The sequence below is a fragment of the Fundulus heteroclitus genome, chromosome 16, assembly GCF_011125445.2.
Source record: "Fundulus heteroclitus isolate FHET01 chromosome 16, MU-UCD_Fhet_4.1, whole genome shotgun sequence".
Taxonomy (NCBI): Eukaryota; Metazoa; Chordata; class Actinopteri; order Cyprinodontiformes; family Fundulidae; genus Fundulus; species Fundulus heteroclitus.
This window is the reverse complement of record NC_046376.1, coordinates 25,580,930-25,653,018: the sequence shown is the minus strand read 5'-3', so window position 1 is coordinate 25,653,018 and position 72,089 is coordinate 25,580,930. Positions and strand designations below refer to the sequence as shown.

The following is a 72,089-nucleotide window of genomic DNA, read 5'->3' as shown; positions in this document are numbered from 1 at the left end:
CTGTTTTAGGTCAATTAGAATTAACAAAATTATTTCTATCAAGAAGAGGACTGCTGACCTCCACTGGTCTGGTTCCTCCTTGGGTTCAGTTTTCTTAGAATGTCACCTTCATCATGACCTTTATTTTTTAAAAAGTTATTTCTTGTGATCTGATGAAACTTAATTTTAAATATTTATGGCTATATGGACCTCTATTGTGTTTGGAGAATAAAATGGGGAAACATGCAAAGGTGAGAACATCATCCCAATTATGAAGTATGGTGAAAATGTGTTTTCAAGATGGACAATGGCACTAGGTACACCGCCTATATAGTTGCAAAGAGGCATAAGGACAGAAAGGCCACAGTTTTGTAGAGCCCATTTCACTGACCTCAGTCCCACAGAAAATTTGTGGGCAGAGCTGAAATGATCTGTCAGGAAGAATGGGTCAAAATTCTTGCAAACTATTGTTAGAATCTCGTTAGCTGTGCCCCAAACAATTAACCCAAGTAGTTCAGTTAAATAGGCAATTCTACCAAGAGCAATACATTTTTTTTATAAATGTATGAATTGTATGAATCAAGAAAGTTTCTTCTAGAATTTAGTAAATATAAATAATTTTTGTAACCTTGACCCGCCTAAATTAGGGAACATTGTGTGAAATTATGTCAGATTAGCTGTTTGTAAACATCTACTTTCTTCTGTATATCTTATGTTTGTTCTCGAGAATGCATGTACACCTAATGGTTAATGATTACTATCTGGGTCTAACATAATCACTTTTAGCTGACTCTCTGCTCCACTGTAAACTTTTTTATACTTTGCCCACCATCTCATCAAGCCAGCAGGTTATCCAGTCCGATTAATTGGGCCATCTCGGTGTGCTGGTCGTGTTGAAATCTACCATAGTGGATGGCAAACTGTATGTGATGATGGCTGGGACTTGAATGATGCTCAGGTGGTCTGCAGACAGATGGGCTGTGGTACAGCACTGGCTGCCACTCATTCAGCCTACTTTGGAAAAGGGACAGATAACATCTTCCTTGATGATGTGGCCTGTACGGGGAGTGAAACACATCTGACTGATTGTTCGCACAGAGGAATTTGGGTACAAAACTGCACCCATGATCAGGATGCTGGTGTGATCTGTTCAGGTAAAAAAATGGTTATTGCTGTTTTGTAGTTTTAATTCAAAATTAATATATAACTATATATACATATGTATGTATATATATATGTGTGTGTGCATAGCCCTCACAAGCCCTTCCTTCTATCCTCCCCCCCCCCCCCCAAAAAAAGTTCCTATTCTGGCATCTCGAGAGAAGGGCAAAAGTGACCCAGACAATGATCAAAACAAAGGACTATTTTGAAAACGCTAAAATAGACTAGATTTTTTGAGTCATTTCACAATGTAGTGTTTGATGCATAATTCTATACACTTTGAGTCATAATTTTGATGTCATCACTATACATCTGCAATATATATATATATATATATATATATATATATATATATATATATATATATATATATATATATATATATATATATATACAGATTTTGTAGATGCAATGTCCGGTAGAAGCTTGTATCCAGTCATTACTCAACCAATCAATGGCACTAGTGCAATTTTAATTGATATTTTTGCTAATGAAACTGGAAAGGCTGTCTACAGTGAATTCCTAATAAGTGAATTATTTATTATTTACCTATATTCAAAGTACATCACAGTAAAATTAGGCAGGAAGTAAAGCATTTTAGAATCAGATCAGAAGAAACAATGAAATTCTGTAATGATCTGTTAAAGGAAAACTGGAGTGAAGTTATATGTGAAGGATATGAATGTGGCTAATGAAACACTTTTCTAACTATATAAAATGTTCTAGGATAAAAACTGCCCGATATTAAAGTGTCGCAATAATAAAAATGCCACTGTAAAACCCTGGATGACCAAGGGACTGTTAAAATCTTGTAAGAAAAAAAAAAGTTATAGAGAGATTTCCAACTAAATCTATAGAAATTAAATACAAGATATTACAAAACAAATTAACAACGTTAATATGACAAGCTAACAAAGATTACTACAATTTAAAGTTAAGAGAGAATAGTTGTGATATGAAAAAAAAGGAGGATTTGATATCATGCAAATATGTGGGCTTGCACATTGAAGTGGGAGTTTTCCCACAAACACAGAGGCCTTCCTCCAATGCTAACGTTTTACTGTGACAAGTACACTTTGCTAATGTGCCAGAACAAGAGACTTTGAAAACAAACAGAAGAAATAAAAAGAGATGTTACATAACAGACATTAGTTTTGCCTGTAAAAGTGACCAAGGAGATGTGAACAGATAAACAAACTTTTTTTAAACATCATGATAAACATTTTCTAGTAAACATCCGTTGCATTCAGAAAGAGTTCAGTTACTTCACATTTTGGAAGGGTTATGACAAAAAGCAACCAAAAAAGCCAACTAAACAAAACAAATGTTTTAATCATAACCGGATTAAAGCAGTTTTTAATTGCATTTTCAGTCTTTTTGAATTACTTTGAGTAGGATTTCCCTAAGGTTGGTTCTTTTAATAATGCCTTGTACTGTTCATAGCTGGCCTGATCCGATTAGTTGGACCAAGTAGATGTTCTGGACGAGTTGAAATCTACAACAATGGATCTTGGGGAACTATCTGCAATAACAGCTGGAACATAAACGAGGCTAGAGTGGTCTGTAGACAGCTGGGATGCGGCACATCACGGAGTATCCATCACTTTGGAGAGGGATTTGGACAAATCAATGAAGTGACCTGCACAGGGAGCGAAAGGCATCTGTCTGAGTGTTCGCACAGTGGATTTGGAGCTCAGCACTGTAATCATAGTCAGGATGCTGGTGTCATCTGTTCTGGTAAGAACCCATTTTTAGTAAAAACATTTATGTTTCCTAATAGCTAAACAAATATTAAATCTCCCAATAGGAACTGGAAACAGCTTTAGAGGCTTAAAGGCCAGAAGTACATAGTTCCTGTCTGTGACATTCACAATAATTTAAGAATTCAAATGTTGTTTTGCAACAGAAAAACCTGTCGCCTATTTGATTGTACTGCTCCATGATTCTTGGAATGATTTGTAAACACATACACCGTATATTAAAGAATTTGAAAAAGATTTAAAGTAACGTTATTTGGTCTGTCACATCCAAAAGCAATTGTGTAATAAAGCGATCATTGAACCCTAACACCAATATGTAGACTTTTTGCTGAAAAGAGAGTCTAACAGTTGTAATAAATGCAGTACAACATTTTTTCTAATTGTACAGAACTGATGGCAAATCGGAAGTTAGACACTCTGTCATGATATTAATTTACCATGCCAAGGTGACACTGTGTGACCGCCTCAAATAAATACTGTTTGTGTCATTTTTCAGTGAACTACCCAAAGCCCAACATCACCATTGAGCCCACGGGTGTGGTTATGTGGGGTGAGGATGTCAACATTACTTGTTGGTTCAGTGTGGACATAGGAGGAGGATCATTCATCTTCACAAAGTCATCAGGTCCTTTCAGCCAAACTGTGCACTCAAGCAGTAGCTCAGCTACTTTACATATTCAACGAGTCAGCTTTGAGGATGAGGGAGTGTACCAGTGCAAATTTCAAAGTACAATTTCTGGCACCGACTTTAGCGATCAAGCCCATCTGAATCTGACTGGTAATTATTCTTCATTTAGCTTGAACAGTTAATTCAAAGTGTCTTTATAAATAACATTTCACATTGTTTTTCAGTGATCCTTCCAAAGCCAAGCATCATCATGGATCCTGCAGGTGCAGTTGGCTTTGGCCAGCTTGTCGCTATCACTTGTTCTATCTCGACTCAATATTTAGGCGGATCATTCACCATGGAGAAGACCTCGGCATCATTCTATAAGACCCAACTATCAAGTACCAACTCCTCTACTTTCAGATTTCTTGAAGCCAATTCTAGTCATGTGGGAGATTACAGGTGTTATTATAATAAAACTCTGGATCATCAAACCTTTATTTCCCCTCTAAGTGACACTGTCACAATTTCTGTTACTGGTGGCTAAAGTGCATGTTGGATTAGCAATCCACCTGACCCTTCCTCAATCTAATTACATTTGCTGTTTACTCTGGTTGTTTCTATTTCATCGATAGCTATCCTATTCTATTCTAATCTAATCAATTTAGTATGTGACTGATGCATACATTGTCACTCTATGTAATCAAATAACTGTTTGTGCTGCTGCAAATTAAGAGCAGACATGGCGGATGCTAAATAAATCCTGCAAGTAAATGAAAATGTAATAGCTGTGTTTTGCAAAATTGACGAGATGTAAAAAATCATAAAATGGCCCCTGCTTGACCTTCTATAAAAGGTTTAGGTAACCATTCTGTTAGATGGATGAAACCTGGTCTTCCATTGTCTCTACACTGAACAAGCTGTTGGAGTTACTTACAGATTCTCCAAACGGAGACCAGGAAGTATGCTGACACTGCATAGGTTCTCCACTCAACCCAAAAACACCACCCAACACAAAGATGAACTATCCCTTTAACTGCTACACGTGGGTTGGGGTTGAATTTCAAGCTGCAGAACAGCACTACTGGAGGTCTGTGGAGACTACTACTCCAAATTATTAATCTTTAAGCTATTTTTCGTTATTGTACAAAATAATCCCTAAACCCATTATTTTTTTTTGCAACTATGGTAGATAACAGTTGCAAACAAATAAATAAATAATAGAATGAGTTCCAAAAGTCTCCAGAGTAAATTTCACATGGGTTTCTCATGACTTTGTCCAAGCAATTCTGAAGTCTTTATGTATTATTATATTGTATTTTATCAGATCTTCTATTGGATGAAAGGTGATTGTTTCCTTTATTAGATTTTGAGCATGTGTTTATTTCTGCCTTTATACTGCCATTGTTCCCCATAAGTATATATTTAATTTTGTTATTGCATGGTTGTGAATTTTAATAAACAATGTAGCCTGGTTTCTTAAAATGTTGTAGACTTTGATACTGATTCTTAACAAGTTTGAAGTGGCAACGTTATATAACCTTCCTTTCATTATCAACTCGTCAATAACCAGGAACAGTTTGCAGAAATGGATGAGCATAAATGTACAGTGCACTGCAAAAACAAGTATACTTGACTTAATGGCATGGCCCAACACAATGTAGTTCATAACACAAACAATACTTTGTAGAATCATCTGCTCCTGTGATTAAGGATTATAATTAGATTTATATTACGCAAGACCTTTGGGTTATGTCTCTTCATCAGCTTTGCACACATAGAGACTGAAATCTATGTCCATTCTGATTTACAAAACGGATCAAGCTCTGTCCGATTGGACAGAGAGCACCTGGAAACATTTATTTTCAATTCTTAGCACATAGTTTCAATGGAACTTAGACTTTGACTGGAACATTCTAAGCCACGAGTATGAATTGATGAAAACCTTTCCACTGTAGATGTGACTGGGTGTTTGGGGTTATTGTACTGCTGCATGGTGATGTGATGATCCTGGCACTGGGGTTGGTTTGTTCTTCACTCAGTACACCTATCTCGGCTCCACCCCAACTGCAATCAACCTTCACCGTTTTCACCTGGTTCCACCTCCTTATAAACCACTGCCAAACAAACCACCAGCGCCAGATCGTCTCAAGCTAACTCTCGAGTACTTTCAAGCCCTTTTGATTCTGCATGCCTGTTCTGTTTCCCGACCCTGATCTGTCTTTGGAACCCTGGATTTGTCTGACCTTGGAAAGCCTACCTGTGAGCCTGAACCCCATTCTGTCTGAGTTACCGAGCCTGCCTTCTCCCTTTGTACCTCTGAGCCCGCAAGATATCGAACCTTGGATTGGACCTGGACCTGCCTTTGGATTTCCCCTTTTTTTGAAACATTGTGTGCACCCGGTGAACAAGTGATTATTCCTGGACCGTCTCTGGATCACACCAGGAGAGTTCCAGAAGACCATCAGCCCGGCTGCCGCCCCCACGGCTTACGCCCCGCAGACACAGCCTGCAGCCGGACTTACAGCTCTCAGCAGGTTAGTGATTCAGCTTCACTCCCTCCCGACCATTTCCCTTCCTATCCTGATCACTAACCCGCTGTCTCTACCGCAGGAAGTTATCGGCTTGTGAGCTACGCGTCACCGCAGCACACTCAGCTCCTGAATAAAGAGCCTATTAATTGTTACAGACTAACCTGTTCTGAGTCGATAATTGGATCCGTTTTTCCCCGCACGTTACTGAAACGATCTGGCCACTTAGACATGGATCCATCCTCAGATGATCAGTGGCGGTCCGGTGTTGAGAGTGAGAGGTCCATTTCTCAGCTGGAGGAAGGCGTAGCGGAGATATTAGCCCACCTACGCAGCCCGGCTTCTCCGAACCCGCCACTTCCGCAAACTTCCGCCTCCGTCACCGGGCCACGCCCAGAGACGTCACTTCCCGAGCCGCGTCTCGCCCCGCCCGAGTTTTTAGAGGCGATCCTGAACATTGCAGGGCTTTTCTCACTCAGTGTGAGATTTTGTTTGAATTACAGCCATCAAGTTTTCCCACAGATCGCTCAAGGGTTGCCTATGTAATCTCCCTGTTGGCTGGAAAGGCAAGATTGTGGGGAGCGTCTAAGTGGCAGAACGACTCTCCCCGATGTCATTCTTATTATGCCTTCTCCCAGGAACTCATCAGGGTTTTCAGCCCACTATTGCCCAGTCGGGAATCCTCAACGGGGCTTTTGGCTCTCCGGCAAGGGGAGAGGTCAGTCTCTGATTATATAATCGAGTTTCATCTTCTTTCTGCTGAAAGTCCTTGGAACGAACCAGCTCTGATGGACGTTTTCTTCGAGGGATTGAGTGAGAGGGTTAAGGATGAACTTGCTATCCGGGATTATCCTAATACCCTTCAGCAACTGGAGGACCTGGCAACTCGAATCAACCTCCGTCTTGTGGAACGGCGAAGGGATCGCCGCTTTGCGCCCCCTCATCGTTCATGGTCGTTCTCACTTGGTCCAGCAGCCCCATCACATCCTCAGGGGTCAACGGAACCCGAACCCATGCAGCTGGGGAGGGCTAAATTGTCCTCAGAGGAGCGTGACCGCAGGTACAGATGCAATCTCTGCTTATATTGCGGGGGAGAGGGACACCGAGTCTGTGACTGCCCAATTAAAGGGGCAGGCTCACCTAGAAGAGGAGGTTCTCTACTGAGCTGTACTAAGTTTCTCGTCTCCCCTGATCTCCGTTTACCCGCTACCATCAACGTCGCTGCTAAGTCTTATAACCTGTCTGTTTTTGTTGATTCGGGGGCAGATACCGAGTTCATGGACGAGGGGCTGGCCAGGAAGTTAAACATCAGGCTCGTTCCGGGCCCGTTCCCCCGCAGCATCCTGGTGCTGGACGGCCAAAAACTTAACCATTCCCACCTCATCACTGAACCGGTTAAGCTGCTGATTGGAGGTAACCACAGGGAGAGCCTCACTTTTATGATTATTGATTCCCCCCCAGGTACCAGTGGTCCTTGGTGCTACTTGGCTTAAGAAGCATAATCCTCTCATTGACTGGCGCAGGGTAGAGGTTACCGGGTGGGCTCCTACCTGTTCGGCCTCCTGTCTTCACTCGGCTCAACCTCTCCCACTACCAGAAGAGAGCGCGGAGGACGTCTATCCTGACCTGACTAAGGTTCCCTCCGAATACCATGACCTGAGAGAGGTCTTCAATAAAGCAAAGGCCACAAGCCTACCTTCTCACCGTCCTTTTGACTGTTGTATTGATTTGTTACCCGGTACCACCCCCCCCAGGGGCCGCCTTTACTCCCTGTCCACCCCTGAGTCTGAAGCCATGCAGCGTTACATTGATGACGCCCTCAGGGCGGGCATTATCCGTCCCTCCTCCTCCCCTGCAGGCGCAGGGTTTTTCTTTGTTGGGAAGAAGGATGGTTCACTCCGTCCCTGTATTGACTACCGGGGACTCAACGACATCTCAGTCAAGAACCGATATCCTATCCCTCTTATGAACATAACTTTTGATCAGATCAGTGGGGCTAAGATTTTCACTAAATTGGACTTAAGAAACGCGTACCATCTGGTTTGCATCAGAGAGGGGGATGAGTGGAAAACAGCATTTAACACGCCCACAGGTCATTATGAATATTTAGTTATGCCTTTTGGTCTTACTAATGCCCCGGCGGTGTTTCAGAACCTTGTGAACGAGGTCCTCAGGGATATGATTGGCAGGTTCGTTTTTGTTTACTTGGACGACATTCTTATTTATTCTAAAGATCCCAAAACCCACAAGCAACATGTCCGTTCAGTCCTGCTCCGTCTGCTACAGAACCAGTTGTATGTGAAGGCCGAGAAGTGTGAATTCCACGTGACCACCACCTCTTTTCTGGGTTTCATCTTGTCACTGGGTCAACTGTCCATGGACCCAGCCAAGATCCGGTCAGTCACGGAGTGGCCCACACCTTCCGACCGTAAGCAGCTCCAGAGATTCCTGGGGTTTGCAAATTTCTATCGGCGTTTCATACGAAACTTTAGCCAAGTCGCCTCTCCGCTCCACGCCCTAACCTCAGTTAAGATGAGATTTGCCTGGAATGAGCAGGCAGACCAGGCTTTCCAGCGGTTAAAGCGTCTATTCACCTCTGCTCCGGTTTTGGTCTCTCCCAACCCGGAGAGACAGTTTATTGTGGAGGTCGATGCCTCTAGTTCCGGCGTTGGTGCAATCCTCAGTCAGAGGACCGAGGAGGGTCGAGTACATCCCTGTGCTTTCTTTTCTAGAAAGTTGTCCCCAGCATAGCAAAATTACCATGTTGGCGACCGGGAACTCCTGGCAGTGAAACTGGCTCTGGAGGAGTGGAGGCATTGGCTGGAGGGTTCTAAAGATCCTTTCCTTGTATGGACTGATCACAGAAATCTGGAGTATCTCAAGACGGCCAAGAGACTCAACCCCCGACAGGCTAGGTGGGCTCTCTTTTTCAGTCGCTTCACTTTTTCCCTCTCCTATAGACCGGGTTCAAAGAACACTAAACCCGATGCCCTCTCCCGGATGTTCGAGGATGAGAGGGAGGGTCCTGATCAGGAGCAGGGTCACATCCTTCCAGAATCAGTCAGATTGGGGGTTACTCGGCTCGGCCTCGAGCGTGAGGTCAGGAGTTCTCATGCTGGAGTGCTTGTTCCTGAGGCTTGTCCCAAGGATAGACTTTTTGTTCCAGAACCACTAAGGGGCAAGGTACTCGATTTCTGCCACTGTTCTCGTATTTTTTGTCACCCCGGCATCACCAGATCAATACGCATCGTTCGCTCCCAGTTTTGGTGGCCCACACTGTCTAAGGATGTTAAAGACTTCGTCTCCGCCTGTGCCCAATGTTGTCAGGCAAAGGTCTCCCGGCGACCACCATCTGGTCTCCTGCGGTCCCTACCTGTACCTTCCCGACCTTGGTCCAATATATCAATGGACTTTATCACGGGCCTGCCTGTTTCTCAGGGCAATTCAGTCATCCTGACCATAGTGGACCGCTTCTCAAAAATGGTTCACTTGGTTCCATTACCAAAACTCCCCTCAGCAAAAGAGATGGGGATCATTTTGGCGAGGGAGGTATTCCGACTGCATGGCCTACCTTCTGACATTGTTTCTGACAGGGGTCCTCAGTTTGTGGCCCGTTACTGGAAGGAATTCTGCGCCCTGTTGGGAATCTCTGTCAGCCTTTCTTCTGGTTTCCACCCCCAAACCGACGGCCAGACAGAGAGGCTCAACCAAGAGGTGGAGGCTAAGCTTCGCCTCCTCTGTAAGTCTGACCCCACGAAGTGGGCACTTAATCTGCCCTGGGCAGAGCACGCCATAAATTCCTCGCCCTCCAGCTCCACTGGACTCTCTCCTTTTTTCAACGTCTATGGGTTCCAGCCGCCGGTGTTCTCTGTCGAGCAGAGGGAGTCTAGAGTTCCGTCCGCACATCTTTCCGCGCTGAGGAGCCAGCGCGCCTGGAGGAGGGCTAAGAGGGCCATTCTTACCGCGTGCCAGAATCAGGCCCGGGCGGCCAATCGCCGGCGGGTTCCAGCCCCGCAATATCTCCCAGGGGATAAAGTTTGGCTCTCCACCAAGGACCTCCCTCTGAAGGTAGAGTGTAAGAAGCTGGCACCCCGTTTCATTGGGCCTTTTTCCGTCTCTAAGGTGGTGAACCCGGTGGCAGTCCGTCTTCGCCTGCCACCATCCATGAAGATCCACCCTACCTTCCATGTATCTCTGGTCAAACCCGTCAAATCTTCCAACCTGTTACCCAACCCCCAAACCCCACCTCCCACTCGTATCGTTGACGGCTCCCCGGTTTATACCGTGAGGCGTATTCTCAAGTCCAGGAGATGGGGCAGGGGTGTTCAGTACCTCATCGACTGGGAGGGTTATGGCCCGGAGGAACGCCAGTGGGTTCCCTCCCGCTTCGTCCTGGACAAGTCCCTCATTCGGGAGTTTCACAAGGCCCGTCCTGACCAGCCAAGGGCGTCTGGAATCCGCCCTTAAGGGGGGGGGGGGCTCTGTGATGATCCTGGCACTGGGGTTGGTTTGTTCTTCACTCAGTACACCTATCTCGGCTCCACCCCAACTGCAATCAACCTTCACCGTTTTCACCTGGTTCCACCTCCTTATAAACCACCGCCAAACAAACCACCAGCGCCAGATCGTCTCAAGCTAACTCTCGAGTACTTTCAAGCCCTTTTGATTCTGCATGCCTGTTCTGTTTCCCGACCCTGATCTGTCTTTGGAACCCTGGATTTGTCTGACCTTGGAAAGCCTACCTGTGAGCCTGAACCCCATTCTGTCTGAGTTACCGAGCCTGCCTTCTCCCTTTGTACCTCTGAGCCCGCAAGATATCGAACCTTGGATTGGACCTGGACCTGCCTTTGGATTTCCCATTTTTTGAAACATTGTGTGCACCCGGTGAACAAGTGATTATTCCTGGACCGTCTCTGGATCACACCAGGAGAGTTCCAGAAGACCATCAGCCCGGCTGCCGCCCCCACGGCTTACGCCCCGCAGACACAGCCTGCAGCCGGACTTACAGCTCTCAGCAGGTTAGTGATTCAGCTTCACTCCCTCCCGACCATTTCCCTTCCTATCCTGATCACTAACCTGCTGTCTCTAACGCAGGAAGTTATCGGCTTGTGAGCTACGCATCACCGCAGCACACTCAGCTCCTGAATAAAGAGCCTATTAATTGTTACAGACTAACCTGTTCTGAGTCGATAATTGGATCCGTTTTTCCCCCCACGTTACAGGTGAACCTAACAGTGGCATCTCTGGCATGTTAAGTTCAGTGGGGCACATAAACTCAACACCTATTAGCAGCAACACATTTTTCTGTGATGCATACAAACTGACTTTGATCAATTCTAAATGAAATTGATAAATTAGCATAAACCAACACACTAGAAAATCAATTATATGTAAGCTAAATGTAATTTCATTTATACATAAAATTACAAATAAAGGCTCACTATTAATGTATATTTATTGAACAGAAAAGATTTTCATCGATCCTTCAATGAGCTAGCAAGGACAACCATCTCTAGATTGTTGCACACTTTCTGGCAGAACGTAAACGTAACGTGTGCAATTCCAGTATTTTGAATAGACGATCCGAGTTCGGTGCCCAGATTATTTGTGCCCCTCAGCTGTCTACTGAGAACGTGTTGGGCATGCGCACTGCAATTTCAGATGTTCATTATTTAAACAAACGTTGGTGGGCCGGCCCCAGTATTAAGGCACCCCAAGAAGATTTAGCCTACTGAGCTTGTCAGTTTTCTGGCAGACTTAGATATATAGACACAGATATTTATAACAGAATTTTATTGGTAAGGGAACCACTGATTATTGCAAACATGGAACTCCACAGCGATATCTAGTGGGCCCCACTGGCACCAAGTGCAGAGCCGCCCGCTGTCTCAAGTCTTTCACAACCTCCCAATAGATGCCATTGCTCTCCATCTATCTTACCATCCTGCTGCCACCCTATTTCACTGTGGCTATTGTTTGTGCAGAGTGATTTGTGGTATCACATTTCTGCCACTTCCGCTTTTTGCATGGAGGTTGAAAAGTTCAGTTTTGGTCTCATCAGACCAGAGCACCTTCTTCCACATGTTTGCTGTGTCCTGTAAATGGTTTGTGACAACTTTTTAATGGGGTGTCCTATGGCTTTTTTTAAACAAAGGCTTTCTCCTACCTGCTCGGCTGTGAGGGCAAAACTTGGCCTTTTAACAAATTCTCCCACACAAGCTGTGGATCTTTTCCGTTCTTCCAGAGGTAGCATAGAGAACCAGACTGCTTCGAAGGTGAAGGCAGCATTGGAATTTTTTAGTTGGGTAACATTAAAGGGGGCTGAATACACATGCACGCCACAATTTTTAGATTTTTATTTGAGAAAAAGCGCTTGATGTGAAAAAAAAAAACATACACTTTATTCTTTAACTGGGTAACAGTCCCTAGATGCTGTAAACACAGCAGTGTTGGGTAAAAACACTTCTAACTCTTAATTCTTTTGACCTGACATTAGTTTGATTGATAAAATCATTAATCATTATTTGTGGGATGTCTGGGACCTGTTGCCACAATGACCTGAGCTGAGATAAGTGGAAGACAATGCTTAAATTCATCATTTAACACAACTTGTTCCTTTTTTTAGGTTTTTTTTCCAGTAAGCATTTTAACTTATTAAGGAAACTAATCGTAGTCACAAAAGAAAAGAAAAATTTATCATAATTATGAGATCTCTTCTCATAATTATGAGAAAAGGTGTCATAATTACGAGATCAGGATCTCATATGAGAAAAGAACAGTCATTGCTGACCTACACTACATGAAACGTGAACAATGAGTGTGCTATCAGATTTAATATGTTTTTCTTTTCTTTTAGGTATGCAACACTGGGAAATATTGAGTTTCCTCAATGTGGATGGAATTAATATTAGTTTATCAACATTGTGCAGGTCCCTTAGGATTGTTAAGTCGAAAAGCCCACTCTGACTTGCAGGAAGTCGTGCCGTTCCTGCAGGAGGAATTAAACTAGCATGGGATGACTCGTGGTTATAAATTAATGCATCTGAAATGCATCCAAGCTTATGGAAGTGTATTGCATTCACCAAAGAAAAACAATTAGAGGAGATCATGATCTGCTAACTATGAGATCTCTTCTCTCGGATCTCATAATAGGTGTCTATTTTTTTCTTAGGTGAATGCAACGCACTTCTGTACCTTATGAATCTCATAGACAATTATTAGAGCAGAAATTACACATTTTTCAGTCTTAATATGCATTAATACATACTTGGGAAATAATCAATATATACTTAATTAATGAAAATGTGTATATGGAAATATATTCCAGAGAAAACCTTTTCCCATGTTTGTTTGCTCATAGTTTTATCTGACTCCATCAACTGTCGCACAACCAATAGTTGTCCCTGGATGCTGGCTCTAAAAATATTATTAGATCATTCAAATGACATGAAAACTTCTATTCATTCAAAGCCCAGTACATATTTACATGATCACATGCTCATTTGATATTTTTGCATTTGTGAACAAAGACCATCTGTTACGTACATGGTTCTGTGCAGCAGAGGTGTGTTGTTATTCTCACCTTCTTCCTGCAAAGTGTGACTGGTGGACACCAGCCCTGGGTTTTTTCCATCTAAACCAATTAGGAGGAACACTAATTGCTAGAGACAAACAGAATATGTCAGAGCATTAGCTCACCTGGGCTTTATTTAGGTTCCTGACCAGACCCTTGGTCCAAGTAGGTTCCTTGTTCCAAGAGTTTCCCTGACTAATTCCTGCTTTCTCTCTTCATACGATCAAACCTTGTTCAAGTCCTATCAAGTTTTTCTTCAGTCATTATCACCCAGACGCTGGAAGTTCAGAACCCCTTGAGCATTCCTGGTTCTCCAGTCAGCCGTTACTTCCCCTGGCTTCCTCAAGACACCATCTGGCCTGTACACCCTCGACCATGGAACATCCATCAGCTCTAGAACCGCACCTCTACTCGCCATCATTAACTGCAGCCAGACTCTACCTCTGGTCCATCATTATTCTCCTAAGTCACCCTCTGCCACACCATCTGACCAACGTGTCGGTTGGTGCTCATCTCTTCTCTCTCTCACTTCTACAGGCCATGACCAGCGCCTTCCCAGGATGGATGTGGAGCCAGCCAGATCCATCTCCACTACCCTCTCTTTCCCTTCTACTAATAAACTTTTGAAACCATATACTGTCTGTGTTTATTGCTCCTGGGCCATCATGGACGGTAAGAATGTAACAGCATCACAAAGGGCAACAAGAACACCAAGAGTTAGGGGATAAAGTTGTGGAAAAGCTTAAAGCAGGGTTGGATTATAAAATAATAGCCTTAACCTTCAACTGATCCAGCAATCATCTGACAATGGAAAAAGTATGGCAAAAAATCTAAGATATGGGCGTACACTTAAAATAAAGGGGAAAGTAAGAGCCATAGTAACTCTGGAGGAGCTGTAGCGGTCTAAAGCTCCTAATCTTTTATTGTATATAGCGCCAATTAACAACACATGCCCTTCTCAAGGCATTTTACAATGTTAAATTTAATCAAATCATACAGATTGGTCAAAAAGCTTCCCATCTAAGGAAACCGAGTAAGTTGCATCAAGTTGACAAGCAGCATTCAGTCCTCCTGAAAGAGCGTAGAGCCACAGTCGACAGTCGTCTGCATTGCCGATGGCTTTGCAGCAATCCCTCATACTACGCATGCATGAAGCCACAGTGGAGAGGAAAACTCCCCTTTAACGGGAAGGAAAACCTCCAGCAGAACCAGGCTCAGTATGAACGGTCATCTGCCTCGACCCACTGGGGGTTACAGAAGACAGAGCAGAGACACAGAAGCACACATTGATCCAGGAATCATTTCTGTGTTATATGGTTATGGCAGATGATGTGTCCCCCCAGGATGATGTCACAGCTAACAGAACGCCAGACCACGTGTACGTACTATGAATAAAAAAATGACAGAGAGCAAAAAGTTAAAAGCTGAAATAACAACAAACAATGCAAATTGGAGAACAGTAGAACTCAGCAGAGTGAGAAAAACAGGCCCTGATGTCCTCCAGCAGCCTAAGCCTGTAGCATCACAACTATAGAGATAGCTCAGAATAACCCAAGCCACTCTAACTATAAGCTTTGTCAAAAAGGAAAGTTTTAAGCCTAGTCTTAGAAAAAACCTTTAGCAACTAAGGAAGAAATACAATAATAATTGCTTAGTAGAATGAGAACATTCTTTTACATGTGGAGACTAATCTCTATTAAATGGAAAACACAAATATTTGGTTATATTTACTTGTTTATACATCTGTTTATAAGCTATTTAAAACCTTGTTTACTTCATTAACAACCACTGTCAGACTCACTGATGTTGGACCATAGATATTATGGAAAATCGCTGCTCAGTTTTGCTAAATTGGGAACAGGTAAATTATATATTCAAAACACTAAATATGTGTACTCCCTTGTTGCATGTGTATAAAATCTTCAGCGAGTTAACAGTCTTCACAGTTAACCAAAATGTTGGATCATCTACTTATACTGGTTACAGGTGAGAGAAACTTAGCAATGGTTATTACGTACATAGTTCACATTAATTCGTAGTTTATATAGCCCAGAATGCTTACTTATAATTACATGGCAACATTTTACTCCACAAATTAATGCTAACATTTTTTGATAGCTTTGGACTTTTTCTTTACTATGATAGAAATGCATGAATCAACTCCGGAGTGGGAAAAAAATGGAGAAGATATGTTTAACAAAATAGATTCTATTGTAGTTAATGGCAAGTTCATCAAGGGAACTTTTATTTAAAATGTAACAACTTTCATAGTTGGGGTGGGGGTTTAATGAAGAGGTATTCAAGGATTATGGGAAGGCAGGTCTAAAAACAGGAACACTTATTAGTTTAAATGTATTCTAATGGCAGGAAACAGCATGCGAGCAAAACATATTTTTTTTGTTAAAGAGAGTAAGTCTGTCTGAAAGATGAAGCTCAAGGTTCAGTGACTTTTCAGGTATGCTAGTGCAGGATAAATGTTTGTGATGTGAAATGTACCTGGTTTATGCAGTTGAACAGCTGTTAATGAAAAAGTCTTGGCTTCATTAGCATTCAGGCCCATAAGCTATACAGTACATTACTGTAATAGAAATACTGACATACAAGTTTGTCATGGAGTATATGTGGCCACATACTGATGCATGTGTCTTTCATCTACCTTTAGGGTTAGGTCAGGTGAGTCTTCTTTTCAATCAATCACAGCTATTTTTTGGTATTTAAAGCAGCTAGTTGCACTTTAAATGTGTGTACGTGCCAGTCAGGTCCTGCTGCAAAATGAAATCAGAATCTCCATGCTCTAAAATTTGCTGGTAGACAGTTGCACACTTTTTCTACTTTCCATTGATAAATAAGACCCTTTACATCAATATTATTTTTGCCATAATTTTCTCTGGCTTGCTCTCCTTATGAAAAACATCAATGGCTGTCTTCTTACAAACTGGCAGGTCAACAGATGTGTAAACTATTGTGTGGTCATGATTTAACACTATTGTACAATCAAATTAGATATTTTGTTCTTATGTAAATATTCCAGTTGTCTGAGAAACTGGATTTTAGGTTTACAATATATGTAAGTAATAAGCATCAATACACTGGAAATTCTCTGCTCTCCGTGTAATGAATGAGTTTCACTTTTTGAGTTTAATCACTGAAACAAATGAAGGATTCAGTGAGATCTTAAACTTTTTTAAATCCTCCATTTACTTATTTATTGCACTCCAATTACAAATCTGTAAAGTTCAAAGAAAAAAGTCCAACAAATACTATTGGTTACAAGAGTTTAACATTTTGGATAGTTTAAGATACACCGAAAGGTCATCAGGTGCTCTAACAACACCCACAAACATAATTTTCAAGCTTTTGTTTGTGACACAGTGGCTTATTTTTCAAATGATCTAAAACTATTCTATAACAAATGTTAATGCTTTATAGCTGTTTACTCAATAATGCCAATATTATTTCCTCTCCTACAGTCATTCTCTTATGCTTAACTTCAACTGTTGCAGGTCAGTCTCCCTTCCTTTGTGTAATGCATATAATGTCTTTGTTTTGTGCTTTTGTTTTATGTTTACTATATCTGTTTTAAACAAGTGTTTTTGTGTGTCTGCTGTTGTTTAGATAGCTTGGTCAGATTGGCTGGTTCAGATGGATACTGTTCTGGAAGAGTTGAAATATACCACAATGGTGTCTGGGGAACAGTCTGTGATGATGGTTGGAGCTACCAAGATTCTAGTGTGGTCTGCAGAGAGGTAGGCTGTGGTCCACCAACAATAACAGCCGCCTTCTTTGGTGAAGGTACTGGACCAATCTGGCTCGATAATGTGGGCTGTTCAGGAAGTGAAGCTTCCCTTTCTGAGTGTTCACACAATGGATTTGGATCACACGACTGTGAACACGTTGAGGATGTTGGCGTCACTTGTAGATGTGAGTGTGTACAGTATGAGCTTTTCTTATATTTCAATAGTGTATTAGGCTGGTTTCACTGAGTCATTACACCATATGCTTCTTTGTAATGCTAGAACTGATATGAACAGAAGCAAAGGAGCACATATGCTCTTTTCTCAAAAGTTAGTTATATTCCATTTCATTGCTCTTTCGCTCAGTAAACTGTACAGCTCAAAGAATGGGGATTATGTTCTGAAACTACAAAGAAGTATTTTGCCAATTGGTTGAGTGAGCACATGTTTTGCAAGTTTTTTTCCTTGTTTTGTCTGAAATACTTTTTTCACTATTGAAGATGAAAAGATGCTCGGATATACTTGTGGTGGATATATTCAGATATTCTTCAATGGTGTCTGGAGACATATCAGTAATACTGGATTTGATTCTAATGCTGCAAATGTGGCCTGCAAAATGAAGGGATGTGGTCCAGTATCTTCAACTCCCAGTACCTATGGTAGCAACAGCTATACTAGCGTCATTGTTCCAGATGGAAGCTGTTTAGGAGGTGAATCATCCTTTGAAGAATGTCACAACTATGAATCTTGGGCAACCCAAGATGGATATGTTGTTTCTGTTTCTTGTTCAGGTAGGATTATGTTCAGAATTTGTATTGGTTTGATTTACATAACATATGTTAATATTTATTTAAAATTATCTTTGTCATTTGTGTTTTCTCATCTGTTTGTTACAATGACTATATGAGTTTTGTAAAGTCAAACATTCATAACATCCTCATTTAAAGGGCAGCATTTAACATTGTCCATGAGCTGTGGGATTTGTTTAAATTGTGGGAATGATCTTATCTACCTAACAGGTTATCCAGTCCGATTAATTGGGCCATCTCGGTGTGCTGGGAGAGTCGAAGTCTACTATAGTAATGGATGGCAAACTGTATGTGATGACGGCTGGGACTTGAATGATGCTCAGGTGGTCTGCAGACAGCTGGGCTGTGGTACAGCACTGATTGCCACTCATTCAGCCTACTTTGGAAAAGGGACAGATAAAATCGTGTTTGATGATGTGGCCTGTATGGGGAGTGAAACACATCTGATTCAGTGTTCAAAAAGGGGATATTTGAGTCATGACTGCACTCATAATCAAGATGCTGGTGTTATCTGTTCAGGTGAGAAAATGTTTATCACTGTTCAGTTCAGTTTCAGTGCAAAATCAACAATGTGTGTTTTCTGTCAGAGATAAGCTGCTCAAAGATGAATGATGTGATGCAGGTATACTTTACATTTAGTGTAATGTATAAGTAACACATCCATCCATCTGTTCGTCCATCAGCCTACAGATCCACAGTGATTTAATGAATATCATTATTTTGTAAGAGTGTGGTTCAAGGTTTATTTGGCTTAACATTTATAGGTAGGATGCCTCTCTGAGCATCTGTAATGTTTTGCATTAATACCAAAATGGCACACCATATCCAAAACATGTCATCTGAATATTTGTGAAAACAAAACAATGTGTAATTTTTGGTTTCTTTATCTTAACAATGACCATGCAGATGTATTATCAAGATATTATTTGTAACAAAAGCATCATCTGCAGGACAGACCTTTTTTTAAAGGGGCCATGACAACAAATAATATTTTTTCTGAGGATTTGGGGGTATAATACGATCTGTTGTGCACTGATGAGGCCATGTGAACTTAAAAAGTGAGTACCAAAAGACGAGCTCTGGGTGGTCAGCTTTCTCTTTGGTCAAAAAACAGATCACAAAACAGTTTAATTTTCTACGTAATTCATATTCTCCAGTAAGAGCACACCATCAAGCAAGCACGGCCTTCTTCCCAGTGGCAGCTCCAGAGATATTTTTCTGCAGGTGCTAAGGGGGGTCTAAGCATTTTACTGAGGGTGTTATGAAGGATCATTTGTTCCTACATTTCTCAACACACAGATGCAAGCACAAGTGCAACCAGAACTCTGACATCTGCATCAGTCACCGATTAAGTGGATAATGAATATGTGGTAATCTGCTATTCATTTAAGGCATATACAAACTTGACATGTGACTGAATAGTGTAGTATGCAAACTGTTACAATGGATTCACTGTATTCTGTTTCCCCAGATGTATCTGTATATGTGGAAATCATTGATCCAGTCAGCCTTTGTTAAAACCACGCTGTTTGTCAAAACAGGCCCGATGATACTTTTGCAGAAGTGGTCCTCTAGGTCCATCTTGACTTTCGCTAAGATCCACTAGCCATCCACTTCTAATAAAGTTAGCATCTGGGTGTCTGCCTTGGCGCTCTGGGGGTTGGGTCTTTGGGTCCTCAGAACAACAATTTAGTATTTTTCTTATGGATAAACCTTACATACACAAGTGCACTCTCACAAACAGCCACAGGTGCTTGGATCCAGGAACTTACAGATTCACTTCTATACAGAAAACCCCTATTATTATCTTTAGTTTTCATTTTATACATTTCATATCAAATCATACTGTATATTCTTCAGTGATGGTATCAAGGCATTGGTTGTACCTGTAATTCTTTATTGGTTGGTTTCGCTGTTATTTTTCTATCTCCCCTTGCAGGTGTAGAAGCAGACCCAGAGGATGTTGTATTGCTCTCTCCCTTTCCTCTCCTCTTTCTCTTTCAAATGTCCTCCCTTTTAGCATTTGTCCTCATCTGTCTCTCTTCTTTTTCCCTCTCTTTTACCAGTTTCAGTGTCCAGTGAAAATTAAACAGTGCCAGCATAAAACCAAATTAAGCTTCTTGCATGTATAGATCAACCGGAAAGTTTTTCCTTCTTCAAAGGGGGTTGCAACAAAAAACATTTGAGAAGCACTTGCATTGAGTTAAAAAAAACCACAGAAGGCTTAAAAAAAATTGTGATGGCCTCTTATAAAAGACAGTGAGAGGCTAAGCCTGGAAGAAAACAGTTTATATAGCTCAGGTTATAAACAAAATACCTCATTCTCATGTTTATTCCATCTAGTGTCTTGTGCATTAAGACCTATTAACATGCAATCTTCCGTCTTTTCTCATACAGTGCTCCAGTGGAGATAGTGGTCCAACCTGGTGTAACAGGATTCAGACAATTTGTTGAGGTTTTGAGGAGTTTCCAGATAACAAGGTCACAAAAAGCTGCAATGGCATAATCAGTAATATAATGGCCAGATTACTGTTACATAAAAACAAACAGAAGAATAATAAATTAGTAAAGGGTCTTAAGAACATTTTACTGAAAAGTATTTTAAATTGAACGGTAAAATGCCCATATTATAAAATCAAGGTGCATTTTAGCCATCTCTCACTACAAATCAACACACAGTAGTAACACTTAGCTCTCCACAGAAGACCGTGTTAATAGCTGTACTGCTTTCATCTTACCTTATTTGGTCTTGTTATGATATGGTTTCAATATTATCAGCTCCCATTGCACCACAGCTTTCTTATAATAACAAGGAGAGACGCCGGTATTCCTGATTCTTTCTTTTCAATTTTTTTAAACAAAACTTTATTAAACACTCATAGAAACAATTACATTCTGTTAAGAATCTCCTTCTGTTATCTGCGCATGCGGGTCACTTTGCTGTCTTGAACCGTTCAGACAGACATGTGATGCCGGTCACATTATGAACGACCACCTAAAAAAAAAAAATCTGATTTCTGTAATATTCCGGTTTTAGTTCTGGTTTATGTTATTATTTTTAGTTTTCCTCCTCTCTCCTGTTTTGATTGTCTGGTTGTTTTGAGTTCTGTCTTGTTTGGGTCCTCGTTTTGTTGGTGTCTATTTGGTCTTATTTTCTACCGTAGGGTTTTGTCCATCAGTCAGTGTGCTCTTTTTATCACTTCCACCTGTTTTTGTTAATTAGTCCCGCCCTGCTCCCCTGTTCCGTCACCTATTTAAGCCCACCTTAGTTATTTGTCTGTTGCCAGAATGTCTTGTGTAGTTCCCTCCCGTCTGCTTGCGGTAAGCACATCCTAACCTCTGTTATTTTACCTGTCCGTCTGCTAATCCGTGTCTGACCTGTTTTTTGCCCTCCTGTTTTTTGAGTCAGTTTAGCTTATGTCTGGTCCTGTTTGATTCCCGTATGTTTCCCTTTTTGCCTCCTGGGTCTTGTTATTAAACCCCTTTTTCAACACTCAGCTCCGTGTCTGGCTCACATTTGGGTTCAATCTCCTCGATTCATTACATTACATTCTGGCCAAACCATGAACCCAGAGCCGACACGTTTTCTCCGCTCCGGAGCTGCTGTGCTGCACGAGCCTGGTAAATCTTCCAGCACGCCGGCTCTCCCGGTTAACTCACCTCAAGCCTCCAGACTGTCCACCTCGGAGCGTGTCTGTCCAGACACGGACTTTTTTCTTGAGGTTCATGCGGACGTGGTGCGGGACCTCCGCCCGGACCTTTTCCCGGAACCGGCTCGGCGTCCCTCTCCTAATGTGGTGCCGCAAGGACCGCCATCGGCTTCAGCGGTCGCGCCCCGCCCGGAGTTTTCAGCCTTCCAGCAAGGTCCGCCACCTCGCTGCCGAAGGAAAAGGCGCTCGCCTGCCGAACATTCGTCCATTATAGGCGGGGAATCGCCCAACGAGCCAGCTCGGTCTCACCCGACGGCCGAGTCCCAGCCTCAACCCACTTCCGGTTCTGCAGACAGGAGCCCCTCGCTTCCTAGAGCCGAGATGCCCACAGCTCCCCCTGCTGGCGTTCCTGACTCGGAATATTTGACCCTGGAGAACAAAATCAGAACTTTTGCCCCGATAATCAAGAGTCTCAGGCAGGCTCTTTTTCTCCAGTATTCAGAGGAGCTGGAGAGGAAATTAAAAGAGTTGGAGGGCCACTATAAAGACGCTCTCAGGGCTTTCTATAACCGCCCTGATCCTGCCGTCAAGACTCTGGCTGACGCCTCGGCTCCTGAGTCTCTCCCCGAGGATCTGGCTGACGCCTCGGCTCCTGAGTCTGTCCTCGAGGGTCTGGCCGACGTCTCGGCTCCTGTCAAGTCACCAGAGCGGGTCCAGGAGGATCTGCCTCTGCCCAAGTCCTGTGAGAGGGGTCAGGAGGACCTGCCCCCGCGAACCTGCGACGTGGGAACCCAGAGGGGTCCGTCGCAGACCTGCGACGTGGGAGCCCAGAGGGGTCCGTCGCAGACCTGCGACGTGGGAGCCCAGAGGGGTCCGTCGCAGACCTGCGACGTGGGAACCCAGAGGGGTCTGGCGCAGACCTGCGACGTGGGAACCCAGAGGGATCCTTCGCTCTTCGGGCACTCGGGACCTCTGCAGGGGATTCAACGACCGGGGCCCCCTGGAGACTTTGAGCCTTTCAGAGTTGTGTTTAAGCCCAGACCCCTTATAGCCCTTATGGACAGTCAACTCTGGGAGAGACTGTATTGGATGTCCCTTTCTGAGACCCTCCAAAAGCTGATCCTGAGGCTTCTGGTCGCTAAGGGTCTGACTTTGACACCTGAAGCCTGTAGCCCGGGGCCTCCTGAAGCCTGTAGCCCGGGGCCTCCTGAAGCCTGTAGCCCTGTGGCCTCTGTAGCCTGTAGCCCTGTGGCCTCTGTAGCCTGTAGCCCTGTGGCCTCTGTAGCCTGTAGCCCTGTGGCCTCTGTAGCCTGTAGCCCTGTGGCCTCTGTAGCCTGTAGCCCTTTGGCCCCTGTAGCCTGTAGCCCTGTGGCCTCTGTAGCCTGTAGTCCTATAGCCTGTAGTCCTGTGGTCTCTGTAGCCTGTAGCCCTGTGGTCTCTGTAGTCTGTAGGTCCGTGGCCTCTGTAGTCTGTAGTTCCGTGGCCTCTGTAGTCTGTAGTCCTGTGCCCTCTTTAGCAGCCTGTAGCCAGGCTCCCACCTTAGCAGCCTGTAGCCAGGCTCCCGCCTTAGCAGCCTGTAGCCAGGCTCCCACCTTAGCGGCCTGAAGCCAGGCTCCCAACTTAGCAGCCTGTAGCCAGGCTCCCAACTTAGCAGCCTGTAGCCAGGCTCCCACCTTAGCCGCCTGTAGCCAGGCTTCTCCTTCAGTCGCCTGTAGCCAGGCTCCCCCTTCAGTCGCCTGTAGTCAGGCTCCCCTTTCAGTCGCCTGTAGCCAGGCTTCCCCTTCAGTCGCCTGTAGCCAGGCTTCCCCTTCAGTCGCCTGTAGTCAGGTTCCTTCCCCAGTCGCCTGTAGTCAGGCTCCTTCCCCAGTCGCCTGTAGTCAGGCTCCTTCTTCAGTCGCCTGTAACCAGGCTCCTTCGTTAATCGCCTGTAGCCAGGCTCCTTCGTTAGTCGCCTGTAGCCAGGCTCCTTCGTTAGTCGCCTGTAGCCAGGCTCCTTCGTTAGTCGCTTGTAGCCAGGCTCCTTCGTCAGTCGCCCGTAGCCAGGCTCCATTTTCAGTCGCCTGTAGCCAGGCTCCTTCTTTAGTTGCCGGTAACCAGGCTCCCTCTTCTGTAGCCAGTGTCCAGGCGCCGCCGTCTGTAGCCAGTGTCCAGGCGCCGCCGTCTGTAGCCAGTGTCCAGGCGCCGCCGCCTGTAGCCGTTAACCAGGCGCCGCCGCCTGTAGCCGTTAACCAGGTGCCGCCACCTGTGGCCACTAACCAGGCGCCGCCGCCTGTAGCCACTAACCAGGCGCCTTCTCCCGTAGTCTGTAGTCCGGCGCCCTCCTTAGCCTGTAGTCCGGCGTCTTCCGTATCCCGTAGTCTGGCGCCTTCCGTATCCTGTAGTCTGGCGCCTTCCGTATCCTGTAGTCTGGCGTCTTCCGTATCCTGTAGTCTGGCGCCTTCCGTATCCTGTACGGTCTGGAATCCGCCCTTGAGGGGGGGGCTCTGTAATATTCCATTTTTAGTTCGGGTTTATGTTATTATTTTTAGTTTTCCTCCTCTCTCCTGTTTTGATTGTCTGGTTGTTTTGAGTTCTGTCTTGTTTGGGTCCTCGTTTTGTTGGTGTCTATTTGGTCTTATTTTCTACCGTAGGGTTTTGTCCATCAGTCAGTGTGCTCTTTTTATCACTTCCACCTGTTTTTGTTAATTAGTCCCGCCCTGCTCCCCTGTTCCGTCACCTATTTAAGCCCACCTTAGTTATTTGTCTGTTGCCAGAATGTCTTGTGTAGTTCCCTCCCGTCTGCTTGCGGTAAGCACATCCTAACCTCTGTTATTTTACCTGTCCGTCTGCTAATCCGTGTCTGACCTGTTTTTTGCCCTCCTGTTTTTTGAGTCAGTTTAGCTTATGTCTGGTCCTGTTTGATTCCCGTATGTTTCCCTTTTTGCCTCCTGGGTCTTGTTATTAAACCCCCTTTTCAACACTCAGCTCCGTGTCTGGCTCACATTTGGGTTCAATCTCCTCGATTCATTACAATTTCAGCAAAACATTGGAATTGAGCATCAAGACACTGCGTGAACGTGTTAGTTTAAGTGTGTTTCAGCTATTTAATATTAACTTCCTAATAGATGTTTTTCAACTGAACTGTACAGGATACAGGTCACATTAATTGTTCCCTTTTAATATCCACATAGATACATTTCAGGATGGTACATTCATTATTACAGTCTTATATCCTACAGGAATTAACATGCACACATATTTAGGTTGTTTTTTGTGTCTTGTTTTAACTTGTTTAAGTATTGCATACCAATTATGTCTTATGCTGTCCATAGCTGGCCTAATCAGATTAAAGGGGCCAACTCAATGTTCTGGACGAGTTGAAATCTACAACAATAGATCCTGGGGAACTGTCTGCAATAACAGCTGGGACATAAATGACGCCAGAGTGGTCTGTAGACAGCTGGACTGTGGTACAGCACTGAGCGTGCTTCAATTTGGAGAGGGAGCAGGAGAAATTAATGAGGCGAACTGCGCAGGTAGCGAAAGATATCTGTCTGAATGTGGTATTCGAGCTCAGACCTGCAACCATAGTCAGGATGCTGGTGTCATCTGTTCAGGTAAGAAGCTTTTTGGACTGTAAAAATTTCATTAACTCAGTATAATGGATGTATTGAGTTTTAAATCTATATGTTAATACACCAAAAGGAAAACTTTAACTATTGTGCATTCATTTAGTAAATTCAGTCAAATTTAGCACCCCTGAAATCATTGTCAGTAAATTACTTGTTTCATACATAATCTTTTAAGCAGTAAGTAAAGTTCTTCAGAAAGCAATGGTTATGGTTCTAACTGGAAGTGGGGCTCACATGAAATTCTGGCTAGAGTAACAGGCAAACTTGGGTAATGTCTTTTTTGGTAATGAAACAGTCATTTACCCAACAAACACCAAACTAGACCTCATGAACAAAGAGCAAGAGTGGGGCAATATCTGAGAGAACTGAACTATACAACGCTATGTAACTTCATTTACTATGTTGAGTTGAAACTTTATGGATGTGATATTGTTTCCTATTTTGTTTTTGACAGGCCTGACAAAACCCCACATCAGTATAAATCCTCCAGGAAACATTACCTTCGGTCAGAATGTCACTGTTTCGTGTTCAATCCCTGATGGACAAGTAGGAGGGACATTTGTTTTCAAGAACACACCAGGCACATTAAATCTGACTGTAAACTCAGTCAGCAGCTCTGCTACTTTCTATATCCCACAAGTCAAGTTTGAGGATGAGGGATCATACCAGTGCCAGTTCAAAATACAGGTTCAAAATGAAGACTTTAGTACACAGTTTAGTGATCCTGTTCAGCTGAATCTGACAGGTATTTTAATGTTATAATCAATTTTACAGTTTAACTGAAAAGACACTAAGGTTGATTAAACATGAAAAAAACTTATGTTTTATTTTCTTAGTGATTCTTCCAAAACCAATCATCACCATAGATCCTGCAGGTGGGGTTACTTGGGGTCAACTTGTTGCCATCACTTGTTCCATCTCAACTAAAATTTTAGGTGGATCATTCACTCTGCAGAAGATCTCAGATTCATTCAATCGGACCCATCCATCAAGTACCAACTCCACCACATTCAGATTTCTTGAAGTCAGCGAAAAACATGTGGGAGATTACCATTGTTATTATCAGAAAACAGTAACAAATCGAAATGTTATCTCCTCCATAAGTGACATCATCAATATATCTATAAAAAGTGATTGAAGTATATATGAGAGTATGAGAATATATGAAATATGTTATCTAAAGCCATATTTAGATGATCAGCTTTGAGGAAAGCTGATAGTTGCAATAGTCAACTGGGGGAAGAAAAAGATTTTCTGTTATTTATCTTACAGACATGTTTTTGTTGCCAAATTTGAGAATTGTCCAAATTGAAATCATCACCGTTTTAGCCATTAGAGCAAACTCTGTTATAAATATTCTTCCATCTTATCACTTCTGTACGGGAGCCATTGAATACTTGGCAAAAAAAACAAAAAAAAAATAAAAATAAAAACTTATGTTGCTACAAGTGACAACAGGATGGAATCTAAACATCATATCCTACAGGCGAAAAAGATGCACAACAATTGATTCTTCCAAAAGTGATAAAATGTATGAAAACTTAAACTAAATTTTACTTTTTTGAGATGGAGTTTTGCATGGAATACTGTTTTCTGTTATTCACACAGAGAGTTACAGCTTTACTCCCCAACATTTCCAACTGATTATCTAAACTTAGATGAACAAATCACAGGATAAAATACTGACTATAAATAAGTTCTCCACACAACTTCACACAAAATTGTTATCTCAAAATCTGAGGCTCTAAAGATTTTTGAAATTGGTCATGGCTACTTTGCAAGTTAATCCTCAGCAGTAGTAGAAGAGTGTAGAAAGTAACTTGAACATGTATTGACATCACCCACTTATTGTGCTTTTTGGATAAAAAGATAAAACCCCTGGTTTGAGCAAACTGAACTGCAGCATTTACTGTGCTACAACAGAGAGAGAGAGGGATTCGTAATCATACTGTGTCTCCAAGGTCTAAAAAGTGAATGTGACAAATACTGCAAAACAAATCTGCTTTTGGATCCTTCTTGGGAGTCTGTTCAAGCTTTTCAGACATTAATACTCAGTTATTTTCTGGCTTCTATCTGTTTAATTTTACTTGTGACCTGCTATAGTTAAAATATCCAGGACGAGCTGTAAGATGGTGGAGGGTGGTTATTTGATTGGTGTAAATGCAAAAGTAAGATATTAACACATAGCTTATTTTTTAATATCTTATTTGAAATCTTAAGTGGGATGATAGGGGATTTTTATAAATTTTAGACTAGGAGCATGTTTATATTTTTTGCTTTTATATTGTTATTATGATTGTTCAATGTGAACGTAGTGTGTTTATTGTTTTCTTGCCTTGTTGGGATTTTCAATAAAACTATCCTTACAAGAAAAATTGTTGTTAGACTTTGCTTTATATAAAAAAGTCACAACGAGCAGAAATCTTTTTGCTACATTTCATTGTTAGACCATGTCTGTATAGTTGAAAAATAAATCACAAAAATTAACAAGGGAATATTTAACTGTAATTCAGAGACGCATGAATCTTTCTCATGAGTTGATTAAGAAAGAAAAATAAATCTTAAATGACTATAATAATAATAATAATAATAATAATACATTTTATTTAAAAGGCGCCTTTCTGGACACTCAAGGTCACCGTACAGAAGGGTAAAAAACAGAATGTCAGAAACAAAAATCAAAACAAAAAACATTTAAAAAATACAGAGGCTGGGACAGGGAAATTGATAATTATAGAATAGGCAGTCTTAAACAGATGAGTTTTGAGTTGTGATTTAAAATGGAGAAGTGAGTCCGTGTTTCTAAGTAGGGGTGGTAGAGAGTTCCAGAGGCGGGGGGCAGAGCGGCTGAATGCTCTGCTCTCCATGGTGTTGAGACAGGCGGAAGGGACAGACAGGTGTAAAGCAGATGAGGATCTAAGAGCATGGGAGGGGGTGGGCAAGGCAAGGCAAGGCAAATTTATTTATATAGCACAATTCAGTACAGAGACAATGCAAAGTGCTTTACATGATTAAAATATAGGAAAATAAAACAGAATAAAAGCAAGTAGGGATAGTATAGAAACAAAAAAGAACATTTGAAAACAGTAAAACATTTTAACTTGAACATTCAAAGGCAATTCTAAACAAATGTGTTTTTAATCTCGATTTAAAGGAACTCAGGCTTTCTGCACTTTTACAGTTTTCTGGAAGTTTGTTCCAGATAAGTGGAGCATAGGAACTGAATGCTGCTTCTCCTTGTTTAGTTCTGGTTCTAGGTATGCAGAGAAGGCTGGAGCCAGAAGATCTGAGTGGTCTGGAGGGTTTATACGCTGATAACAAGTCTGTGATGTATTTAGGTGCTAAGCCATTTAGAGATTTATAGACTAACAGAAGTATTTTAAAGTCTATTCTCTGAGATATAGGGAGCCAGTGTAAGGACTTTAGAACTGGGGTTATGTGCTCTACTTTCTTAGTCTTAGTGAGAACGCGGGCAGCAGCGTTCTGGATCAGCTGCAGCTGTCTGATCCACTTTTTAGGCAGACCTGTGAAAACACCGTTGCAGTAATCAATTCTACTAAAAATAAACGCATGGATTAGTTTTTCCAGATCCTGCTGAGACATCAGTCCTTTAATCCTGGAAATGTTCCTCAGGTGATAAAAAGCCGACCTTGTAACTGTCTTTAGATGCTTTTGAAGGTTCAGGTCTGAGTCCATCACTACACCCAGGTTTCGGGCCTGATTCGTGGTTTTTAGTTGAAGTGACTGAAGCTGTGTTCTAACTTTTGATCTCTCCTCTATTGGTCCAAAAATTATTACTTCTGTTTTGTTTTTGTTCAACTGAAGAAAATTTTGACACATCCATGCATTGATTTCTTCTAGGCATTTACTCAGTGCTTGAACTGGTTTATAGTCACCTGGTGACATGGTGATGTAAAGCTGTGTGTCGTCTGCATAGTTATGGTAGCTGATGTTGTTATTTTTTATTATCTGGGCTAGAGGGAGCATGTACATATTGAAGAGGAGGGGACCCAGGATGGACCCTTGGGGAACCCCACATGTGATTTTTGTCGTCTGGGATGTAAAGTTACCTACTGATACAAAAAAGTCCCTGTCCTTTAAGTAGGATTTAAACCAGTGGAGAGCTGTAGCAGAGAGGCCGACCCAGTCCTCCAGGCGCTCTAACAGAATGGAGTGATCGACAGTATCAAATGCTGCACTAAGGTTCAATAGTACCAGCACGGTGGTTCTTCCACAGTCTGTATTTATATGGATGTCATTAAACACCTTGATAAGGGCGGTCTCTGTACTGTGGTGAGCACGGAAACCTGACTGGAATACGTCAAAGCGGCTGGTCGTTGTTAAGAAGGTGTTTAATTGTTGAAATACAGCTTTTTCAATAATCTTACTGATAAAGGAGAGGTTTGAGATGGGCCTGTAGTTCTGGAGTAGAAGTTTGTCTAAATTGTTCTTTTTCAGCAGTGGTTTGATAATTGCTGTTTTTAGGGACTGGGGGAAAACACCTGACTGAAGGGACGTGTTTATTATCTTGGTCAAAACAGACCATATGCCAGGTAAAACTTTTTTAAAGAAAGCTGTGGGTAGAACATCAAGGCAGCTGGAGGAGGAACTTAACTGCTGAATGATCTGCTCTAAGCTTTTGTGGTTTATTTCGCTGAAATGGGACATTTTGTCAGAAATAGTTCCAGCTGAATAAAGCATTGGTTCTGGTGTTGATATGGTAGTACAAAGTGATCCTCTAATTTTTAGGATTTTTTCAGTAAAGAAGTTAGCAAATTCATTGCAGGCCCTGGTGGAGTGGAGTTCGGAAGTCACGGACACAGGAGGATTTGTTAGCCTGTCAACTGTGGAAAATAAGACACAAGCATTAATAATGTTTTTCTTGATGATCTCAGAGAAGAAAGATTCTCTTGCATTTTTCAGTTGTAAGTTATATCTGTAAAGTCTCTCTTTATAGATGTCGTAGTGAACCTGGAGTCTGTTCTTTCTCCACCTGCGTTTTCGACACTCCCTTTTTTCACCTCTAACTGCTGGAGCATTTCTCCAAGGAGATTTGTTCTTCCCGGAAAAAAATTTCACTTTGACTGGAGCAATGCAGTTAATGATGTCTGAGACTTTAGACTGAAAGTTATCTACTAGCTCATCTACTGAGTTGCAGCCCAAGGTTGAAGTATCAGAGTAAGCTTGAATAAAAGTTTCCGTGGCATTGTCCTTAAAGGTGCGTTTTCTTACGATGTCCCTTTGGCTAAATGAGTCACTGGAAATGATGCTTTCAAAGGTAACAGAAAAGTGATCAGATAGGGCAACATCAGTTACATTGACCTGTGAAATCTTTAGACCTTTAGTGATGATCAAGTCTAAAATATGTCCCTGTTTGTGTGTTGGCTGTTTAACTTGTTGACTTAAACCAAAGTTTCTAAGTGTGTCACACAGTTCTTTTGCACTTCTGTCTTCAGGGTTTTCAACGTGAAAGTTGAAGTCTCCCACAATAATTAAACAGTCATAATCAACACATATCACAGACAGGAGGTCACTAAAATCATTAAAAAAGTTTGATGTGGACTTAGGAGGCCTGTACACATTCAGAAACATAGTTCGTATCGGGCCCTTTACCTGGAGAGCCAAATGTTCAAAAGAGTCAAATTTTCCTAAAAACACCTTTTTACACTTTAGTGAATCATTAAACAATGTTGCTACTCCTCCACCTTTCCTTTGCTGTCTGCTCTCACAAAGAAAATTGTAGTTTGGAGGTGTTGACTCCATCAGTATAGCTGCTTCACTAAATTCATGCAGCCATGTTTCTGTTAAAAACATTACATCAAGATTATTGTCAATAATGAAGTCATTAATTAAAAGGGATTTTCCTGACAGAGATCTAATATTTAATAAACCCAGTTTATATGACTTAGTGGTTGATGATGTCTCTGTGACAGGTTGCATCTGACAGTTTATGATTTTTAAGTATTTGTTCCTGTTTATCCTTTTGTTTTTCTTAATTCTGCCACGTATTATCACAGATATTCCATAATCTCCGGCGAAAGGCCCCGGCTGATGCTGGGAACTCTCATGTCTGATAAACGTGTGGCCAGGGCCCAATCTGTATCACAGCGAAGTAATTTGGAGTTCCTCAGTACCAGAGTGTTCTGTGATACGTGGAGGAGGAGGATCTGAGGCTCTGAGGCCTTTGGAGAATCCTAGTTTATTCACAGCAGAATGGCTATGTGGAGAGGATGTCATCTGTAGGCCAATCTTAAATACTTTGTTCATGTTATGAGAAAATTCCAGAAAAGGAACTTCTGGGCTTTGTGGAGAAGAAGGGGAGGTGGGTCCAGTCTGGACCGGTGTTTGTGAAGATGGAGGTTCTTGGTCCTCTCTTTGTCCTGCTGAGATCTGGGATGAATCGTCCTGTAGCTCTGACAACGCCTCATTCTGTATCATCTTTCTGGCCATCTTTATCTTGGCCAGAAAGATGTGGGAACATGCAGGAGGCCTGACAGATATGGGGGGGGGGGGGGGGGGGGGGGGGTGGGGGGGGGGGGGGGGGCTAGGTAGTGAAGGGCCTTGTATGTCACCATGAGAATTTGTATTGAATGCGGAACTGCACGGGGAGCCAGTGGAGCTGTTGGAGGACCGGAGTGATGTGGTGGATAGAGGGAGTTCTTGTTATGATGCGAGCAGCTGAGTTCTGGACCAGTTGTAGTTTATGGAGTGATTTCTGAGGAAGGCCAAAGAGGAGAGAGTTGCAGTAATCCAGTCGGGAGGTGACAATGCTGTACACAAGTATGGCAGCAGTGTGTGGGGTAAGGGAGGGACGGAGGCGGTTGATGTTTCTTAAGTGAAAGTAGGCAGACCGGGTAATGTTATTGATATGGGATTGAAAAGATAGGGTGCTATTGAGGATGACACCCAGACTCTTAACCTGGGGGGAGATGGAGGAACTGTCAATAATAAGTGGGAAACTGTCGGTTTTGGAAAGAGTTGATTTGGTGCCGATGAGGAGAACCTCAGTTTTACTACTGTTTAATTGAAGGAAGTTGTTAGTGAACCAGGCTTTTATTTCACAGATGCAATCTGTGAGGGAGGTGGGGGGGAAGAGAGAATGATGGTTGCGTGGAGAGGTAGAGCTGGGTGTCATCGGCATAGCAATGGAAGTGGATGTTAAATTTGCGGAAGATATTGCCAAGGGGAAAGAGGTAGATGATGAAGAGGAGGGCCTGAGTACAGAACCCTGGGGCACGCCTGAGGTGACGGGGGAGGGGGTGGATTTGAGGGTCTTCAGTTGAATGAACTGAGTGCGGTCAGAGAAGTAGGAAATAAACCAGTCCAACGGAGTGTTAGTGATGCCAATGGAAGAAAGCCTACTGAGGTGAGTGGTGTGACAGATGGTGTCAAAGGCTACACTCAGGTAGAGGAGGATGAGGATGGTGAGTAGTCCAGAATCAGAGGCCATGAGGAGGTCATTGGTGATTTTGATGAGTGCTGTTTCAGTGCTATGGAGTGGCCGAAAACCAGACTTAAATTCTTTGTACAGGTTGTTGGCAGATAGGTTAGTATGGAGCTGGGAGGCAACTGTTTATTCAAGAATTTTGGAAATGAAGGGTAAATTGCAGATAGGACGAAGGTTGTTGAAGTTGATCGGGTCGGCACCAGGTTTTTTTTTTTACAATCGGGGTGATGGCAGCAGTTTTGAGAGGTGTAGGGACAGTTCCAGTGGTGAGGGAGGTGCGGATGATAGCGGAGATGAGGGGAACCAGAGAGGGGAGGCAGGTTTTGACAAGTTGTGTTGGGAAGGGGTCCAGTTGACAGGTGGATGGTTTGGATTTCCGGATGAGCTCTGTGATTTCCGAGACAGTGGGAGGATGGAAAGAGGAGAGTGACTGTGTAGGCGAGGGAAGATCTGCTGAGGTGCTGAGATGAGCCGTTGATCCAAGGTTCTGGTGAATGTTCTTGATTTTTCCTGTGAAGTATGACATGATGTCATTGCAGAAAGAGGTTGTGTAAAAGTGTGGGGGGAAAGAGTCCTGGGGTTTGATAGTATTGTTGAGTATAGAGAAAAGTGACTTAGAGCTATGTTGATTGGCAGTGATTAAGCTGAATCACTGCCAATCAATACCATTGAACTGGTATTGATAAAATTAGTTGTGATGATATTAGCTATAAATTAGGAGTTATGTCAAAACGAATGTCGAGGTGGCCATAGGAAGATCAAGATTCAAGAAGATTCCCAAATGGCAAGTGTTGCAGGCTGGACTGGTGTCATAATGCTTTTTTTCCTACCCAATAAAATGCAACCGCAATCCCAGAGTTGGTATAATATTATGTTTGTGTTTTTGGATTTGTTTAGGGCACACTTTAAAGGTTACACCATATGTGTATAAATAAATAACCTGCTTTATCAATTCAAACTAATATCAATCCATACTGGCTGACCAGAAAAAGGAAGACATATCAGGAGAAAGTGTTCAAAATATCATATTTTAATAAATATGAGACCCTCCCTGGGCTGCCACCTTACTGTGGTGGAGGGGTTTGAGTGTCCCAATGACCCTAGGAGCTATGCTGTCAGGGGCTTCATGCCCCTAGTAGGGTCACCCAGGACAGACAGGACCTAGGTGAGGGACCAGACAAAGAGCAGCCCAAAAGCCCCTTATAATGAATTCTGTAAATGGACGTTGTGTTCCCTCTCCCGGACGCAGCTCACCAGGGCCCCACTCTCAAGCCAGGTCTGGAGGTGGGGCACGTTGGCGAGCGCCTGGTGGCCGAGCTTTTGCCCATGGAGCCCAGCTGGGCTCAGCCCAAAGAGGAAACATGGGTCCACCTTCCAATGGGCTCACCACCTATAGGAGGGGCCAAAGGGGTTGGGTGTGCTGCGAAATGGGTGGCAGTCGAGGGCGGGGACCTTGGCGCTCCGATCCTTGGCTGCAGAAGCTGGCTCTTGGGACGTGGAATGTCACCTCTCTGGTGGGGAAGGAGCTTGAGATAGTGCACGAGGTTGAAAGGTTCCGACTAGAGATAGTCGGACTCACCTCGACGCATGGCTCTGGAACCAGTCTCCTTGAGAGGGGTTGGACATTCTTCCACTCTGGAGTTGCCCCTGGTGAGAGGCGCTGAGCTGGAGTGGGCATACTTGTTGCCCCTCATCTCTGTGCCTGTACGTTGGTGTTCACCCCGGTGCACGAGAGGGTGGCCTCCCTCCGCATACGTGTGGGGGGACGGGTTCTGACTGTTGTTTGTGCTTATGCGCCAAGCAGCAGCTCGGATTACCCACCCTTTTTAAAGTCCTTGGAGGGAGTACTGGAGTCCTTCGTTCTTCTGGGGGACTTCAACGCTCACGTGGGCAATGACAGTGAGACCTTGAGGGGCGTGGTTGGGAGGAATGGCCCACCTGATCTGAACTTGAGTGGTGTTCTGTTGTTGGACTTCTGTGCTCGTCATGGATTGTCAATCACAAACACCATGTTCAAGCATAAGGGTGTCCATATTTGCTCTCGGCATCAGGACACCCTAGGCCGTAGTACAATGATCGACTTTGTTGCTGTTTCATCTGACCTGTGGCCGTATGTCTTGGACACTCAGGTGAAGAGAGGGGAGGAGCTCTCCACCGACCACTACCTGGTGGTGAGCTGGCTCCAATGGTGGGGGAGGAAGCTGGTCAGACTTGGCAGGCCCAAATGTATTGTGAGGGTTTTCTGGGAAGATCTGGCAAAGTACCCCTTGAGACAGACCTTTAACTCCCACCTCCGGGAGAGTTTTGAACACGTGCCGAGGGAGGCGGGGGACATTGAGTCTGAATGGACCATGTTCCACGCCTCTGTTGTTGAGGCGGCTAGTCGGAGCTGTGGCTGCAAGGTTGTCGGTGCATGTCACGGCGGCAACCCTCGAACATGCTGGTGGACACCAGCAGTGAGGGAAGTCGTCAAGCTGAAGAAGGAGTCCTATCGGGCTTTATTGGCCTGTGGGACTCCGGAAGCAGCTGATATGCTCCGGCAGTCAAAGCGGCAGGCGGCTCGGCTGGTCACCGAGGCAAAAACTTGGGCGTGGGAAGAGTTCGGAGAGGCCATGGAGAAAGACTTCCGTACAGCTTTGAAGCGATTCTGGTCCACTATCCGGCGTCTCAGGAGGGGGAAGCAGTGCAGTACCAACACTGATTATTGTGGGGGTGGGGTGCTGCTGACCTGGACTCGGGACGTCGTGCGTCAGTGGGCGGAATACTTCGAAGACCTCCTTAATCCCACCGACACATCTTCCATTGCAGAAGCAGAGCCTGCGGGCTCTGGGTCGGGGTTTCCCATCTCTGGTGCTGAAGTTGCCGAGGTTGTTAAAAAGCTCCTCAGTGGCAAGGCCCCAGGGTGGATGAGATTTGCCCTGAGTACCTTAATGGGCCTTTCAGACAGGCTGCGACGACCGCACTGCTGCGCTGTGAAACCCATTCTTTTCAATGGCTTGCACCGCGCCAGGGCGGTTTATCGCTGCGTCGAGCAAAGTGCAAGCACAGCGCACCGCTTCGCGAGCTCGCGCGCAGGCCAGGTCAAAGTTCAACATGCTGGTTCAACCAGCTTCTGGAAGTTCAACATAGTTGAACTTTGACCGCGGCGCACCGTGACGAATGCACGCGTGGCCAATAGAAACCGGGCCATCGGCTGGAAAGACCAGGAAGCAAAATGGAGGAAAAGCTTATACTGTGTGTGTCCAATAAAGCCAATTTGAAATACAGTGTTATGCCAGAAGCTGGTTGAATATGCTTATTATTATTATTAATTATAATTTGGTATTATAATTTAAATAATAAATCATTCAACTCAAAATTCCGCTATAACACAATATAGTTCAAATGGTGGTGATGTTAGCTATAAGCTTGTAAGAATTTATACCACTAGTGCATTAGTTAATTTGCTGTAATGAACTAATTTATGCTGGAATAAATGATCTGGTCGGACTTTTAACCGACAAGGTTTATCCGGCAGCTGTGAGAACCCCAATGTAACTGCAATTAGAGTTTAAATCCTTATTCCTTATCACCATCCAATGATATGTCTCTGTATTAATATCAGATGTTAACTCCAAAGGAGGTTAGCTCTGAATTCTAATTAGCCACGCAACTGTGAATTAGATTGAACACAAAACAATGTCTATTCCGCAGTCGTTGGTTTTATTGAACCAAAAGCAATTCCCTGTTACAGTAATTCTCTGATTCAACAACCTTGGAATTCTTACTCACTACTAAAACTAAACATGCAAAATATACATGTGGAAATAAAAGAACATAACAAAAATAAACAATGGATTAAAATGAGCAGTTAGCAGATCTTAACTTAACTCAGTTGTTTAACACCGCCCTCAAAACACCGGCATTTGACGTATCAGCATTGACAGACAGAACAGCTTTGGGAATCTCACTGGACGCTTTGATGTCTTACCAAAAGCTAGTTCAGCTAAGCTCCCTACAGTTCAGATACACGTCACCCTCCCAAGATGGCTGCTATGATGACGTATGAGGGGAGGTCCTAATGACGTAACCACGCTTACGCTGATGGGATAATGCCTCGCTTCGAGAGGGCGCGGCTAACTGGGAGTTTAAGCAAAGCCCGCGAATTGAGCTCGGACAAAGAGATTAAACTGATAAGAAGAAGCGAAAAGACAGAGGGGGGAAAGCAGGGAAGAAGATGGAAAAGAACTGAAACAGTGACCCACGGCGGGGTTATTGATGAATCACAAATCAACACAGCAAAATCAATTGTAAAATGCATGCACATACAAAGAAAACATTCAGCAAAATAATTCCCACTTTGTCGTGGAATAAAAGCATTAACCTACACCTACAAAGTTCTAACGTCTGCCCAGGCACTTCTAAACATCCTATGGATGAAAAAGAAATAAAAAGGGAGAACCCCGTTACTTTGAGGTGGTTCCGAATGAAAGTCCCGGCTTCGGGTTCGTGAGCGCTCGGAATAACGCAGCGTCCTAAATGCACCAGAGCGGGCAGCAGCAGGAACAGGCAAGAAGGCTCTTTCGTCTCTTCCTCCGGGCTCACGACCGCTTGGCTCGGCCCAGCACAAGCGTAGTCCTCTTTCGATCACTGGGAGATAAGGCGGCTTCCAGTATTTGATCAGAGGGAATTAAAAGTACCTTTTTGAGTCAACCTCCTGTTAAGCAAACAGGGAATAACGTTGCTCCGAGAAATCTCGGTCCAGCGAGAAACTCGAGCATGTGGCGTGGGATTGCCCCAACGGAGTGAAACAGCTGTGTGTCTTCTCGGGTTGGCAGGGCGCCAGGGAAGAAGAAAGATTGTCCAGCGTGGCCGAGTTTTATCAACTTTTGCCTAGCAACGTTATCTCTCCGCTCCGTTGTTAGGGCGGCAGCCATTTTGGGCTGCGTTGCATGATGGGAGTTGGTGGCCATTTTGACCACATTGCATCATGGGTAATGCGGTCCGTTACGTCCCGAATTAATGCCGTTTTTGTCACGTCATGTAATGGCATAACAACAGTTTCCATGTAGCCTAATCAGTCGAAGGATATTTTATAAACAGCCTATAAAGAAATCAATGAGCTAATAGTAATTAATACAAGTTAAATTCCATTTACAGAGTGCAGGCTGAAAAAAACCCTGATGTGTGGGCGGGAGAAAGACATGACTAGCGGGACTCCAGCAAAACAGGCTATAAAATGAAAAGTAGCCTAGATTTATTTTATTACATATTATTTTAATGAAAATCACCTACCTCAGACAAATTGCCAGACGCTCCCTAGAAGAAATTGGCTCCCGGTAATTTGTATGGATCCTTGAGATCCTTGGTCCGACTCTCCCCAGCAAACTCTCAAACTGCTCCATACTGAGCCGAAAGTAGACCTGGAACCGGTCGCTGTGAAAACGGAGCTCTTTCACAAGCCGGAACTCCCCAAGCTGCTCTATGGACCTGAGGGTTTCGTGCACCCACAGCCTCTTCTTCCTTGCTGCTCTTTTTCTTCGAACTAGCAGGGCTAGTGCTAGCGCTTGCTTCTTAGCACGGGTCAGATACATATTTGCTGCTGACCAAAAGCTGGAACAACAAACAAATGACTAGACCCGGCAACCCAGCCGGCGCAGCGCAAATACGCTGTACCCCGCGGCCAGCGCAGCGCAAATCGCTTCCTATCTGAAAGGCCCATAAGGCTCTGGATGTTGTGGGGCTATGTTGGTTAATGCGGCTCTGCAGCATTGCGTGGACATCGGGGGCAGTTCCCTTGGATTGGCAGACTGGGGTGGTGGTCCCCCTATGTAAAAAGGGGGACTGGAGGGTGTGTTCCAACTATAGAGGAATCACACTCTTAAGCTTCCCTGGTAAGGTCTATTGCGGGGTTCTGGAAAGGAGGGTCCGTCAGATAGTCAAATCTCAGATTCAGGAAGAGCAGTGTGGTTTTTGTCCTAGCTGTGGAACACTGGATCAGCTTTACACCCTCAGCAGGATCCTGGAGGTCATGTGAGGGGTACTCCGGGAGTATGGAGTACCGGGCCCTTTATTAAGGGCTGTTAGGTCTCTGTATGACTGGTGTCAGAGTCTGGTCCACATTGCCAGCAGTAAGTCAGACTCGTTTCTGGTGAGAGTTGGACTCCGCCAAGGTTGCCCTTTGTCACCGATTCTGTTCATAACTTTTATGGACAGAATTTCTAGGCACAGCCAAGGTGTTGAGGGGATCTGTTTTGGTGGCCTTAGGATTGCGTCTCTGCTATTGACATGGTCCTATTGGCTTCATCAGGGCGTGATCTACAGCTCTCACTAGAGCGGTTCACAGCCGAGTGCGAAGCGGCCGGGATTAGGATCAGTACCTCCAAATCTGAGACTATGGTCTTGAGCCAGAAAAGGATAGAGTGCCTTCTCCGGGCTGGGGAGGATGTGCTACCCCTAGTGGAGTGGTAGCACACCCCAAGTATTATGGGGTCTTGTTCACGAGTGAGGGGAAGATGAATGAGATCGACAGGTGGATTGGTGCGGCGTCTGCTGTGAAGCGGGCACTGTACCAGTCCGTTGTGGTGAAGAGAGAGCTGAGCCAAAAGGCGAAGCTCTCGATTTACCGGTCGATCTACGTTCCTACCCTCATCTATGGTCATGAGCTTTGGGTCGTGACCGAAAGAACGAGATCCCAGATACAAGCGGCCAAAATTAGTTTTCTCCGTAGTGTGTCTGGGCTCTCCCTTAGAGATAGGGTGAGGAGCTCCGTCATCCGGGGAGGACTCAGAGTAGAGCCGCTGCTCCTCCACACCGAGAGCTGCCAGTTGAGGTGGCTTGGGCATCTGGTTAGGATGCTTCCTGGACGCCTCCCTGGTGAGGTGTTCCAAGCACGTCCCACCAGGAGGAGATATAGGGGGAGAACCTGGACACGCTGGAGGGACTATGTTTCTCGGCTGGCCTAGCAATGCCTTGGTATTCACCCAGAGGAGCTGGACCAAGTGGCTGGGGAAAGGGACATCTGGGCCTCCCTACTGAAGCTGCTACCCCTGCGACCCGACCCCGGATAAGCGGAAGACAATGGATGGATGGATATTGTAATAAATGTAAGTCCTGTTTTCCTGTTTCTACATTAATATAAAACAATTTTTGGTGTGCTCTACACCACTGCATCCAACACTTTGCATTGCACTTGGTGATGTATGGCTTGGATGCAGCTGCTTCACCATGGAAACCCATTACATGAAGCTCTCTGTGCTGTTCTTGAGCTAATCTGAAGGCCACATGAAGTTTGGAGGTGTGTAGGGATTGACTCTGCAGAAGGTTGGCAAACTCTTCGAGGAGCAGTTGGCCTACTACTTTGTGACTGAGTTGCATTCACTCCCAAACTCTTCCATTTTTTAAGATACAGCTGAAAGTTGACTGTGGACTATTTAGGAGTGAGGAAATTTCATGACTTTCATGATTTGTTGCACAGGTGGCATCCTATCACAGCTCTATGCTGGAATTCACTGATCTCCTGAGAGCGACCTATTCTTTCACAAATGTTTGTAAAAACAGTCTGCCTGCCTTGGTGCTAGATTTATACACCTGTGGCCATGGAAGTGATTGGAACACCTGATTCCAATAATTTGGATGGATGAGCAAATACTTTTGGCCATATAGTGCATGTTGACATCAGAAAATGCTCAATAACAAATTCCTGAGACTGAGAAATAGAAATTTCCTGAAAGTCTAATCAATTCCGACTAGAGCAACTGATTGCTGGAAACAGCTTTGTTTTCGTTTATATTTCAAACAACTTGACACATCAGAAACATAGCCAAAGCAGTAGTCCTTGTTTATCAATAGAATAACTAATGGGTATGAAAAGTATAAATGGATTATTTGAATAAAATGAAGACACACATTCATTCAAAGGCAGACTCAAATTTGCACAGCTATATGCCTAGTAATTTTTTGTTTATAAGCAAATCTGTTGGTCTGTGCTAAATAGAAACCCCTGCAAGAATACCCAGAGGCTGGGTCCAGAAATTTTATTACACCATATTTGCTTGTACATTACTCTCATTACATCTATATAAATATGCATCAGTGCTTTGGAAGTTGTTGATATGAGAGACTTGACCAAAAGCTGAGACTAAACCAATTTCAGCAAGCTAGTCAATCTGCTATAGATCTGCACAGTCAACATGATGGAGAACAATCTGCTGCTTTCAGGTGAGTAAAATGGGTCACTTAGGTATAATTTAAAGGGACTGCCTTTTTTATTTGCAATGTATTCTTATATACATGTGTCAAAATGTTACACCACAAATGACATTGCTGCTGTATTTTTACACAGTTGCAGTTATAACATAACTGCAACTGTACCTAATTGGATTTAATCCAATTAGGGACAGGACAAATCATGTTCTGAATAGCTAAATAAAGAAAGAAGGCTTTATGTTTATGTTTAAGTTAGGTGACGGTATATTATAAATTTCAACTCATTCTTTTTTTACAGAATTTCCTCTTGTCCACCAGCCACGATGAATCATTGTGTAGTTTAATTGATAATAATCAAAATCCAGTGTTTCTTACTCCTACAGATGAGAACAAGATTCTGGAAACCATAATGAAATGCAACAATGAAGCATCACAGGATATACATTAAATGGATATGAGAACAACTAGGAATGTTGCTGAATCAATAGTGAAAACATTTGCACATATTTGGAACTTGTCATTTCAGCCTGGCAATTTCCATCCTTACATTATTCAGTGTGAGACTATACAAATGTATTAACAAAAATAACTTGCTTTCCAACAGTCAATATGGTTTTAGACAAAACCGATCTAAATCTCAAGCACTAACTGAATTTATGAAAGAGATTACCAATTGTATAAGGACAAAATTGAAATCAATGTCAGCTGGTAAAAGGAGTTATGTTATGGGACAGCCTTGCAGAAGAGATAAAAGCTTCTAAAACTTTGCTCAATTTAAACTAAATTTTAAAAGATGTGCAATGAATAAGTACTTGGAGGAAAGTGGCTGATTTTACATTGAATTAATATATAATGTACTAACAATGTATTTTAAGTTAATATTGGAATTGCTAATGTCTGATATGAACTTTTTTCGGGTCTTTGTTTGTGTTAGTGTTGATTGTCAGTGTGAATACTTGTAGTGTTGTATTGTGTTTTGCCTAGGTGCTGAGTAGTGTGGAGTTGGGGTTGGAACCTTATAATCTTCTTTTCCATCCCTTTTTCAAATCATGTAAATGTATCTTTTTTTCTTTGGATTATAAATGTAAATACCCACTCCTAATGTATTATTGTGTTTTTGTTTCTTCTAATGCAGTCACCATTTTACTGTCTTTATCGTGTGGAACAGGTTAGTTCATCTGTTGTGTATTGCATAATTTCTGTGGCAGTTTGTGTTTAATCAGGGTTTGAATTCTTCATTCTTAGATCATCAGATCAGATTAGCTGGATCAAATGAGTCATGTTCTGGAAGAATTGAATTATTCCATTATGGTGTCTGGGGAACAGTCTGTGATGATGGTTGGGACCTAAACGATGCTGAGGTGGCCTGCAGAGAGCTAGGCTGTGGTCCTGCTTTGGGTGCTTCTATGTCTGCCTCCTTTGGTCAAGGGACTGGGCAAATCTGGCTTGATGATCTGGCCTGCTCAGGAAGTGAAACTTCTCTCGGCGTGTGTGGGCACAGTGGATTTGGGACTCACAATTGTGGACACCATCAAGATGCTGGTGTCATATGTTCAAGTAAGACTATGTTGTTTATTTCTATCAATTACTGATTATTCATATTTCATGCTGTTATTAAAGACATTGATATTGTAAACAACAAACAAACAATAATGACGTTGGATAGTTAAGAATTGAGGATATTTGACACAATTAATTAAGAAACAGTTATCTTAACCAGGGATCATTTATAAAGCATGCGCACACATATTAATTCATACATTTTGACATCATATGAGCTAATCACAGATTGCTGTAAACATTTAAATACCATGGCCAGACTCGCGCATAATGCTGCACAGTGGATGCATTGGCACTGCTTGATGACCTTGCAAAGAAGAATTAGGAGGGAGCACGTTTTAGGGATCACCAACATTTCCTTGCTTATGATGGGGCTTGTAACTTTGTGCTTTGAGACATTTGTTTCAGTGCAGTTCTGCGCAAAACACAGAGACATGGCACTGCTGTGCATGGTAAGCCTTCTTCATCTTCCTAGTTTGTTTTTGATTATTGTGTTTATCCTAGTAGAGATTACACAATATGTCTGACACTGTTACAAATATGTGACAGTATAAGATTCCTGCCTGGTTGTGCTAAAGATGGACATTCAAAACCAGCACCACGTTTCCTTGCTTCAGTACTGGCTTTTCTCAGCCGTTCTGTCTATATGCTGCCACGCAATAAGAAACACAGGAGACAAAGAAAAAGAGGAGGAGTGCAACTCACAATCAGGGCATATCTGGACTCCCTTATCAGTGATCCTGGTCTCTCTCAGGAAGTAACCACAGGATGTGGAGAGTTTCACCTGTGTTGGCCCCTGGAGTATAGCTATCGATGGCTTTGGTCAGTTCAACCAGATGCCAGCTGTCCAATTCCATGTTGCTAGCAGCCAGAAAGGATTCAGCTGTGTGGTTGCATGAAGGAGAATCTCTGCATGCTCAGTTGTGCTGCTCCTCGACTGACTTTAAACTCCACGGCGCTGTGCGTGATCCTGTTGAATGCTCTCTCAGTGAAGAGCGAAATACCCAACATTCAAAAGAGCCGTTTCGTTTGTGACTGACCCATCAAAAATACAGGTCAAAGATTGTTCAAGAGTGGGTTTTTATAAAATCTATTCACAATACACAGGCAATAATTATGACAATTATATTCATACACTGTGGTTTTGTACACCTGTGCAGAGGTCCTAGGGGGGGCCTTGGTTTTGGTTTGCAGATGGCTCTTGGGCCTCGCCACTCGTCTCTGGCCTCTGACCCTGCAGACTTTGGTGGTGCGGCTAGTGGTGCCTCCATCTCCAGGTTGGTTTATGGAGAGCAGTGGCGCCTATTGGAGCCATTGGGGGAGCTGGCTTCCTAGGAGGGCATGTTGCTCCCCAGTCCTTTACTCCCCATCCCTGGACCCCTCCCTCTGCCTACTCCATGCTGCCACACATGTAGGACCTTGGGAGCTGGAGCGTTGCTGGGGAGCAGGGAAGGTTTCCCAGCCCTGTTGTCTCAACATATTCAATTTCAATTATAACATTCTCACAAACACATACATTTGTAGGGCATGCATTGGGGGAGGGGTAAGGCATGGGGGTGGGGGGGGGCTGATTGTGTAGGCCTCACCCGTGGTGGCTCCCTCTGCCCCCTACCTTCTGTTTCTCTTGTCATTTTCAGTACGTTTGATTGCAGCTCTGATGTAGTCCAGAAGCTGAAACCTACTAAATGTCCTTTAGATATTATCCCTGCAAGGGATGTCCTATTCCTTCCTTTAACACTTGCTTGAGTTTAGGGTCGGTTCAAACAGTTGTTAAGCATGCTGTGGTCAGGGATGGGCACAAATACATCAAAATGTATTTTCAAATAAAATACAAAATACCCACCTTAAAAATGTATCAAAATAAACTACAAAATACAGCAGCCAAAAAAGGTATCACAATAAAATACTGTATTTTCAAAATACTACAGAACTTAGAACCTTTTTCTTCTATCCCTTCACTTGTACACTATCTGGAAAAACATCCGAAAGCAAGAGACTCCTTCCATAATCAGTCAACAGATATGCTGACCCCTCATGTTAGACACCCCAATATAAACCTCTGCCCTGGGAAATGTTCAGTAACTCAAGAAGCCCTTCCTTAAGTATACTTATTTACTCTATTGGTGGAATAGACTGCCCACTACGAATCAGTGACAATAACTCAAAAACAAACAATCCAAATGGATGATTTAATTAGACATTTAAACTGGTAAGTATTTTAACATTTTAAGTGATTTAACACCATCACTACCACAGTGCACTGCATTATTGCAAAAAGCAATGCATTACTGTAGCCTAATTAAATTACTTTTTTACTGCATTACTCCCAACACTGATATTGTGCAGGCTACATACAGTCAACAGTAGAACATTATTTAGGTAAAAGTAAATTAAAACGGCCAACACTAGTATGAGCCAAAACTGGCCTACTACAAGTGGCGGAGAAGGTCACCTGTGGTGCTACAGCTGCACACATATTGACAATGAGATACAAAAAAGTCCTATGTAGGCTATAGGCTAATTACATGAAACAAAAGGAAACCGTGTAACATAACAATAACTTTAAAAACATGATTCAATCCATATAATCCATATATTATCAGATGGTTTCATTCATTCCTTATTAGTCGTTCTCAGCAAGTCAGGGTGAACAGGACCTTATCTGATCTTCTTAACATTAGCACTGGCGCTCCCCAGGGGTGTGTAAGTTCACCTTTTCTGTTCACCTTATACACCAACTACTGCAATTGTAATACACCAAAAAACTATGTGTTCAAATTTTCAGATGACACAGCTATTCTCTGCTTCATTTCAGGCATATCAGACCTAATTGGTTACAGACAGCAGATTAAAACCTTTGTTCAGTGGTGCGAGGAACACTTTCTGACTCTTAATGTCCAGAAAACACAAGAACTGATCTTTGACCCTAGGGCGGTTGGAGACCACTCTCCAGTGGTCATCCATAATCAATTAATTGCCCAAGCAGATTCATATAAATATCTTGGATTAATAATTGATAATAAATTATCATGGATTGCTCAAGTTGATTATGTCTGTAACAGGGTCCAGCAGCGGCTACATTTTCTGCGCAGGCTGAGGGCCTTTGGTGTCAGTCAGAAAGTCATGCTGCTCTTTTACCATGCTGTTATAGAGAGCATCATTAGGTATGGCATTTCTGCCTGGTTTGGTAACCTGTCTGTCCAAATGAAGGCCAAACTGACCTGTCTGACCCAAAGAGCAATGAAGTTGATGGGAGTCAAACAACATCCCTCACTTCAGACCATCTTCAATGATACAATACCCAGACAGGCCCAGAAAATCATGTCAGACCCCACTCATATTCTTTATTCAGAATATCAGTTCCTTCCATCAGGTCGACGTCTTAGAGTACCTGCCTGTAGATTAAACCGCTATAAGAACTCATTTGTTCCGCTTTCCATTAAAGCAACAAATAGCATTAAGCAGTAAATTGTGGAATAGGCAACAGTATTCAACATTTAAACTGACACATGCTCTTTTATTTTTATTTATTTATTTATTTATTTTCAGTATCTCTTAAAACAGATTTTTTTTAAAGAACGGTTTTTATACATGTTTATTTATTTATTATCATCATTATTATTATTTTTTTCTCTTCTTTCAAATTTTTATTGTGAATATAATGTAACATGCTCCTTTATGTATCTATTTATTGTCTTATAATGGAATTTTTATAGTAGTGTTATGTGTGAATGCAGTGTGACACAGTTTGGACTATGTAGCAGCCAGAGTCTGTAACCCAAATCAAATTTCCCTTTGGGACAATAAAGTTAATCTATCTATCTATCTATTCTTTGAAAGTTCTGTGGTGAAATCAACAACAGTGAAACTAACACAGAGACTTAGTTAGCAACATTTGAAAGTGAAATAGCCTAGCCTTTCGAACACTGAACGTTACACTGAACAGGAACATGCTATAAAAAGAGTGATTCATGGTTGAGAATAAATGAGCTACTGAAATAAACTAGGCAAATTTGGTTGCTCACCTTGCTTTGAAACAACTTCCTTGACTGGTCCGAACAAAGCACCAAGCAGAAGATACCTGACTCAATCTAATATGCAGCACCATGCGTTTTGTGTTGATCGTGCAATGTGCCCATAGCAAGTGTGAAACAGTGCCAAAAGTCCCTAGTGGCTGAGAGTGGCATCACAGGGACTTGACTGCAAAGGTGCCACAGACACTATTTCATGTTTTATAGATAGTTAGATGTCATCACAGACTATGTCTCACAGAAAGTATTTTACAGTATTTTGAAAATACAAAAATACTGAACACTGAAGTATTTTGATACAAAATACGAAGGCATTTTCATACAAAATACGAAGGCATTTTCATAATCTCAATAAAATACAAATTACAAAATAGTATTTTGTATTTGAAGTACGTATTTCAAATACTTGTATTAGAAATACTGCCCATCCCTGGCTGTGGTCAGACCACTCATCAAAAAAAGCCAAGTTTCCAAGTTCTCGAAGATCTATTCTATTTTGCCAGTGAGTTTAGACAGTGATTCTGTGCAAGGATTACATCCAGTTTGCAAATTCTGCTCTCACACCTTGAGTCTGGGTGTTGAATGAACAACATTTCCCCTCACATAGTTCAGGAAGCCGTGACATGGGCCAAAACAGCTGCCGACGTTTTTTGAAATTTCTCATTACACCAGGTAACTGCCAGCTCGAAAAAGCAGAAATCCTGTTATCATAAATCCAATTATGTATGCATTTTCAACATCCTCGACCAATAAAATGGACAGACCAATAATTCTCCTCCCAGGAATCCACAATGAATCTAGCTGCAAATGTCCCACCAGTACGATGACTTTGTGCAAAGGAGAGTCCTTTGCACAAAGTAATTTTGTTGAGAAAATTTGTTCAGTTGCATTGACCAGCTGACCAGATCCATTATTTACAATTCGGAAGATATGCAAATATATAGATCCTACACACTGTTTTATAAATGAGACACCTGGTCACAAGTTTTGTGATGAAAAGGAAAAAAAAAACTATGAGAAAGTGAATAATACTTTGGTTAGTACATGTCTGTCTAAAGTAGACCCACAGCAAACATTTGAATAATATGTTCTTTACTGATTATTGGATTGTGCTGATCTACAGATTATTCAATCAGATTAGCTGGATCAAATGAGTCATGTTCTGGAAGAATTGAAATATACCACAATACTTCATGGGGAACAGTCTGTGATGATGGTTGGGACCTAAACGATGCTGAGGTGGCCTGCAGACAGCTAGGCTGTGGTCCTGCTGTGGGTGCTCCACAGAATGCCTACTTCGGACAAGGGACTGGACAAATCTGGCTTGATGATCTGGCCTGCTCAGGAAATGAAACTTCTCTTGGATTGTGTGTGCACAGGGGATTTGGGACTCACGATTGTGTACACAGTGAAGATGCTGGAGTCAAATGTTCAAGTAAGACTTTGTTGTTTATTTTTATTATTTAATTACATGATTATTTACTTTTCTTATCATTATCAAATATTTTTATATTGTAAAAGACAGTAATGACTTTGGATACTGACTAAATGAGGATTTCTGACATTTTGTCAAGAAGAAAACATCATAGTCCTGAACAGGTCCAGAGTTTTGTGATGAAAATATGAAAAAAAGAATAACACTTAAGTTACTAAATCCCTGTCTAAAGTAGATCAACGGAAAACATTTGTATAATGTGTTCTTTTTTAAAACGTATGTTTTTCCATTATGTTATTTGCGAATTTACAGAATATTCGGTCAGATTAGTTGGATCAGATAACTCATGTTCTGGAAGAATTGAAATATACCACAACGGTGTCTGGGGAACAGTCTGTGATGATGGTTGGGACTTAAATGATGCTGAGGTGGTCTGCAGAGAGCTAGGCTGTGGTCCTGCCTTGGATGCTCCACAGTCTGCATACTTTGGACAAGGGACTGGACAAATCTGGCTTGATGATCTGGTCTGCTCAGGAAGTGAAACTTCTCTCAGCATGTGTGGGCACAGTGGATTTGGGACTCACAATTGTGGACATCACGAAGATGCTGGTGTTAAATGTTCAAGTAAGATTATGTTATTTCATTTATAATTTCTGTTCATAATCAAAAACTTTGATATTGTAAAACAGACTAATGACATTGGATAGTTAAGAATTGAGGATATTTGACACAATTAAGAAGGAAAGGTAGTGTTTATGAACATGTACATAGAGTTTTGTGATGAAAAGCAATGGAACTGAGGAAAAAGTGTGAATAATACTAAAGTGTTTATCTGAAGTAGACCCATAGCAAACATTTGTACAATGTGTTCTTTATTGAATACTTGTGTTTTTCCATGATGTGTTGTGCTAATTATAGGTAATTTAATCAGAGTAGTTGGATCTGCTGAATCATGTTCTGGAAGAATTGAAATATACCACAATGGTGTCTGGGGAACAGTCTGTGATGATAGTTGGGACTTAAATGATGCTGAGGTGGCCTGCAGACAGCTAGGCTGTGGTCCTGCCTTGGATGCTCCACAGAATGCCCACTTTGGCCAAGGGACTGGACAAATCTGGCTTGATGATCTGGTCTGCTCAGGAAGTGAATATTCTCTCGGCATGTGTCAGCACAGTGGATTTGGGACTCACAATTGTGGACACCATGAAGATGCTGGCGTTAAATGTTTAAGTAAGATTGTGTTATTTTATATAATTTACTGACATAATTATTTTCTTTTCATGCCATAATCAAATACTCTGATACAGTGAAAGAGAGCAATGTCTTTGGATTGTTAAGAATCGTGGATATTTGACACAATCAAGTAGGAAACATAATGATCTTGAACATGTCCATAGAGTTTTGTGATAAAAATAAAAATAAAAACTGAGTAAAAGAGTCAATAATACTTAAGTCTGTGTCTGTCTGAAGTAGATCGATAGCAAACATTTGTAAAATGTGTTTTTATTGAACACATACACCTATGTTTTTTTCTATTATGTGTTATAATTAATACTATATATCAATAATGCCAGTATGTTCTTTATTGAATATTGAATTATGCTGATTTACAGATCATTCACTGAGATTAGTAGGATCAAATGAGTTATGTTCTGGAAGAATTGAAATATACCACAACGGTGTCTGGGGAACAGTCTGTGATGATAGTTGGGACTTAAATGATGCTGAGGTGGCCTGCAGACAGCTAGGCTGTGGTCCTGCTTTGGGTGCTCCACAGAATGCCTACTTTGGCCAAGGTACTGGACAAATCTGGCTTGATGATCTGGTCTGCTCAGGAAGTGAAAATTCTCTTGGAATGTGTGGGCACAGTGGATTTGGGACTCACAATTGTGCACACCGAGAAGATGCTGGTGTCATATGTTCAAGTAAGACTTTGTTGTTTATTTTTATTATTTATTTACATGATTATTTACTTGTCTTGCCATGAGCAAGGACTTTGATATTGTGAAATAGAGGAATGACTTTGAATAGTTAAGATTAGGAATTCAGAATATTTTACACAATCAAAAAGGAAACCCGGTGGTCTTGAACAGTGTCCTACAGTTTTGAAACTCAAAGAAAACTGAGAAAAAGAAGAACAATACTTAAGTCAGTAAGTTCCTCTCTGCAGTAGACATATATCAAACAAAGGGTCTGTAGCTGTTCTGGGGAGGAAGGAGGGGTGGGGTGGGATTATTGTATCAACTCTGTTTTAAAACAATTTGTAAAACAGCAGAAGCAATAAGGAGGGTGGTACACCCCCCCATACACACAGAATAATTGAATCAATACAGGTTTGAAAGGTTGCATACAAAAGGTAATTAACACAGAGTTGAAAGGTAGCAGATATATGATACAATAAATCACATTGACTCTAGCTAACTTTCTTTGGATAACCTAAAAGAACAGGTGGAATAAAATGTTCCATTGTATAATGTGATTTTTAATTGAATACCACTGTTTTTTATTTATTATGTGTTGTGGTAATTTACAGATTATTCAATCAGAGTAATTGGATCAGATGAGTCATGTTCTGGAAGAATTGAAATATACCACAATGGTGTCTGGGGAACAGTCTGTGATGATGCTTGGGACCTAAACGATGCTGAGGTGGCCTGCAGACAGCTAGGCTGTGGTCCTGCTTTGGGTGCTCCACGGTATGCCTACTTTGGCCAAGGTACTGGACAAATCTGGCTTGATGATCTGGCCTGCTCAGGAAATGAATCTACACTCAGCATTTGTGGGCATGGAGGATTTGGGATTCACAACTGTGGACACCACGAAGATGCTGGTGTCATATGTTCAAGTAAGATTGCGGATGCATGATAGTAATCCACTAGGATAACTGTGTTTTCTCTACTGATATTGTTGAAAGAACAAGGAGTTTAGGCACAAACAAGTCTTAAGGATCTGCTTATAAAAACAGTGCTTTACAAAGCAGGTTTATGGTTCTTAAAAGAAAATAGTTGTAAAGTGGAAAGAAAGTGACAAGTTTTTGTGTGTGTGTACAACTTGCATAAAGTGAGATCTAAAAACATGTAACATTAAATGCTTCACCCACCCTGAAATAATACTTAAATACGACAAATTTCTGCAATAATTGCAGCTGCAAATGTTTAGGTATCACAATACGAGCATATATTATTTATATATATATATATATATATATATATATATATATATATATATATATATATATATATATATATATATATATATATATATATATATATATATATATATGTAACCACTACTTAATTTAATTAACAATAAATTCAGTAGGAAAGTTACTTTTGTTCTAGGGTCATACAGGAGGATGATTAGCATACACGTTTTAACAACTCAGGTTTATTTTCTTTCTCCACAAAAGAATAATTACCTCAATAAAATTAAGGTATAAAACTTAAATTGTCCACCCTTAAAAATAACTCAAATTAATATTTAAAACAAATTAGGGTAGGTTTTATAACCTGTAGCTCTAAAGCTCATACCAACAAAGAAATTACAAATTTCAGTCAGTCTTTCCAATACTGACTGACGGTTCAGTCAGTCAGTTCAGTCAATGTGCACATAAATTGTCCAGTTTGAAAATGTTCATGAACAAGTAGTTGTGGAATAACCAAAAAAATAAAGGATTGGGGGCCCCCCTTTCTTTTTGTGTTCAATTCTCTTATCTGGTTTCAAAGCAAAATCTCCAGCTCCAGTAGCATCAGTCCCTCTGCGTCGTCCCAGGCTTCAGTCCGAGTCACAAAGATGGCGGCGGGACCCTCGTGCTTCTGGAACTCCACCGGCTCGTTCAGTCATCCAAACAAAAAAACCAACCGGAGAAATCTTACAACAGACTACACATCGTCCAGTTCAAGATAAACAGACTTCTTTCATATCACATCAACTCTTTTGCATAGTAGCTTCTCTATTCCTGCGGAAACGTGCTTAGTCTGCCATTTCTTTTCTCTTCCTCGCTCTTACTCTTCTTCTTGTACTGACACAGGGGAAATGTGGGTCTACTGCCCCCTACAGGACATTCTAAGAACTTCAAAACAACACATTAAACATGCAGACAGATCAGCATAGTATCAGCATAATATATATATATATATATATATATATATATATATATATATATATATATATATACCGTATTTTTCTCATAGTTTGGCCTATCCTGCGACTTACATATCAAACTCAAACGGTAATTCATCTTGACTAGCTTGAACCAAGAAGTAAACATTACCATCTATGGCCACAAAATGGCTTGTCAGGCTTGTGAAAACTATGCTGCTCCTGTATCACTGAAAATATTAAAATAGGGTGACCAGACGTACCCCATTTCCAGGGACTGTCCCTGTGTTTGATGACCTGTCCCCGGGAAAATCTGTCCCCGAAAATGTCCCCAATTTCAGTGTATCATAATCGAGTTAAGAAGTTTTGCGCTACGAGAGATATTTACCCGGTCCTGCTGCTGTCCCGATGTAGTAGAATAGCTAAGCTGAACACGCCTTCCTTGCCCTGTCGGCGGCGCATGGAATACAATAATAGTAATAGTAATATAATAATAGTAATAATCTGGGTGCGATTTGCCGGGGGGCATGGGGGGGATTTACCCCCCCTCTGCTTGTGACGTCCCCCCCTCTGGTCTGAATTAAAAAATGTATATAAATTAGGGCTGTCAGTTTTAACGCTTAAGACCACAACGCCGACATTTTTTTGTCGGGGTTAATCGCGCGTCAAAACACACACACCGTTCCCTAATGTTTTTTCCCCGCCGCGCTCTCCGGGCTGTGTTTCTTTTACCCTCGGCGCTTTCCGTAGTTTCAAGAGAGCTAGAGACTGTAGCAAAACAGACCCGCGCTCATCGTTGCACAGACTGTTCATTTCATGCGACTTTGGGCTTCTTTTATTCTAAAGGCGCTTGTAAATTTGCGTTTTGCATTACGGTGCAATAACCGGTGATAACTGCTAAAAGGAGATTACTTGGTACAGATCACCATTTTGAGCAGACACTGGTTCTGAAGATGAGCTTTTAACATGCTGATAACATTGCAGAAATCCCAACCCATAAACCGTACTTTAATGCTTAATAATTTGTTTTCTCTGTATTTGACAAACTAAGGCTGAATTACGTTGCCAAACGAAGGACCTGGAGTTACTAAACAGTTGCTAAACAGTCTCATTCAGGGTATTAAGCTCCTGCCCAGTTGCAAGCAAAGTGTAAGACTGGAATGACCTGGAGATTTAAAACCTTTTTCCAGGCTTAAACTGTATGAATATGGATACAAACAGCAAGCAAAAAATATTCAAAGAAGTTATTGTTGGTGTGAAAGCTCAGAATTAGATGTGTGTGAGAGAGAGTGAAAAAACAAACAATAAAACTTATGACTTTATTGAAATGTAAATGTTTTATTAATGCCTAATACTATGTCTATCTTTGTTTAAGAGGCAACAAAAATATATCGGCATGGTATTTATTTACAAATTTATTTACACATTGTGTAAACATCAGGGCGTCATGATTAGTCATTTAGCCATTATAATCCAGAGTTTAAAATTTGGCACTAGGATGTTTTCATTCCAATTCTCAAAAGTGCTTGAAAAATTTGCAAAATTGCATATCAAAATGCCCAAACAGGCTATTACACTTTCAGAAATAAAAGGATAAAACATACAATTAATTTGCAAATAATCTCGAGTTACCTATCGACATTATGTGATTAATCGAGGAAATGATCCCCCCCTCTGTTTTTTTTTGCAAATCGCACACTGGTAATAATCATCTTTATTGTCATTGAAACATACATCACAACAAAATTTGTTCTCTGCCTTTAACCCATCACCCTTGGGGAGCGGTGGGCTGCCATGTGCGGCACCCGGGGAGCAATCAGGGGTTAAGGGTCTTGCTCAGGGAGCCAGAGTGCCGGCGCTGGGATCGAACCGGGTACTTGCATCCTTCTCTGAGTGCAAGCGCGCTGCTCTAACCACTCGGCCACAGCCACCCCCCATGATGATTTCTCTGCATTTAACCCATCCCCATTGGGGAGCAGTGGGCTGCCACTGTAGGGCGCCCGGGGAGCAGTTGGGGGTTGAGGGTCTTGCTCAGGGACCCAGAGTGCAGGCAGTTGGGATCGAACCGGGTACTTGCATGCTTCTCAGAGCGCAAGCGCGCTGCTCTACCACTCCCCACAATGGTGTCATCATGAACTTGGGTGGCCTTCACAACTTTTGATCACTCTGGTCACAAATCCATGAACAGTTTCAAATATTAGTAACTTTGTATGCACAACCGTGTTATGCCAGAAGCTGTTTGAACATGCTTATTATTATTATTATTAATTATAATTTGGTATTATAATTTAAGTAATAAATCATTCAACTCAAAATTCCGCTATAACAAAATATAGTTCAAATGGTGGTGATGTTAGCTAGAAGCTTGTAAGGATTTATACTACTAATGCATTAGGTAATTAGCTGTTATGAACTCATTTATGCTGGAATAAATGATCTGGTCGGACTTTTAACCGACAAGGTTTATCCGGCAGGCTGTGAGAACTAGCCTCGTGAGACCATCCTGATCTCGCGAGCTTTCAAGGTTTCACTCGCAGATCAGTCTGGCTACTCTCCGTTAAAGAAAATTTGGAGCCGTTCACCAAACGAACGTCCAATCAGCGTTGGCTTTGAGGCGGGTTGAGGTGTGACGCAACGGGAAGCGCGTCAGTTCAGTCTAAAGAACATGGCGGCTTCAGCCGATGAAACTAGCGTTAGCGTGGCTATCGAGCAAGTTTTATCGGAATTACAGAGTATTTCTTTGCTGAGCTAACGAGCCTTTACCTGCAGCAGCAACGGTAGCTTGGCTTGTGGTTGTGTTTTCGTCGTCGCTCGTAACAGAGCGACGACGAATCTGATTGGTTCATTTGGCCCGTCTATCACCAACATAGGCCAATCAGCTAACCAGTATTTTCGCCCCTTCCCAAAGTTACTTCAACGGAAGGTTTCCAGATGGATATGCGGAGCAAATCTATCTGGCGGAGTCAGGTAATGTGAGAACCCCAATGTAACTGCAATTAGAGTTTAAATCCTTATTCCTTATCACCATCCAATGATATTGTCTCTGTATTAATATCAGATGTTAACTCCGAAAGGAGTGTAGCTCTGAATTCTGAATAACCAGCCAACTGTAAATTTAATTGAACACAAAACAATTTCTATTCCGCAGTTGTTGTTTTATTGAACCAAAAGCAACTCCCTGTTACAGTAATTCTCTGATCCAACAACTTTGGAAATCTTACTCATTACTAAAACTACACATGCAAAATATATGTGGAAATAAAAGAACATAACAAAAATAAACAATGGATTAAAAATGAGCGTTTAGCAAATCAAATTCCAGCTCACGGTTGTTTAACACTCACATTCAAGACGTCAGTATTTGACGTAGCAGCATTGAGAGGCAGGAACCCGCTTCAGGAAACCTAACAGCTAGGTCTAACTGGATATTTTGACAGTGGGGTAGTTCTGGACAAAATGTGGGCAAATGAAAATAGTGATACCACCTGCTATAGAAGATTGAATACTGCTTTTAAGTTAAAATGTCCATTAAGAATCTATTCTTGCAGCCATTTCTGCATGTGTTTTACTTTTTTTAATTTTGTTCCACTTAATTTTGAAAATTTTAATAATAATTGAACTATTTAAAATTTGAACATATGACATTTTAAAGATGCTAAAAGCTTAAAATTTACATTTCAAATGTAAAACGGATAGTTGGAATGGATACTTTTGCAAGACAGTTTTGAGATCTAAAACCACACTGATGATTTGTTCTTTGTGAAACACTGATCTTTTCTGTGTTTTTTTTTTGTTTTTACGTGACTGAAGATCCTCTGATCAAATTGACTGGTTCAGGTGTGTCATGTGCTGGAACAGTTGAAGTATACCACAATAACTCCTGGGGAACAGTCTGCGATAATAGCTGGGACATGAATGATGCTCAAGTGGCCTGCAGACAGTTAGGCTGTGGTGATGCAACAGCTATCAATGCACGAAATAACTTTGGTCAAGGTGCTGGACTAATCTGGGAAGTGGCATGTTTGGGAAATGAAACTTCTCTAAGTGAATGTCAGCACAATGGTTTTGGAATACGCAATTGTGGACACAATAATGATGTTCATATTTCTTGTTCAGGTGAACTTTCATTTTTTTTAATTTATGTGTTTTTAGCTTGTTTTATTGTTTAGTTTTTGCTGAGAAGCATGTGTTGTGTCTCATTAAATATTTAGGATTCCTTTATGTGTTTGACTTAGCGTTATTAGATCAATCCATGCTGTATTGACATTTTTTAAATATTGCGTACTTTATTATGTGCCTGATAGGTTACCCAGTCCGATTATTTGGGTCTTATCGATGCTCTGGACGAGTGGAAATCTATTACAATTATACATGGGGTACAGTATGTGATGACAGCTGGGACATAGACGACGCCCAGGTTGTATGCCACCAATTAGGCTGTGGTACAGCACTTGCTGCCCCTCACTCAGCCAACTTTGGACAAGGAACTGATAAAATCTGGCTTGATGATGTGTCATGTACAGGCAGCGAAAGACATCTGTCTGAGTGCTCACATAATGGATTTCAGATTCACAACTGTAATCATAATGAAGACGCAAGTGCAATCTGCTCAGGTGAGAATTTCAAATTTTGCTTAAACATGTATGTGTGACTGTGTGTGTGTGTGTGTGTGTGTGTGTGTGTGTGTGTGTGTGTGTGTGTGTGTGTGTGTGTGTGTGTGTGCGTGTGTGTGTGCTTGTGTGAGAATCATTAATCAGTGGTGGGAATCGACAAGAATCTTTGAGTTAATTAGTGCTAATTAATTATTCAATCACAATGAACTGCATTTGAATTGAAAACCACATATGAACAAAATAGACATTTTCAAAACTCTTTGCTGCTAAACCATTAAATTAATAGACATACAAGCTTAACAACACAGAAATGCAGTTACTTTTATTCTGTTTTTAGCAGGTTGGTGTCCTGTCTGAAAAGGCGGAGATGGCTGAAAATTACAACAGACGTTTCAATATTCATCTTAGTTTGGCTGAGGATGAGGAGACTAGCCAGCTTGTTAAATTTTTTGAGTAATGGCTGCCTCAGTTTCTTCAAATACCTATAGATAATGGCCACTTTAGGCTGGAGAGAGCTCATCGCATACCACTTATAAAGCTGGACCAGAAGAAGCTGCCGCAACTGCTTCTGCTACGCTTTCTGACGTTTCAGGATAAACTACTTGTGATGGAGGCAGCGGGTCACACCAGCGGGCATGGGGCTCTTCTTTTCAATGTTTTCAGGTCTACTCTGTTCCTAGAGTATCTAAAAGTAGAATGGGAGGCAGATCCTTTAGCTATCAGGCTCCTCTCCTGTGGAACCAACTTCCAGTTTTGGTCCGTGAGGCAGACACCCTGTCTACTTTTAGGATTAGGCTTGAAACTTTCCTTTTTGATAAAGCTTATAGTTAGAATATTTTAGGTAATCCCGAGCTATCTCTGTGGTTATGATGCTAAAGGCTTTGGCTACTGGCGGACATTAGGGTCTATTTTTCTCACTCTGCTGAGTTTTCCAATTTGCGTTGTTTGTTGTTATTTCAATTTTTAACGTTTTGTTCTCTCATTCTTTTTTCCTTTTATAGTAGGTAGACCTAGTCTGGTGTTCTGTTAGCTGTGACATCATCCAGGGTAGGCAGATCACCTACCATTACTCTCTAACATAGAAAGGATTGCTGGATCAATGTGTGCTGTTTTTTTTATGTGTCTTCTCAAACCCCCAGTCGGTCGAGGCAGATGATCATTCACACTGAGCCTGGTTCTGCTGGAGGTTTTCCATCCCGTTAAAGGGGAGTTTTCTTTTCCGCTGTCGCTTGATTCATGCTCAATATGAGGGATTGCAGCAAAGCCATTGACAATGCAGATGACTGTCCACTGTGGCTCTACACTGTTTCATGAGGAGTTTGTCAAGACTCAATGCAATCTGCTGGGTTTCCTTAGATGGGAAACATTTTGACCAATCTGTCTGTATGATTTAATTGAATGATGACATGACGTGTTGTAAATTAGCACTATATAAATTGAACTGAATTGAAGATAAACCAGAAATAAACATGGTTGAAAGCAGAAGCATGAGAATTAAGTAATCAAAATTAACGTGTTAAACTCCTGGTCCATTACATTACTTTATGCTCAGCATAAACTTTGTCCTTTTGTGAATTTCTGACTTTCATATCCATCCAAGTGAATGCAGATTATTATTACAAATTATTTGCTATGCTATTTATCTTTTTATTATATAACTTGTCTTAAGGTAGTTACAAATTAAATGTTATATTACATTAAAAGGTGAAGATATACAAACCATACTACTGAAATACAGAGTTTATAATTTTATAATTCAAATGAAAGCCTATCAATCTTTTCTGTGTAGGTTCTTATTAATTTTTTGTTCAACATGTGACAGTTACTGCATCTGCAAGATTGACTTTTCTGGAGGCCACACGCATCATAGTATCACACCGGTACATTAAGAATTCTGTTCACATTCGCATTTTTTGACTCATTTGCATTTAACCAAAACACCTTTTTTTGCAGTTTGGCTGACAATTCTGTTTTATTGTGGGTAGCAATATCGTGAGCACAGAGATAAGAGGCATGTGCATTTAATACTGACAGTCTTGAAAGTGCTCTCTGATCTTCAGCAACCAACTTGATCAGGTCAACGAGAGGCTGAGGCATTGAAAGGGACAGGTCATGCTCGGCTATGTACACACGTGCAAACTTTCTGGCTACATACACGGCTGGCCATAGATACAGGTGCTACGGTTGTTTTAGCTGTTTCACAGGTAAAGTGGAGACATGCTGCAGAAAACATGGAGTATTTGGTGGCATATTATGCACATAAACAGGCCTGGCATGTTAAGCTTTTTCCACCACGACCCGACAGTCTTCCCATTCTCGTCTGTTTCTCATAGCCAAGCCCATCTCCATTTATTCTTAACACCGCCATCAACTGTCGATACATCCAATATGTCGATATAAAAAGTGTGTCAATGCTAAATTAGCCTGGGCTAACGCTTTACCGTTCTTTGTGTTTTTCAAATAAAAAAGTAATAGGGAATCACGAGATCCATAGTTGGTCGCCTGCGTTTATCGGCTTAGTTACTGGAAGTGAGGGAATAAACACTGACAAATGATATGGCCACAGGTGGAAATGCCACTCATTAATTTACTGACAAGAGCAGCTATAGAAACACTTACAGAGGGACGTTGTTCTCAGATGTTCGATCCACTGAACATTCTGACCTGCTGGTTCACATTTAGGGAAAGAAAACGTTTGACCACCACTACTTTCATTTATGCCATCTGTGGTCAGTTTGAGATGCTCTTCCAAAATTTTAAATGACGGTACCGACAAACCTCAGGCTGACAGATGTCTGCTTTGCAAAGACCCACCCTACTCTCCTCCTGATTGGCTAATGTCACGGCTCCGCCAGGTTCATTAGTTGAGTGCAGCTTTAGTTTGAAACCTTGAATGAAAGGTCTAAACAGAACAGAGTGGATCTATTGTTTGCTCTCATTTTCCAATTGACAGAAATCTGTTGCAGCAACGGAGGACTTTAACCCCATGTACTACATTTGCGTAACTGCTTATTCTATTTTTAGGTGGCAACATAAAGTTAGTTGGGCCTGCTCGGTGCTCTGGAAGAGTTGAAATCTACAACAATGGAACCTGGGGAACAGTATGCAATGATGGCTGGGACATGAATGGTGCCAGAGTGGTCTGCAGACAGCTGGACTGTGGTACAGCTGTGAGTCTCCGTCAGTTTGAACAGGGAACGGGAGAAATATGGCTTGATGAGGTGGACTGTACAGGCAGCGAAAAATATTTCTCCGAGTGCTCTCACAGGGGATTTCGGATGCATAATTGTGTTCACAGTCAGGATGCTGGTGTCATTTGTTCAGGTAGGAAACACTTTCCACTGTAAAACTGCTAGCATTTTTTTTCTTAATACAGTGGTAACATGTCTAATGACTGATGTGAAAATTGCAAGAAAACTCCAAATCTGCGTTTAGCCAAAATATGGTTGGATACTTTGTGCATTTGATACATACAGATACGATATAGCACACCAGAATGAACAAAAATAAAAGAAGCATAAAAGGCACTGCACATTAGCCCCGCCCCATCCTGACTCTAGCTTACTAGACAGTTGGATAAATAGTGTTTCAAAGGATAAATAAGATCAACTAACTTACTTTATTGTTTATACAATAAGCACTGCATTGGTTTACTTATCAAGAAACAATGCAGTGTTTATGACTAATGCATACTGAAGGAACCCTTCAATCTGCTGTGTGCAACCATACAAGTAGGTAAACACATTTATGGGCAGAACTCAATTTTTATCATCATCGATGAATGCATTCAGATGTTTCATAGTAGCTTATTTGCCTGTAAAAACACCAACATCAATGTGTATTATTTTGAAACTTTTATCATTTTAAAATTACTGATAAATTTTGATTGCAGTGTCTAAGACAAAACGTGATAGAAATGTGGTTCTCTGTTCTACTGTGTTTCAACAGAACAAATTGAGCCCAAACTCACTGTGAATCCTCCTGGTAATATTACCTGGGGTCAAAGTGTCCACATCAGCTGTTCAGTCACTGAGACACAAGTAATAGGAACTTTCATCCTTAAAAAGTCTGATGATTATTTCAGTCAGGTTGTAGAAACTAGCGGCAATTCTGCAACATTCTATATCTCACACATCCGCTTTGAAGATGAAGGAATCTTCCAGTGTCAATTTAAAGTAAGGGTTTCAAATGAAGAGTACAGCAGCCGCCCGAGTGACCCTTACAGGCTAAATGGTAAGAATTTCATCTAAAATAATAAATTAATCAAATACAACAAAATTTAACTTTTTTTTTTCATTTATAGTGGTCCTTCCAAAACCAAACATTACCATGGATCCTACTGGGGAGGTTTTCTGGGGACAACTTGTTGCCATCACTTGTTCCATCTCGGGTCAACATTTAGGTGGAAGGTTCACTCTGCAGAAGACCTCTGGCTCCTTCAGTAAGACCCAGCTATCAAATACCAACTCTTCTACGTTCAGATTTCTTGAAGCCAGCAGTAATAATGTGGGAGAGTATCAGTGTTATTATGAAACACCAGTGAAATATCAGATTATAACCTCTCCTTTAAGTGCAAAAGTCACAATTTCTCTTAAAAATTTGTAAAATAACATGCACAAGAGTTTTAGAGACATATCTGATCCTCCGGTATGGGTTAGATATTGTTTGCTACTTCAGTCACCTTCATAGTCAGCTCCCTGACTAGAAATTTTTTCACCAACCCTAAACGTACCCAAATATGCTGTAATGTTCTGTTCTGGTTTAGGGTTATTATTTGGTTAGTGTTATTTTCCTGCCTCTTGGGTTATTTGTGCTCTAGGTTATTGAGTCCTGTTTAGCCGGTTCATTATTTTGTTATGTTTTCTGTATTAGTTCTGCGCTTTGTTTTCATTATTGTCCTTAGACTCCGGTCCTGTCAGTTCTGTATTGCTCCCACCTTTGGTTAATTAGTTTCAATTCGGCTCACCTGTCTATCCGTTTATTTAAGCCTCACTCCCTCCTCAGTTAGTTGTCGGGTCGTCGTCAATCATACCATGCGTGCATCCCCTGTTTCCTGGTAAGAGCTCCCAGCGTCTTGATTCCGTTTTTGTAACACGTTTTGTATTTTTCTGCCCAGTTTCTGTTTGCCTGTCAAGTATCGTCTGGATGTCTGCCTTACCCCTTTTTTGGATCCTGTCTGTTTGCCCCTTTTCATTGCCTCTAATAAATCACCGTAAAGAGCATTTCTAGTGTATTGGTTGAATTCTGGATTCATCTCCCTTCAAATTCGTGACATATGCTCACTATCATATACATAACTTGCAAAACAAATTACAAAAAAAACACTGAAGTTATCATATTACCCTTTACTTTAGACATAACAGGGGCATACTTTTACATTGGCGGTAACTAAGTAAAATACATGTATTTTGCTCAGGACCATCAAATCATTTCACTGTGAAACACACTGGACCCAGGGATAACTATCAGAAATTTTAATTTCCAGGAAAAGCTTGGTCTCTTGATGGGTGATAGCTGTATAGTATCTGTGATGAAAAATGACAAAGAACGAAGCTATACGGATAACAAAATGCAATAAACAATCATAGCTAAAAGCCATAAATTGTCAGATATAACCACAGAGATAATATCAAACACTAAGTAATATAAATTGCCTTTATTAAAAGTTAGATCGTTGTCAGGAAAATCTTTTTTAATCAATTACTTCATTACTGACCATAATCTTAATGTTATGTTTTAACAGAAACTTTGTCAGGTGTTTTTCCCCAGCCCCTAAAAACAGCAATTATCAAACCACTGTTGAAAAAGAAGAATGTGGACAAACTACTACTGTAGAACTACAAGCCCATCTCAAATTCCCTCTTTATCAGTAAGATTAATAAAAAAAGCTTGTTTCAGCAATTAAGTACCTTGTTAACAATGACCACCTGCTTTGACGTTCTCTTGTATGGTTTCCGTGCTCACCACAGTAAAGGGATCGCGCTTGTCAAGGTGTTACATGATATCCATATAAATGCAGACTGTGGAATAACCAATGTTGGTATTGTTAGACCTGAGTACAGTATTCAGCACATCTGATCACTGCATTCTATTAGAGCGCGTAGAAAACTGGGTTGGTCTTTTTGGTACAGCACTTGACTGGTTAAAATCCTACTTAAAGGACAGAAACGTTTTTGTGTCAATAGGTAACTTTACATAAGAGATGATACAAATTACATGCGGGGTTCCCCAAGAGTCCATCTTCGGTTCTCTCCTAGTCAATGTCTACATGCTCCCTCTTGCTCAGATAATAAAAAACAACATAAGTTACTGTAACTATGCAGACGACACACAGCTCTACATCATCATGTCACCAGGTGACTTTGAATCCATTCGAGCGATGAGTAAATTCATTGAAGAAATAAATGCATGGATGTGGAAAAAGTTTCTTTAGTTGATTAAAACCAAATAATAATAAAAAAGTTATCCTTTTTGGACCACTGGAAGAACAATCAAGAGCTAGCACAAAGCTTCAGCCTATAACCACTATTGAGGCCTGAAATCTGGGTGTAGTGATGGATTCAGTCCTGAACATTCAAAGGCATCTAAAGACAATTACAAAGTCAGCTTTCTATTAACTGAAGAACATTTCCAGGATTAAAGGACTAAGCAGGTCTCAGCAGGATCTCGAAAAACTGATCCATGTGTTTATCTTTTGTCAAATTGCTTATTAAAACAGTGTCTTCACGGGTGGGCCTAAAAAGTCGACCAAACAGCTGCAGTTGATCCAGAATGCTGCTGCCCGTGTATTCACTAACAAAGTAGACCACATCACCCCAGTTCTAAAGTCCCTTCACTGGCTCCCTGTATCTCAAAGAATAGTCTTTAAAATACTTCTGTTAGTCTATAAATCATTGAATGGCGTAGCTCTTAAATACATCACAGACTTGTTATCAGTGTATCATCCGTCCAGACCACTAAGGTCTTCTGGCCCAAGTCTACTCTGCATACCCAGAACCAGAACCAAAGATGGAGAAACAGCGTTTAGTTCTTAGGCTCCACTTAAATGGAACAAACTGCCAGAAGACTGTAAAAGAACTGCAACCCTGGGATCCTTGTACATAGCCACATTATAAACATTGCAAAGTTTTTCTCAAATAATACCAAATCCTGCTGGTGTATTAGTTATTTTGTTGTTTTACACTTCTTTTTGACTTTTTGCTCAATTTGTTAGTAAATAAAGCCCTTTGTATATATGTATAATAATAATGGAGGTACAAAAATGTGCATGTGCACAGGGGATAAACAAGGAAGCAGCTTATGACTATTGGCATCTCCCAGCAAGGTGTGGAAACAATGAAGGAAGGTCCAAGATTTAGTGTAAATAAAAGCATAAGGGAAAAAACTGGAATAATGCTGGGAAAACAGTGTGAATGTTCGTGTTCACTGAACTGCAAACTAAAACTGCCAAGGCTCAGATGTGACTGCAGAGTTGATTGCCGTGAGTAAACGCCCAACTTTATTCTATGATAATAGTGATACCAATGCTCTTCTTGGCTTCTACAGTCTAAAGTAGAAGTAAACAACATTATAAATTGATTGATTGATTGATTGTTTGGTTCTTACCTTGATGCTGTGTCCCAGTTTCTGTTTATGAATGAGAATTTTCTTTCTCCTTAATGTTCTGATATGTGGCTCTGAGAGTTACTGTAGATCCGTTTATTTAAAGGCATACTATGCAACATTTTTCAGTTAATTAATGTGTTCCACACCGTTTTGGATGATTAAATGAGTCATTTCAGGTAGAACAAAGGTTTTCTCGGCCGCCCTGGTGGTCTGTGGGGGAAATACCGTACTTGCAATTGCAAGAGCCCTCGGCCCTCACCCACAGGCTCAGAAGTCTCGTGCAAGACCGCGAGAGTCGGTCTTGCTTTACAGCGAGAACTCCATGTGTTTTTGCCCTGCCATTCACTTTATGCACGTGCGAAAGCAACAACAAAGAACCGCGTGTTAACGTCAAATAAACATGCAAGCATATCGAGTTTTTTTATTATTATTATTATTATTTTTTTTTTTGAATGTTGGCGAGGCGGTAGGGTCAGTTTGGCGAGGCGGCTGCCTCGCCAAGATAGCGCTGCGGGAAACCCTGATGTTCATACTTTCACTGTGTTAGTCATTGTTTGTACTGCCGTTTTTTCGGCTTTTCGTTGTGTTCGCCTGTCTGCTAAGCTTAAAACAACCGCGCCTGGTTTGACGGAGAAACCAGGAGAACAGCTGAGCATCTTTACGACAGTGCACTTTTACTTTCACCCTCTGGGGGGAGCCTCGCTGGAAAATCAACCCCGGTGGCATAGTATACCTTTAATTAATAACGGTTGGTCTTCGATCACACTGAGGTTTGAAGAGATTCAGATTTGGCCAAGCATGATTTAGTAGAGATTTAGTAGTCACATCTTCCTTTCTGATAGTTCTGTGATACTGCTGTTAGATGGCGCCACGTCTGTATATATCTGCTCATTGTGCCTGTTGCTGGGGTTCTGTTTAGGCTAAAAAAAATACTATCATGATAGATGTTTGATGTATATAACCTTATTTTATAATAATAAAACGGTTTTTGGTCTTTAGTAAGCATATAGTGTGGCTATGTACCTTTAAATCAAGGATACAATCTGTTTGTTTAGAGTTGCCTTTAAATGTTAAGGTTCATTTAAAACTGCTGTAGTTGACACAATCTTCATAGGATTAAGTTTGTTGTCCAACTTATCTTGACCAATGGTTAACATTCCACTGCAATATACTTTACATTGTTTGTTTTGTTTTCTTGTGTTCTGAAAATACACAGCACTTTGAATTGTCTTGTTACTGAAATGTGCTATACAAATAAACATGCCTTGCCTATATAATTAATATTTTGAATTTAAAGTTACCTTGTGTTACTAGCATTTTGGCAAATTGCTGAGATGTTTACCTTTGCTTTGATGTCTGCATCATGCACAAACACACAATCATATAGATTGCAGGGAATATAGATTATATAGATCAGCACAGATTTCTTTCCACCTCCGGTTAATATAAATATATATATATATAGATCTAACATGAGATCATCTCTGGTTTCTTCGAGGACTTCTGTGTCTGAAGAGCCATCTGCCACGGTATCCAGAGGTCTGGATAAAATAAGAAGAGAAGAGGATATATTATGAGCAGAACTGACATTTTTAAAACACATGAAAAAAATACAACTAATCTGCCTCTTCATTCTGCCACAGCTAGGAAAGTGCAGTGAAACTCATTTTCAGTGCAGAGACTCAGAAAGACGTTATATCTCAGAAAGAGGTTATATCCTCAGACAAGTGATTGAGTGTGTAGGGCTTCTCAACTCAAACCTGAGTCACTCTGTTTTACATAGCATACTTTGTACACGACATTACTTAATATGTTACTTTATCACTCGAATCATGTCAACGCTTTATCACTTGAACTTTATTAATACTCTAAGTAAAATTTCTCCCTTCTTGTCAACCGTTCTTTCCATCAGTGTTCCTATTTTCCTCCACCCATTTAATCTCCTTTCTGACTTCCTACATATTACATTATTCTAAAACAGACATTATATAATTAAAATCAGTTCCAAAAACATTAGAATGTACAACATGAAAACTTTCAATTATTATTATTTTTATTATCTCAGCTGATTGAATACTAAAGCAAAAACAACATAATAAATGACCATTAAACAGGCGGTTATCTCTTCCTCCATCATTCTCAGATCATGCAGATCTTGTTCTCTAGTTACTGACTCCTATTTTTTCACGAGGAACTTTCATATATCCAAACTGAGCAGTAGAAAAGCTAAACCTAAACCTGGAAGTCTATGCTCATAAATCACAACCACAAATCAGCAAAACAACTTGTAATAACTCTACTTATAACTAACTATCTGAAATATAAACTGAAGGTCACCAATCAGTTCTAAAACATCTTTAGACGAACCCTTGTTGATCCCTGGAGAACCAGAGTACCAGATTAGTGCCTTACAAAGAGTCAATTATTCTGTTTCATTTTATCTGAGTGTCTTTTACTCATGCGAGCAGCAACTCATGGTCTTGTCTTACTTTTTATTGATCTTTTTTTTAACCTGGACACAAACCAAACATTTATCACAGGACCAGCCCGATCCAAATAACATGAATCGATTAACACACTTATCATAACCCAGGGTAACTCCCCATCAGTTGCCGCAGGTTGTGAAAGACGAACTTCCGCTTCTTCTTCTGTTTTAAAAGTGGTGCGCTCATAGACATATATAAAGAGTAGACCCCGCATCGACCGCTCTCGCCTATAGGCGCTGACGAGATTTAGGGGCGCCATCTTGGGCCGGTCGACAACTCCGCTCAGTCTAATGTGTTAACCAGGTGCAGAATCAATTTTAATCAACTATAACTCGTTTAATGTTGAACTAATTTTCACATTTGTTCTGCTTAAAACTTTAAAACTATAGCTATTATAACAAATGGTCCAGTGCGTTTAAATAATCTTAGTGGGGGTTAAAAGTAATAAAATATTCTGACATGATGTATGTATGTTTCAAAACACAGCCACTCACACATTTTTATAAGTTTTTTTATTACTATATAAACAAACACATTTGTACATGTACACACATATATATATATATATATATATGTATGTATGTATATACGTTCCTAAAAAGAACCCGTGATAGGCGAAAACCGTGAAGTACTAACCTTTATTTATTTTTTACAATTATTATACAATGAAATACTCCATAGTACATTGAAACCAAGGAACACAATCTTTTTACAGGCCCAAGCATTTGTTTAACAAATAAAAGTACTGTATAAACGTTTTTTTATTATTATTGACAAATAACTACTGTGCTGTAAAATAATAATTTGAATCAATACGAACTGAAGGCTTCCAATTGCGGAGATCAGTATCGCCCCACCGCGACCCGAGTCATTGGATTAGAACGGGAGAAAATTAAAAATGATTATGAAAAAAAATACGAAGTACAGTAGGACAAATAGTGACTCACGTGTATTTTACTGCTCTTCTGACTGAGCCGCTGCATCCTGATTGCGCTCTGTAGCGTTTTCTTTCTTCTGTTTTTTTTTCGGCAGAAGAACATAGTTATCGGTAGTTGTTGTCGCTCTTCTTACTTCTGGGCAAAAAGATTCTTATAAACCGACATGCCAACACCGATTATTTTTGAGAACTGTATATATATATATATATATATATATATATATATATATATATATATATATATATATATATATATATATATATATATTATTCACCAATGTCTAAAGCTCTGATGCCTTCATGGAGTAGATGCAATTTTGGAGAGACTAAGTCACAAAAACTTGGACGTGTAGACCTGTATCTCTCTACCTAATATTAGAAAAATCACATTATAATATAAACAGTATCTTTTAATCTTACTTGTGAAAACTTATCCCTCGAGCCCAGACGTCAATAGTCCGTCGATTTAAACAAAAATAAGCCGCACAGTGCTGAGGTATCATTAGTGTGTTCAGCTTAAATCAGCAGGTTAGGGTAGCAGGTCGACCACCCCAAGATGACGGCCATAATTCCTGCGCCGCGACAGTCAATGCGGGGTCTACTCTTATAATATGTCTATGGGTGCGCTCATCTTCTTCTTCTTCTTGTTCTTCCTTTTCGTGTTTTAATGGCAGCTGGCATCCAAAAGTATCGTTACCGCTTTCTAGTGGTGCGCTCTATTCCTCATCTTTATATTATCAGCAGCGCAACCAGCTACCGTAACGCCTGTTTCTGCGTGCAACAGCTCTACCATAATAACAGTCTACATGCACCTTTTTTCCCTTAGGTAAAATCGGGGACATTTCCGGGGACAGCTTTAGCTGGGGACAGGTGGTCCAAAGCGGGGACAGTACCCGGAAATCGGGGACGTCTGGTCACCCTACTTTTAGTTCGTTTATTTTTGGAATCTAAATAATGCCTACAACTTGTTGCTCCAGGTTGCACACAGAGGGATTCCAAACCGTCAGATGTATGTTTCTTTCGTTTACCGAAGGACGAAGAAAAAAGAAAGAAATGGATAATTTCAATGAAAAGGATGCAGGCAGACAATCCCAATGGACTGTGAGAGCCATCATAACATAATTTGTAGTCTACACTTCATCTCCGGTAAATACAACTTAATTTTGCACTGGTCATTGTTCTACTTAAATAATTATTTAAATAAAAAATTTGTATATATATACCTAAGTCAAAACGTAAACGTTCGTTTCATAATAATATACGTACATGTACAATGTATGGAAACCCTCTGGCACGAGACAAAAACACCAAAATAATCCTTAGTGAACAATGTTTTTTTTTAACCTACCGGTGGCGGGTCTTCCTCTCAGTACGGCACTTGGCCAGCATTTTCTGACTCGCTCCATCCCTTCAGGCTTTTGCTGTGTGGATCTGGCAATCTGATACTATCAACCATCAACTTACTCTTAAAACGATCTTGTGATACGTTATCTAAAGAAGAAAAATACGTCGAGAACTCGTCGTTTCCTTTGTTTGCGTCCGCCATTGTGTTCGCCTTTTCGCACATCATGTGCGAAAAACCCGGATCAAAACAATAACAATGAACTGGTCTATAGCCAGAACTATAATTGAATAATTTATATCAAAGTATAGTCAAGTGTAACAATGAACTATTTAAAGTCTGCTTGTGAACTTTATTGGGTCTTTAAAAATTGCTGTTCATAGTCAGTCTCCATCGGTTCTTACTGAACTTGAGTTATTGTACAAAGAAGAATCAGAAAATAATTTGTCTATGGATTTGTAAAATTGGTAGAGAGAAAGTGTCACAGATTTGCAGCTGTAATTGTAGCAAAAGTAGTTCAAGAAAGTATTCAGGGAAAGTATTCAGCCACTAACCAGCTAATTGTTAAGAGACTCACCTTTGCCCAATGCACCGGAGCATCACATGATCAAATTAGCATAATTTGATTGGCTAAAAGCTGCTCAAATCAATCTATTGGTGATTCCTTTGCCTTTAGTCCCAAAAAGGTCAACACACTTGCAGCCAAATTTTCGCAGGGGAATTTCTGCACGCCAATTATTACAAATTACTTTTTGCAGGCAATGTTTTGCAGGCAAAATCTTTGCTGGCAAATTTAAAATAAAGAATCACAAACCCAATTTCACAGAATAGAAACAGTTTTGAATTCAATGTCGAAAAAAGTCTGATTCATTATAAATGGCCCAAGAAACAAGCCAATATACTTCAATCAGAAATAGAATCAGAATCAGAAATACTTTAATAATCCCAGAGGGAAATTACAGTTCCAGTACAACCGTCCATCACATACATCACAAACATTTCGGGGGAACGATTTGGCTGAGGCCTTGCTGCCAAAGAACCCCCTCCTCCCCCGTGGGGTTTCCATCGGGCGCTGCCTTTAACTCTGTGGAAAGATAGGAGACAATGTTTTACCAATTAAGTAATAGAATATAAAGTAAATTAATATATATTAATGTCTTAATTTAAAATGTGCAGTTTATTTACTTTACCACGTTTCATTGTTTAATTGACCTTCACATTTCTTTCTCAATTTATTTTCCAACACGTTATTTAAGCATTTGATTGTAATTTTACTGTTTTTCATCTCTTTCTCTTACTTGTAGATACATTTATTTATGTTTTATGTCCTACTAGAATTGTCTTACCTTTTTACTTCCCACAATTTCCATGTGTTCTTTTTACAATTTTGTGTCTGTTTTTCTCTCTTCCTTTTTCTTATGCATTTCTGCCTCATTATCCAAATAAGCTAGACTCAGGTCAGTTCCTTTACTGTTGGTTAGTGCCTGCTGTATTTAGTAAAGGTTAATCAATGTGGGGCAAAAAATGTCTGTTGTTCTATTTACTACCAAATAAAAATTAGATCAGAAAAATGGGTAATACAAGAGTATTAAATTTTGGCATATCTAGCATGTTTTTATTTTTAATAAAATATTTTTTTTGTGAAAATATGAACCTGATTTGTTTTTATACATATAAAAATAACTTTTAACAAGTGTCAATCTGCATCAACCTCCTGTGCTTGCAGGCCAGATTTGTTCCTATTTTAAAATTCTGGTCAGGGGCCAGATAACATTTTTCAGGAGGCTGCAAACTTTTGGACATGCCCTTTGCACACCCCTGTCTTGAAGGGATATACGGTCTTTCATTGTATATAGACTGCATTCATAAGAAAAGATGTGATACAGAAACGTAGGATTAGACAATCAGAGGATCTCACTTGATATGCTGTATTTACTCCACTGTATTCTCTTCTTCTAACACTAGAGGGCAATGTTTTAAAGGAAAAGACGTTCCAGCATTCTACGTATACGAATAGAATAAAAATACATTTATTATCCCTCAATGGGGATATTCAGGTGTAAGAGTGGCGCAAACTCATAGACAGAGTTACACACTGAAATTAAGTAATACGCCCTTTATAGCTAATTTAAAGTTCAGTTCAAAAGCAAAAGAAAACAAACTTATCAGCAATATTGCTCAGTTATTAATTGATAAAAGCATAAATATGCAATATTCAAGTTACAGAAGAAATAGAAGAAAGACAGCAGCCCATTTACAGTACAAAGTGAGCATTTTATTTTAATTTTAAAGTATAAAAACATGCACTAAAATTTTTATTTTTATCAATTAAAATTAAAGGTAATGTTAAAGAACATTTCTTTAACTGGTATGATTGACCTTTGTGATTATTTAAGTACCTTTTTCGGTATTTTATACTTAACAGTGTTTGAAGTAGACAGATGCCTAAAAGGAGAAGAATACACTCACTTGCAAACCCCCAACCTGCCTCATCATCCACCACACACACACACACACACACACACACACACACACACACACACACACACACACACACACACACACACACACACAATATATATGGAGCTGAAGCCTTTTAAAAATGACAAGCCCAAATCCTTCACGCATGAGTCACCCCTATTTTTGCATATCATTTATTCATATTCTCATCTTGCTCCTCACCATATGTTTTAAAGGTGAAGGTGTTAAAGTGTTTCAGGGGAATATAAAGTTAGGGACATGACAATAATATCCAAAGTTCTCCTAAGACCCTTGAGACCTTTAGATTATTGCACATTAGAATCAGAACCCCCTTGCAGGCTGCAGCTATCCAGAACCCAGGACTTCCGAGTGGCTGCATTTTCGAGTCAGCTCTCCGTGAACCTACGACAAGGTCTCAGGCGCTGCTCCTGCCTTGGTCCTCCTGCTGT

The 72,089-nt window shown here is 41.3% G+C and overlaps 3 protein-coding genes across 3 annotated transcripts in view; all 3 read left to right on the top strand.

The window, feature by feature from the left end:
* LOC118566373 (deleted in malignant brain tumors 1 protein-like) overlaps positions 1-4,396 on the top strand; it is a 5,204-nt gene extending 808 nt beyond the window's left edge. The window contains exons 3-6 of the mRNA XM_036148256.1: positions 821-1,133; positions 2,584-2,877; positions 3,397-3,678; positions 3,753-4,396. Coding sequence (XP_036004149.1) covers positions 821-1,133; positions 2,584-2,877; positions 3,397-3,678; positions 3,753-4,054 — 1,191 coding nt within the window. The 3' untranslated portion in view covers positions 4,055-4,396. The remainder of the gene's footprint in view (positions 1-820; positions 1,134-2,583; positions 2,878-3,396; positions 3,679-3,752) is intronic.
* A 12,893-nt stretch (positions 4,397-17,289) lies between these two features.
* Positions 17,290-38,390, top strand: LOC105923789 (deleted in malignant brain tumors 1 protein-like). Its single transcript, XM_036148045.1, has 6 exons — positions 17,290-17,357; positions 17,997-18,136; positions 18,365-18,698; positions 25,129-25,400; positions 25,870-25,961; positions 38,226-38,390. The coding sequence occupies exons 1-6, from the start codon at positions 17,290-17,292 to the stop codon at positions 38,388-38,390; spliced, it is 1,071 nt and encodes a 356-aa protein (XP_036003938.1).
* A 2,643-nt stretch (positions 38,391-41,033) lies between these two features.
* Positions 41,034-50,940, top strand: LOC118566329 (deleted in malignant brain tumors 1 protein). The gene is made up of 7 exons (XM_036148044.1): positions 41,034-41,061; positions 42,295-42,606; positions 47,764-48,075; positions 48,388-48,699; positions 48,994-49,305; positions 49,689-50,013; positions 50,622-50,940. Exons 1-7 carry the CDS (start codon positions 41,034-41,036, stop codon positions 50,938-50,940), a joined length of 1,920 nt encoding a protein of 639 aa, XP_036003937.1.
* Positions 50,941-72,089: the final 21,149 nt, after the last annotated feature.

Coding starts and splice junctions, on each gene's coding strand:
- LOC105923789 (XM_036148045.1), top strand. CDS start 17,290: ATGGTGTCTGGGGAACAGTCTGTGATGATGGTTGGAGCTACCAAGATT. Junction 18,137..18,364: donor TGTTTCTGTTTCTTGTTCAG/GTAGGATTATGT, acceptor TCTACCTAACAG/GTTATCCAGTCCGATTAATT. Junction 18,699..25,128: donor AAAATGTTTATCACTGTTCA/GTTCAGTTTCAG, acceptor TGGCCTAATCAG/ATTAAAGGGGCCAACTCAAT.
- LOC118566329 (XM_036148044.1), top strand. CDS start 41,034: ATGATGGAGAACAATCTGCTGCTTTCAG. Junction 42,607..47,763: donor TGCTGGTGTCATATGTTCAA/GTAAGACTATGT, acceptor GCTGATCTACAG/ATTATTCAATCAGATTAGCT. Junction 50,014..50,621: donor TGTTCAAGTAAGACTTTGTT/GTTTATTTTTAT, acceptor TTATTCAATCAG/AGTAATTGGATCAGATGAGT.